Source organism: Prosopis cineraria, unplaced genomic scaffold, assembly GCF_029017545.1.
Source record: "Prosopis cineraria cultivar Desert tree isolate PC_DT_omini unplaced genomic scaffold, ASM2901754v1 PC7, whole genome shotgun sequence".
Taxonomy (NCBI): domain Eukaryota; kingdom Viridiplantae; phylum Streptophyta; class Magnoliopsida; order Fabales; family Fabaceae; genus Prosopis; species Prosopis cineraria.
Genome location: NW_026555338.1, coordinates 28,206,610 through 28,273,994, shown reverse-complemented (window position 1 = coordinate 28,273,994; position 67,385 = coordinate 28,206,610). Strand labels below are relative to the sequence as shown.

The 67,385-nt window shown below is 29.7% G+C and overlaps 5 protein-coding genes and 1 long non-coding RNA gene across 7 annotated transcripts; 5 read left to right on the top strand and 1 right to left on the bottom strand.

The window, feature by feature from the left end:
- Positions 1–13,218: 13,218 nt before the first annotated feature.
- On the bottom strand, positions 13,219–15,843 carry LOC129315293 (uncharacterized). The gene is made up of 3 exons (XR_008594441.1): positions 15,514–15,843; positions 13,599–13,703; positions 13,219–13,290 (listed from the first exon to the last, which is right to left on the bottom strand). It is a non-coding gene; the product is annotated as an uncharacterized LOC129315293 (long non-coding RNA).
- A 2,855-nt stretch (positions 15,844–18,698) lies between these two features.
- LOC129316166 (crossover junction endonuclease MUS81) lies at positions 18,699–26,471 on the top strand. Of its 2 annotated transcripts, none has more exons than XM_054960466.1 (15): positions 18,699–18,975; positions 19,407–19,495; positions 19,610–19,688; positions 19,901–19,987; positions 20,072–20,197; positions 20,431–20,656; positions 21,282–21,483; positions 21,567–21,679; positions 22,053–22,201; positions 22,452–22,509; positions 22,846–23,004; positions 23,552–23,631; positions 24,401–24,638; positions 25,351–25,437; positions 25,889–26,471. In XM_054960466.1, the coding sequence occupies exons 2-15, from the start codon at positions 19,435–19,437 to the stop codon at positions 25,991–25,993; spliced, it is 1,770 nt and encodes a 589-aa protein (XP_054816441.1). In that variant the 5' UTR covers positions 18,699–18,975; positions 19,407–19,434; the 3' UTR covers positions 25,994–26,471. The 2 variants fall into 2 exon arrangements, with proteins under 2 accessions (XP_054816441.1, XP_054816440.1); XM_054960465.1 differs by having other exon boundaries at positions 18,699–19,127.
- LOC129316167 (GRAS family protein TF80-like) lies at positions 25,914–34,628 on the top strand. Its single transcript, XM_054960468.1, has 3 exons — positions 25,914–26,049; positions 32,107–32,444; positions 33,109–34,628. Exons 2-3 carry the CDS (start codon positions 32,435–32,437, stop codon positions 34,437–34,439), a joined length of 1,341 nt encoding a protein of 446 aa, XP_054816443.1. The 5' UTR covers positions 25,914–26,049; positions 32,107–32,434; the 3' UTR covers positions 34,440–34,628.
- A 6,892-nt stretch (positions 34,629–41,520) lies between these two features.
- LOC129316689 (GRAS family protein TF80-like) lies at positions 41,521–44,529 on the top strand. Its single transcript, XM_054961087.1, has 2 exons — positions 41,521–41,554; positions 43,346–44,529. The coding sequence occupies exons 1-2, from the start codon at positions 41,521–41,523 to the stop codon at positions 44,527–44,529; spliced, it is 1,218 nt and encodes a 405-aa protein (XP_054817062.1).
- Positions 44,530–48,388: 3,859 nt separating this feature from the next.
- Positions 48,389–49,654, top strand: LOC129316687 (GRAS family protein TF80-like). The gene has a single exon (XM_054961086.1). It carries the CDS (start codon positions 48,389–48,391, stop codon positions 49,652–49,654), a length of 1,266 nt encoding a protein of 421 aa, XP_054817061.1.
- A 3,204-nt stretch (positions 49,655–52,858) lies between these two features.
- LOC129316686 (GRAS family protein TF80-like) lies at positions 52,859–55,840 on the top strand. Its single transcript, XM_054961085.1, has 3 exons — positions 52,859–53,972; positions 54,975–55,164; positions 55,687–55,840. The coding sequence occupies exons 1-3, from the start codon at positions 52,859–52,861 to the stop codon at positions 55,838–55,840; spliced, it is 1,458 nt and encodes a 485-aa protein (XP_054817060.1).
- The last annotated feature ends 11,545 nt before the right edge of the window (positions 55,841–67,385 follow it).

The window sequence follows — 67,385 nt, the reverse complement described above, 5'->3', positions numbered from 1 at the left end:
ACCAATCATTGTTATTTAAAAAAGCTAAATTTAATATACTAACATTTAAAAATATTTTATCAATATTTAAAAGTTTAATATAAAATTTTTTTATCATAAGACAAAGGGTGTTAAAGATAAATGATTAAAAATACATTTTATAAAATTAAAAAAAATTAAAAATATACTTTTTACTTTTTTTTGGGACAACGGTATACTTTTAACCTTAAATCTATAGTATGATTGTAAAAACATTGATTTATCATGAGCCCGTCGTACACATTTTACAATGCAGTCGTACGTGTTTCATAATGTTGTATGCGTCATTATCAAATTAACGTTTACACGACATTGATTTATCTTGAGCTCGTCGCACACAAATTAAAATGCACTCGTCTTTCATAATGTTTTATCAGTCATTGTCAAATTAAGGTTTTTTTTTTTATACCAACATTGTCAAATTAAGATTAACACGTTACACGTCAACATTTTTTTATTCAAATATATTGAAGATAACACACAATAAGGCAAAATAGAGCAATATATACAGTTGAAAATGTATTGAGCAAAATATAATATCATTATGGATAAATTAGACCACTGGTAAAAAAAACTTGTCTCTAGAAAATATGGACCAATTTTTTGAAAGTTTGGGTGTATGGCCAATTTATATTGATATATAAGGAATTTATTATTGATATATAAGGGGTTATCATTGAAAATTTAAAAATTTATAAGGATATATCATTGTACTCATTGACAAATATAATAAACTAAAAATAATATAAAATATAATAAATGTTAGGCTATTTGCTCAGTTTTGTCCTGTACCATGAGTTATATCTAAAAAAGCTTCTTTAATTATTTCATTCCAGTTTTACAAAAATTATAAATATTTTAAGTTTGTCTTCAAAAACTAAACTTCAATTCAATTTTTAACTTGGTTAAAAATTTTCGGTTAAATATTCTAAAACATATAATTTTATTAATCAATATTATGTTAAAAATTAAAATTTTATTAATTTACCCAAATAATTTAATTGATTACTTTCTCTGTCAAAGTTAAAGAATTTTAGCCGCTAATGTAAATAAATAACGTTATATAAACAGAAATTTAAAAATATATTACTGTCGATCTTTTTTTGGTAGTCCATGATATCTACAGAGTTGGTAGCCATGAGATTAATATCTCAAATAACCTGAACATTTAAGTCCCAAGTGATGTTTTTTCATATGTACCTTTAAGAATATTATTATGATATTTAGTATAAGGCAATCTTAACCAACTTCATGTTTATTAAGAAATAGTAATTATATCCTTAAAATTGCAAAAAAAAAATTGTAACTTTTTTCAATCTTATCTTTCTTTATAATTAATACACTAATAAAGCATCATCTAGAAATTTAAGTGATAATAAATAAATAAGGAATAAAATTGAAATTAAAATACATTAATTGCTCTAATTTTGCTTTACATTAAGGATAAAAAAAGTTTTCAAAGTTTGTCTTATATTAAGAACCAAGGAAGTATTAGCTAAAATTATTTCTTAGTAACCTAAATAGTTTTAAACAACAGTTATGTTAAAGACAACTATTTATGCCTAAAACATGTGATTTAACTATAAATTAATAGTTTCTAGCCAAAAAAAAAACTTTCAATTAATAGTTAGGTAACTGGAAATGAAATCTCAAAAAAAAAAAGAAAATTTTTATAATGTCATTTTTTTATTTCAGTTTATGGAGGTTTAATCTTAAAAAAATGTTTCTGTAATTAAGGTAAACTATAAAGAAAGTTGCTGTATTATTTCTCTAATGTATATTTTACAAAATAATAACCCATACAAGAAGTGAGAGTGAGAGTGAAAAAGTGATCGATCAAAGCAATAATCATGGATTATGAATGACAGGATCAATGACTAAAATTATAAATTGTTAATATTGTGTCCGGCCAGGTGTCTTCTTCATGCCATGTTTATTTTCAGTAGTCTCAGAATACTTGTAAGTTATAATTATGTTAAATTTAGTAATTATAAATAAAATACTTACAAGATCTGGTGGTAACGTATACATATCACAAAATCCACCTAATGATTTAAAATCTTGGAAATCGAAGGTGAAGTGAAAGGACTGATAATATTATTTTTCTCATCCACAGCACTAGAGACAAATTTGACTATATGCATTATATATAAAAATAAAAATAAAAAATATGGGGAAATCATATCAAACGATCTACAACCATAAATATTTTTATAAAGTACCATAAAATTCAAATTATGTTGAAGGACCAAAATATAACTTTTAGACCATTATACCCTTGTGAAGGAGATTTGGCTAATTAAATGACTACATTAAGTCTGTCTCCATATTTGTTTCTGTATTTCTTTTCACCCTTTTCAGACTTGGGATGCATTTTTTGGCATTTTTGAACAATGTTGATAGTGCTTATATAGAGTGGTCTTTAATTAGCAACTAAAGAGTTTCCTATTGAACTGAACACTCTCTTAATTTATTGTTCAAATTAATTAAAAATAAATTCACATACCTGATAATTAATATATGAGATGTAGGAACTTCAACTACTACCCATTTGTTGGTATAATTATCCAAGAAAACTAAGAGGTAGAGTGGAATAATGCGAAAGATTTGACGTGGCGTTTAATATTTTAAATTTATATTTAGGTGGTTGGTATCTTTAAAAATTAGAATTTTTTAAGGTCCACTCCACTAAAATTTATTCTCTCGTTTGCTCTAATTTTCCCTAAAAATAACTCATCAATATAAATAAAAATATTTTATAAAATAATCCTTTATTTTTTATTATTCACACGTATCCACTAATGGGAGACCAATTTTATTTGTATGAAATAATCCTTTAATAAATAGGTGAAGATCATTTATTAATTTTATTTCACAATTATTTAATTTACTTAATTTTTATTTATATTAGTAAAACAATCCATACAAGAAGAACCAAAAAAAAGTTGGTCCCATTAATAAATATTTGGCATATAATTTATAAGGTCATGGATTAAATTTCACTATTAATATGATCGAGGATTTTTTAGTATATAATTTGTAAGTATTTTATGGACACTATTTAAACCCGAAAACATGTGTCCTGGCTTGGCGTGTCTCAAGACTCAGCTTGTTTAAACTTTATCATATGTATCAATATATATATATATATATATAAAAGGAATCTATGGAAGAAGAGGAGGAGGAAGGAGACAAAGTAAACTGATCAAACATAAATGGGTTTTCAAATTAATTTCATAAAGCATATATCTGTGTGGTGTATTCCATAACACACACATATGATATTTTATATATATATATATATATTCATTCAAGATCTATCATTGCCAGGTTCAAAATCTTCACTTGGGTGGAGGCCCTGGGGGTACAGTGAAATCTGCAAAAACAATCCAAAATATGACAAATTAAAACTAATGTGTGTGTGTGTGTGTATAGAGAGAGAGAGAGAGGAGAGAGAGAGAGAGAGAGAGAGAGTTACGTCCACATTTGAAGCCAGGAGCAAGAGTTTGCCACAGTGATTAAAGCAGTGCAACACTTTCTGCCAATCAAGCATATCTTCTATGGTCTCGTTTGGTGGGAATACTGTTCATACATGATGCCACAACACCAACCAACATACACATCATATATTATATTTTAATGACAAGTCTTTTAAATTTTTTAATGTAATTAGACACAAAAAAAGGGATTTTTTTTTTCGTATGACTTTATATCCGATGCTATTAATTCATATTTGAGACTTAGCTAGCTGGATTCAAATGAAAACAGCTCTCTTAGCGTTAATTTGGATGGCCCAACAAAAAAAAAAGTGCTCCCAAATAATTTCATTTACAATGTAATCTTGAAAAGATTGTTCTTTTTGAGTAAGGGAAAAAATGGTTTGTTTGAAGAGAGTAAGGGAAAAGATGACAAATATATATATATAGGGCCTTGGTGCTATGCGAGATTCTTCTGATAAAAGTTTCTTATAAAATGGATATAAGAGAGAAAGACATTATAGTATTAATAATTACTCCCTCTGGTCTATTTTTTTTAAGAGCCAAGACCACGAAAACGACATATAGTATTAATTCCTATAAACCTAATCATATTTTACCACTATTAATCTAAACTAATAAAAAACTCTTATTGTGTATGATTATTATTACTGACGACGGCTTCACAAATATTTCAATAATGCTTTTAACATTTTATTTAATATAATAACTACATATATTAGACTCAAATTTAAGATTTTAAGATAAATTAAATCAATGTCCTCATTAGTTGAATCAAGCACCCCCCAGTGGAATCTCATATATACATTAGTCATATAATTAAAATTAGCGAACATGACAGTTAGGTCTATGACAAAATGATTGGAAAAAATAAATTAAAAATATCGATATACACAATTGTAAAATTAAGGAATATCGATTAAAATAAGTACTTATATATCAAATATAACTTTCAGTTATAACAGGAATTTCTATTTGAATTGATACTCACAACTTATTTTAAAAAAATTATTGGGACCTAACCTATTATTCTCCCCTTAAAAATTAGCTATATGTTTTTATTTGGTAAAAAATTATTGTAACATTTCTAAATCAATTACCTTTGATAAATACTAACCACTAATGTTCTTAAACAATTTACTACCACCGGACAAAGTTAATGAACTAAGTCTAAAATAATGTCCATTGGACATATATTCCCTCCATTTCTATATGTAAAGTATTTTCTATAAGTTTATTTAATTTTATCCTTAGATATAAAAAGTGTCATGATATTTTTAATAAGTATTTGCAAAATTTTTCCCCTATTATATCTATATATATATATGTATGTATGTATGTATGTATGTATGTATGTATGTTGTATGTTGTATGTATGGATATTTGACAGTTATAAAATAATCATCAAATATATATTATAATATTTACATTTAAATAACTGTCAAATATGTATGATCCTGATAAATAATGGATGCATATATGACCATTATATTTTGTGGCCAAAAAAGCCATTAAATATTACTCATTTTGTTGTAGTGTAAGCCTGTAAGGGAATGAAGGGAGTCTACATTATGTCTTTGTATAATTAAAAGTTTATTCTATTTTTAGATGAAATCGATGACTTAATTGCTACTCTTTAATTCCAGCGTGTAATGGTTAGATTTTATAATAGGAAAAGAGGGAGTACTTCTCTACTCCTATTTAATTATAAGAAACTTTTAACTTGTTTAACTAGAATTAAAAAAAATTTTAAAACTTATTAACCCTGTTAAAAAATTTATTAAGTTCTAAACTTTACCCTTATTAAATATAAATATTTAAATAACATATTTTCTCTTACTAATATTTAATGAAAGGTAAAATCAAACATTTGCAATTAAAATTTAATGATGTGATTTATAAATAGGACAAAAAAAAATCTATCTTCATTTGCCTTATTAATAGAATCAGAATGAGTGTTTTTTTTTTATAATTTTAAGGTTAATTATATCTAATATTTCTGAATAAACGCAAAGTTGGTTAATTAACTTTGCCTTACATTGAGAGAGAGAGAGAGAGAGAGAGAGAGAGAGAGAGAGAGAGAGCGAGAGAGAGAGAGAGAGAGAGAGAGAGAGAGAGAGTGCACTGAGGTGGCGCGAGTTTGGTGCAAACGCGGGTACATTGGCTTTCTTAATTTCATTGCAACATCGATCATTAGGGTCTTGCATTGGAGGATCTCCCTTGTGCATGAAAACCAGACACTCTATTTGCAGCCCTCGCAGATCTGTTTCACAATCATCACCTTCTGCCACACCAGCAATAATTATTCCTATCACTCCCACAACACATAACACGAACTCCACACGTTTCAACTTTTTCATTCTCACGTTTGATCCATCCATATTGAGGTCGATCTTCAACTTCCTGTTTGTAATAAGCTCTCTGAGTTGACATCTATATGTATATGGGGCTTAACTGCTTGTATTGATGGAGGAGGAAGGTGCGTGGGACCATGGTTCATGATGGTGATTTAATGTTATGAGATTTTGTTTATCTCTACAATAGTTAAGTTTTGGGATTGGGTTTTAATGGGATATGATGACATCCAAGTAGTTAATAAGAACATTTATGGATTTGGATTCTAATATATGTGCATTTAAACTAGATTTTGACCAATTCATCATTGTTCCCATGTATGTATGGCATGGGTTAGTTGGAGCATTAAATATATCTCGATATAGTCCTTTATTTTCAAATATAAATAAATTCTAATAAACCCATGCTCTCTTTGGACCAAAATATAAGGCATTGATAATTAATTCATGGTTCTCAAAAAGTATTTATTCAAGCCTTAATTTGTTAAAAAAAATTACATCTTTTTAATTTTACCTTTATTAAATACCTATCTAAGTACTTTGATAATGATAATTAAATTTTAATTAATTATTTTTTCAAAAAGCGTACTAAATTGAGTTGAGACAGTTGAAAAAAAATCATAAAATTTACTCAATGCTCCATATTTTGGACTAAGCAAGATTTTTAAAAGATGCCTTATATTATGGTCTAGAGATAGTATAGATTAAGAAAGTTAGTTCATCCTTAATTATAACTATATCTGAAATTCAAATTTGGATCAAAACTATTATTTACTTTTTTTCTCTAGTTTAGTGATACTATCTATTTATGAGGGATGATTTGAGAAAACACAATAAATGCTTCTTGAAATTTGTAGTTTTGCTATAAAAAATGAAGCATGTGACACAGTTTTCTTATAATTAAAAAAGAGGGGAGCACCGTATAAATGAAAAGGATAGAAATTAATATGGCAGTGGGGTTAGTTTTATTACCTCCTTAAATTAGAAGACACTTTTATATAAAATTATACATATTAGTAAAGCTCATTAAATATAATTTATAATTTTATTTTTTCAAAATAAAAATATAAAATTTTAAAAATATTCTTATTTAATACTCAATTTATGAAAGAATATTAAAAGAGATAATATAATAGGGAAAGTAATATTAAAAAATATCATTATTAAAACTTTATTTTTATCAAAATGTTTTATATTTTAGTTTACCGAATCTTTCTCAAAAGTGATTCATAATTTGGGATGGAGTGGTAATGAGGATAATGTTGGAAAATTGTCTTTTTCGGACAACATAATGCTTTAAATAGCCTTTAACTGATTTTTCTCTGTGTGAGCTATTTTTTTTTTTTTTGGTTGGACCAGAATGTGTGAGCTAGTTAAAAATGACTTCTATTTTAGGATTCGGTTGGATTATTTGGTTGATTAAAAATTAATAACAAAAAAAGAAAAAAGACATGGCCTAAAAACGAGCCATATATGATATATGTAAAATCATGGTAATGTCACAAATTAAAGCCACTCTCTTGAATTGGCTCTCTCTCAAAATTATCCCGAAAGTAAAATTAGATTTGTGCTTCATACGAGGCTAGCTACACACGAACTTAGCTACAATCTAAGATAGTATTATATGGCTTGAAAATGTATTAAATACTCCTAAATTTATAACTTCTAATTCAATAATACTATCTATTTTTCTTGAAATTGTATTAAATATCCTAAATGTATACGATGATTTAGATAAAAATTAAGGTTCTTTTTTTTTTTGACCAGCGATAAAGATTAAGGGTTCAGACACTCATAATTTAAAAGTTTAGTGAGGGATTTTGCCAACCATGCAAAAGCTGTGAAACCACCATAAATCTCTCTCTCTCTCTCTCTCTCTCTCATGAAATGAATCTTTATTAATAACCACCATGAATGGTGGCTAATACAAAACCACCACTGTATCTCTCGCTTTCACTTTGTTTCAAAGCCCGTCACTAAATTATAAATAAACACCTTTTTTCATACTAGCAATAAATTTTCAAAGGAGGATTTATAAATTATTACACCATTTTAGAGACTTAATTAATATTAACTTTTTATAGCATTACTTATGTATATATTTTTTTTTGTCATTTCCAATAAACTTTTGAGATTTTGTTTTGTTGCAAGTTTTAAATGAACTAACAGTTAAAATTACCTTTAAACAATAAGGTGTTCAGTGCATCATGTTTAAATGTTGAAGTGAAAAATTGCACATGTAAGTTTATAATACTAGATGCTCTTGAGCACATAATTGAATGACAAAAATGTCCTTTAAACCCAATAAATAATAAGCAAAACCATTAATGCAAAACTAGAATACTGAAACAATATAAAAACTGATAATTGTTCAATATATAAGATTATTTATAACATATATTTTTAATTCAGGTAATTGATGAAATAAATTTTCATGATGCAAGTATAAAAAAATAAAGGACGTGTTGTGTATATTGATACTTCTTCATTAGGTTCTGTCAACGGCAGAAAAAAAATCCCACGAGATAGTAAAAAAACTTGTGAAGTGAATTTTCAAGTTTGGACTGTGGAAAGTAATATACATGATGAAAGTATGAAGTGGTATATATATACATTATGGCTCAAAGGATGCTTATATGAATACTTGCAAATTGCTCATCAATAAAAATTTTCACATTCACAGTAAGATTTGAACCTTACATGAGCTTTTATCATTTGTAGGTTCAAATCCTTTCAATTACCGAACCAACATTTATTTGCTATTACCAATAATATTTTATATCCTGATGATTTGATATAAAAAGCGATAGAGGGACGTCAAAATTAAACAAAAAACTAATTGTAACTTACTGAACAAACAGAAATATATAGGTTTCAAATCAAAATGCAAAATAGCAAAAATTATTGCTGATGATTTATTCCATAAAGTTCACACACACACACACACACGTGTCATATTTGGGGGTGGTTTGATAATAAGAAGCTTCTTATTCCAGCATGAATATCCCTTAAAACACACACACACACACACACGCAAAAGATAATATTTTGCATCTTGGTCCCAAAATAGCCATCTTCCAAATCCTCACTTGGGTGGTGGCCCTGGTGGAACCGTGAAATCTGCAAAAAATTGAAAATATTAATAGTTAAGGGACCAAATGATGATTTAATTTGGTCAACGTGGGAGGGGGTTAGAAAAGTTTCTATTTCGATCTTTATAATGAAAAAAAAAATTATACCGAACGAAAGAATTAATTCTATTTTAATTTTTATACGTCAGCAAATATGAATTTTAATTAATGATGATAAGGGCCAAAATTGAAAAAAAGAAAGAGAGTTGAATAAATATGATTAATTGACTTACGTCCGCATTTGAAGCCAGGTTTAAGAGGTTTGCCACAAAACTTGAAGCAGTGCAACACTTTGTTCCAATCAAGCAGATCTTCTATGGTCGAGTTTGGTGGCACCTCTGTTCACAATTAATGCCCACAACATCCAAGTTATTACTTTTAAGTGTTAGGTTATCTAAATATAAAAGACTTAAGCCAATATAAAAAGTCTCATGTAAGATAAATTTGAGCTTATAAAACTAATATAAAATAAAGAAGAAATGTCAACCCATAAATTTGAACCTTAGGTTGAGTTAAGATGTGTTCTTCTGCTATGTATACTCTTGCCTTTTTATCTCGTTTCGGGCCTCTTCATTTCTAACATTAACTATTAACTGTGTGTTATATAATAATATATATATATATATATATATATAATATGCATGAATTCCCTGGAATTTTTTAATGAAAATAAACTTGCTTTCTATAAAGCAAGCACCTACTTAGGCTTTTTTTTCCCCTTAATTAATCTACGTAAGATATTATATGTAGGTTGAAATGTAAGAATAAAATCACTTTCATACAAACAAACGACAACAAAAAATCAGCACACATGTTTGTTATGGTTAAAAGCTTGAATAAGAAAAGACACTGGAACCATCTTCAAGAAACATGCCACCAAACGAATTAAACAGAAACAAAACTAAGAAAACAACACACACTATAGTTACTTATATTTTATTACTGTGTCCTGTTCTCTTATACTGCTCTCTCTTGCTCTATTTATAAGATTATACTTATTGGTCTTTAATATAAGACCCTTTTTGAAATTTAATGAAAACATTATATAGCCCATTTTAAAAAAAGTACCCCTGTCGTTTTTACTCTTAATTTTAATGTTCTTTCATTATATTCCCCTATCCTTAATAAACAAACTATCTATACCAATGAAACGATAAAATTTGGAAAGTGATAAAAAATTATGACATTAATTAATTTTAATAATATTTCCTAAAAAGGCTGAGGGAGTAAATCATTGAACTAGCATTTTGATTGATTCAATATAATATTTTATTCACAAGGACAGATCCAACGTAATAAATATGGAGAGCTTAATTTCAAATAAGATAAACCATAGGGGCCAAAATAAATTTTAATAAAAAAATTTCGAATTTTCACAGGGGTAAAAAATTATTTTGGGGGGTGGGGGGAGTACCCTCCATGCCAGTCCTGATTTGTTCATAACAGACTGTAATTGCACTGTGGTTTTAAACAATTAATCTTTGAACTATTATTTTAACCCAGTTTAATAATCAGTCTGATTTTCAATATTTTGATATAATATAATATAATACTTACCAATGCGTTGTGAGAGTCTGGAGCAAACGCAGGGTACATTGGCCTTCTTAATGACATTGCAACATCGATCATTAGGGTCCTGCAATGGAGGCACACCCTTGTGCATGTAAAACAGACACTCAATCTCTAACCCTCGAGATCTTGATCACAATTTGCACCTTCTGCTACATCATAACCTGCTATAATAATCATTCCTATCACCCACAACAACACACACACAGATTCCACCTTCAACTTCATCATCATCATTCTCATGTAATTTTGATCTTAAATCTCTCTCCGCGTTGATCTGTGGCATGGCCATGGGTGGCTGATGAATTTATATGCAGATGGTTCATTATGGTGGCTTTTATGTTATATCGATTCTGTGTATATCTGTGACATAAAGTTCTGCGATTTTGGTTTTAATGGAATACCTGGCAATAATTATGATGAGAAAAATTATGGATTTGAATCCTCTGAAGAGTTTTCGTTTTGGCCTTGATTTGATGAAGTTAAACAATTCCTAGAGTTGAGCTCCGATTTCTTGTATTCTATGTTGTTTAATTTTGGTTTTGTTCTATTTTTTATCTCCGAAACCTATTTTGTAAATTAATTTTAAAAAATTATTTTTCAAAACAAAATAAAATAAAAATTTAATTACTAGTTATTATGGATGATGACTTATAATAGTAGTTGATCGTAACAAAAATAATTTACAATATACAGTCAATGTAAGTGCTTAAAAAATTAAAAAAAATAAAAAAGCTCTTTTTTTGCCCTAACAAAAAATAAAAAGCTCTAACTTGTTTCCATTTTATTGTTTTTTTTTTACATGAGAAAAATTAAAAGCTCTAACTTGTTTCCATTTTATTGTTTTTTTTTTACATGAGAATCATTTTGCATTTATTAAATCCAAAATACTTATTACAATAATTTTATATTTTTTATTTTTAAAAATAGAAAAATATTTTCTTAAAGTAGAAATAAAACGGACCCCATATTTCCTAGTGATTTGTATTCGACTTTACTAACTTTAAACATATCCAGATTCAAAAAATTATTCTGTCTTTTTGGGATTGAATTTTTTGAGATCAAATTTTATTAAGTTCGTCTTTTTTTTAAGAAGAAATAGAAGATTTTATATTTTAATAAAAATAATAAAAAATTCATAAAAATAAAGATATAATTAGAACTTTAGAATTTTACTACCATATTTCTTATTTTCTTTCTGGAAAAGAAATTTTAAGTGGAAAGTTTTGTGTGTTTTAAGGACTTGCATGTGCATATTTAACTTTGTGATATTCTATTATGACAGATATATCAGATATTAAATTGAGTATCCTAGAGCCTGTAAAAAATAGTTCTGGGTAATGAATATAATATATATATAATTAAAATTCTCATAATAATTTTCTGATATTATTCATTTAATGTTATATTACTATATTACTATACATATAATCTCAATTTATTAATTTTCTTGATAGTTTCATGCATTCTTATTATTTTATATTACCGTTACATTTAAACCAGATTTTGTCAAGTGCATTGCAGGTTATAGATTAAAAATTAAAAACAAAAATATATCCTTATGGCCGATTAAAAAATTATTTCATTAAAAAACAAGACACCACCTACAGATCGATATTATTACGTTCACAAGCCTCTTATCTGAATTTGCTTTCTATGGAAATTTCCCAATAGTAAACTAAGTAGATTTTTGCAAGATATCATATTTAATATAGGCAACGTATCAATTTATAATTTAAATACACTAAAATATACTTTTAGTTCTCTAACTTTATATAAAGTTTCAATTTAATTCTTTAATTTTATAAAATATCTTTTTAATTCTTTAACTCTAACATTGTTACTTTTAAATTATTATTTTTGTGTCAGTCACTATTATTTTTTTAAAAATTTAATTTAATATGTCAATATTTAAAAATATTTTGTTAATATTTAAAAGTTCAATATAAAATTTTGTTGGAATAAAACTAACAGTATTAGGGTTGTAGGATTAAAAAATTAATTTATAAAATTAAGAGATTAAAATGAAACGTTATGTAAAGTTAAATGATTACATGTGTATTTTAGCCTTTGAAATAATTTTAATTGGAATGATTTTGAAATCAAATCTTAATTAACTCCTTGTGGAGAAAAACACACGAACAAGAACAATCTAATTACTGAGTTTTTCCCTGTGGGTTAATTACAGATAGAGAAAAACAAATGAAAAATTAATTGCTCTCATGTTGCATGTCTTTTTTTTTTATTCTTTTAACATATTAAAGACATGAAAGAGTATAATTGAAGTAAGGATATGTGATAATCAAACAAATATTATCATCGTTCAATCATTAACGAGTTGTTATCATTTATGGCAATATGATCAGAATTATTATGAATTACCCTATACTACTGAAATTAATTATAATCAAATCATGGTTAATCACCAATCCATTCTGTTAATGTCCTAGTAATATCAAAGATTTATCAACTAACTGAGCAACTTGCCTTCACATTACATCATACTAGAATGACAGAATTTTCAAATTTTTTCATGAAGTTTATATCCAATTTTATGATGGTCTAACCAACAAGCTGCTTTCTAGCATACAATCAATATCTATATATATATATATATAATTGCAACTATAAACATTAATTTGTTATGTCATCTCTTCCAAAATCATAGCCATCTTCCAAATCCTCACTTGTGTGGTGGTCTAGCTGGGGGGACGGTGAAATCTGAAAAACATAAAAAAATAAAATCCTTTCTAAATAAATATGAAATTAAAATTCATTATTTATATAGCATATAAATACATATTGAATATTATTTTAATTAAAATGTTCACATTCATATAGTAAACGGATATAACATTATTTTTTGACAAACCATTTAACTTTATTAATAACAAATGCTCAAAAAAAATTTTGTTAGTGAAAAGTTTTTATTTCTGGTGGAACATTTATATTTTGATTACAAGTTATAAAATAAAAAAAATTACTCTTATTAATTAAAAAAGTAAATAAAAAAAAACTAGAGGTCTTACGTCCACACTTGAAGCCAGGAGGTAAAGGTTTGCCGCAGAAGTTCAAACAGTGCAACACTTTCTGCCAGTCAAGCAAATCTTCAATGGTATATCCAGGTGGTATTACTGTTCATAATACCACAAAATCCAATCCAAATTAAATACATATTAATTTATTTTATGACACACACACACACAATATAAATGATGTATGGCAAATCATACAAGAGCTATGAACTATACAACTTTATCAATATCATCTTAGCTAGTTTCGGGGGGGGGGGGGAAGAAATATGAGTTCAACTTATTAGTCCAATTTTTCAAACAGGGAATGATGATGATAATTAAATCCTAAAAAACTAATTTAAAGAAAATTAGCTTTCAAAACATTCCGATGTACAAGATGAGTTGCAAATATTAAACAGCTGTATATATGAGAATAATTTAAGCTGTGAATGACTAAAAGTAATTAAGGATTTTTTATCCAAAAAAAAAGTAATGAAGGATTATTAAGTTCCATAAAAGGATTTGTAATTAAGACTTTTATATTAGTAATTTTATAAATATATATATATATATATATATTCTTTTTTGATACAAATATATATATATATCAAATATATAATAATGCACATAATCATTCACAAATTATTAAAAAAATTCAACTCATTTATTCTTCAAATTTCATATAATGCACAGAATCATTAAGTGTACGCACATGTATTCAAAGGGAAACAAATCAACTAGGAGCATATGTCATTTGTCAGTAAATTAAACAACGGAACGACACACAGACATATACATATTGTGTGTGTGTGTGTGTGTCATTATTCTGCATGTATATTGCTCAACAGAAAGATTAAATGTGTACTCATTAATTCATTTTGCAAACGATCGATACATATTATATATATATATATATATATAATTAATTAATTAATTAACAATGGGCGTCAACGTGGTTGCAACTTGCAAGGATATATATACAGCGACCTTAAATTTAGAGACGAGAGATAAAGTTTATGTGATTCTTAACATTATATCACATATATTCCCTAAAACGATGTAATGACAAAGCATCATTCCTCTCCAAATAGCCAAAATATTACTATCTTGATAATGACGTTTTTGTTTAATGACAATCAAACATTTTGCTGGTCATATTTTAATTTCATATTTACAATATTCATTGAAACATAAGCAGATTATAGTTTTGAAAGGACTAAAATAAGATATTCTTATTTTAAGGATCAAACTATATATATTAGTGTATTTAATAACTTTTACTGCCAATATATAATTCACAAAAAAATTAAACTCATTATCTAAAATGCACAATCTTACACTTCAGAAAATCCAAAATTGTTTGCTTTCTTGCTCATTCTAAAACAAATTTCAATATATAAAAATCACTACCATATATGTATACATATTATAGTCCTTCATCAATCCCAGTTTATAAAACAATTTTAGACAAAATTATGCATACCAATAAAGCTTAATAATTAAACTTTACAACCTTAATTTTTTTTTAAAATAAAATATAATTTTTCAAAAATATTCTTCATTTAATAACTTTAAGAGAGAGATTATAATAAGGAGGAAAAGAGTAATATTAGGAAGCATATACAATGAAATCTTATTTTTGTTAAATTGTTTATAGTCCAATCACTTCTAAAATTACTTTATAAACTGGGATGAAGTTGGGATAATATTTTACATAGATTGGAATGAGTTTTATAATATCACTTCCACAGAATCAAATAAACAACAAAGAAAGAAATAAATATCATGACATAAAAAACTGGCCGAGCAGTAGTTTTCTTTTTAGGTTAAAGAGCCAGAATACGAAAAGGAAACATCAACCATCTTCAAGAAACATGGCGCCAAACGAAAGAGAGAAAGAAAAGGAAAGAAATAAAACATGAAAACGTACTGATTTTCTGGGTGAGTTTGGTGCAGACGCATGGTATATTGGCCACCTGAATCGTCTTTGCAGCATCGATCATTAGGGTCCTGCAATGGAGGCACTCCCTTGTGCATGTAATACAGACACTCTATCTCTAACCCTATCAGATCAGATTGGCAATCTTCACCTTCTGCTACATCTCCTGCGATCACTGTGATGATCATTCCAAGAAAACACAACAAAACTTTCATGATGATTCTCATACTGTTTAATCTATCTTCAATCCTAAGATCTCTCCGTGTGATCTGTGTCGTGGATTGCTTAAGTGGGCGCTGATATGTATAAGCTAGCTAGTAGGGTTTTTGAATGTGGGTATCAATGGAGAAGGAAGAAGGAGGGCTTGAGTGGTTTTTGTGTGTATTTAAGTTTTGGAAGCTTTTTAATGGAATATGGACAGAACGAGGAAGATTGTTAAACGTGTTTCTTATCCTTTACGGCACGGTAATTGCTATACCGGAAGTTTGGATAAGAAAGAGAATTTATTGGACTTTGTTTTGCAAGTTTGGTTTTCATGAATACGTTCATATTAACTAATAATTATTCTAAATAATCAAGTTTTTAAAGTATTTTGTGTGTATTTAATATGATAAAATATATTAAAAGTGATTTGTAACTAGAAAAAAAGTGTGTTTATTATTTTATTTTCAATAAAACTTTAAATAAGTTGGGTTATAGGATTCACTAGAGCCCGATCATGTCTCCAGACTTAAAAAAAATGCTTATAAAGATACTTATAAATTACTTTATGAACAAAATTTTCACATCGATAGCGAGATTGGAACCTACCACCTTGTGAGTTATGAGTCAGATTCTTATCAATCAGACTAATCTTTGTTGAAAAATATGTGTTTAGTTGCGCGCACACATTCCCCTTGTCTTTATAGATAAAGTGTTTTTAAAAAACTTATTTTGTCTCTAAGTATAAAGTGTATCAATAATATTTTTGAATAATTAAGTAATTTTGCCCTTATCTTGAAAAATGAAGGAAATATTAATCATATGCTTTACCTATCATCATAATAATATTAATTGTGACATTAATAGCAGCAAAATTGAAAACTTATTGTGATTTTATATGATTTTAACTAAATAATAAATTTTTATTGATATGTAAAATTTAGTTAAAAATACCTTATATATTAGAATGTAAGAAGTATATATATTGTGTGAGTTTGATAAGAAATTCGTGTGGCTGGACTCTACTTAATTTGTTAATTTGAGGAGGGATATATGAATAGAGACAATAAATGCAGAATTGTTTTTATTTTCTGGCCGCCTATAGTATTAATTATGTCCACTACATAAATGCACGAATGAGGGGAAAATAATGTATGAAATGACTTGAAAATGTAAAAGAATTTAATGCAAAATAAGTTTGTCATCACTCACTCTAATCGTTCTTCTCGCACTCATTCCGTCCTAAATTATAAATATTTTAGATAAAATTTTACATATCAATAGACCTCATTAAATACACTTAACAACCTTATCTTTTCAAAATAATGATATAAACTTCTCAAAATATTCATCATTTAATATAATGAAAAGAGAAGTGATGAAATTAATTGCAGAGAGAGAAAGAGTAATGTTGGAATTAAAACATTTAATGAAACTTAATATACTCAAAGTGTTTTATATTTTGGAACAGAGAAACTCATTTAAAAGTGCTTTATAATTTGTGACAGAGTGAGTAAAAGATATTAGTAACTAATATAGTTCTATAAAAATATTAGTTGAAATCTAAATTTCTTAAAAAATTTACATATTTTTAATTATATCTTCATTAAATATTTTATATGAGTTTCTTGATAATGAAATTAAAATTAATTTTTTTCAAAAGAGTAATAAATGATTTAAGGGTATAATTATGAAAAATTATTCAATATTCCATATTTTAAAAAAGTAAGGTTTTTAAAATATGTCATAAATTGTGGTATGGAGGTGGGGGAGTACATACATTAGTTTTATTTATTCCTTTTAGATCATAATATAATATATTGATAATTAATTCATGGATGTAAAATAGTTAGTTGAAACTTTAATTTCTTTAAAAAAAAATTTGCACTTTTCTAATTACACCCTCATTAAATATCTTGTTAAGTTCCTTAACAATGACAATTGAAATTTCAATATCTCAATTTTTAAAAAGAGTACGTAATAAATAAAGTAGGGATATACACCTTCTATTTAAAAATGTAAGATATTTTTTGAAGGGTTAGATATTAAAAATACAATGCATTTTGTGTTTTAAAGTATAACTAATGTGCTTTTTTTAAAAGTATCCATAATAAATAAATTATTTTATATTTATTTTAAAGTGAAGTACTCTATTAAAAGGGATAAATATAAAAATATGGTGTTAGTTTGAAGACAATTAGCTATTTTATTGAAGGATAGATTCAGTTAAAAATACCTTATATTTTTTTAATGAAGGGAGTAATTATAAAAATAATTTTAAAAACTACTTAATACTCTATATTTTGAATTAAGTATGACTTTTAAAAAATACCCTATATTGTGATCCACATGGAATATAAGGCAGGAAGAGAATTTTTTTAATCCTATTTATATGCTCCTTTTGTATAATATTGTAAAACATGTTTAACTAATTTAAACTCCCTATAAGTTAATTGAAAATATTTAAAATTACACATTTTTTCATGTTCATCTTTATTTATTTTTAAAAATTCTAAAATAAAAAATACCTCATATTTTTCAAAATGATAGTAATTCAAATAAAGTGATTTATAATATTAAATGAGGGAGTATGTCATTAATTTTATATTACAAATTTTCTCTTTTAAATGTTGATGAGAGAAAATGTTAAAATTCCTTTTAAATGTTTATGAGAGAGAATGTTATTAATATATATGTATAATTTCTGATAAAAATAAAGTATATATATTTAATAAAAATAAAATTAAAAACATAATAAAATTTTTTGACAGAATTAATGAATTTTAAATTTATTTTTAATTTTTATAAAATATATTAAAAATAATTTATAAATAAAATTGTGAGAGTATGTCCCTTTGGAAGTGTCAATGAAATTTGGGCCAGGGCTTTTATCACTGTAAGCACCAATAGGCCCATGTTGAGAGGCCTTTTAACTCCGGCACACGCCGTCCATTACTGGATGGGGCAATGCGAAAGAAACAGACCGAGTTTGACTCAGCGAGTCTCCGGATCTCCAAGTCACGATTTCAAAAATCGCTTTCGCTTTCCTAGTCTTGAATTCAAACGACCCTGGCGCGCGATATGGTTGCTTCTGAAATCAGTTCGTGATGATCACTAGCGAAGTGGCAAAACCTTAAAATCCCCCACTAATCTGCCGCGCAAGATTCCAGTTTTAACTTGATTTCAACGGAAAGAACTTGTAGGCGCTAAATGGAGAAGGAGGCTCGGGTTCGGTGCTCGGAGAACGAAGAGGTTGCAGCTTACTTGTTCAGTAAATGGAAAGAATTAGCAGAGAAACCCAAAGGGATTTCAGAAAACATTGAAAAGACTCTGTCTAAAGCTTACTACAACCTTTGTAACTCAAAAACTCCCATTCAAACCATGAAGGACCTTTCTGAGGTCAAGTATGTGTGTTTTTAATCAGCATTTGTTTAAATTTTAATTGAGAGCAATCTAGATTTTAAAATTTCCTCCTTTTTTCCTTCAATGTTGCTAACGAGCGACATTCCTGGATTTTGAAAGCGGAAGCTTTACAGTAAAAATAGTTGTTGGGTCCTTGTATATTGGTCTGTTGAGATCTTTCTAATGGGTTGGCAAAGCAATGAGGATCAAGGGTCTTATATGTCAATGAAATTTGATTGTTTACTCTAACGCGATTTTTTTGTTTTGGAATTATAATGAAGGGGCGTGGGAAAATGGATTTTGAAGCTCATGCAGGGATTTTTTGGGACCGGTTCAGGAAATTCTGAAGCTGAAGACCAGACCAAAAAGGGTACGTCTGATGCTGTGTAATTTTTGTCTCTTTTGATTGGCCACATGTTATATGTCCATCAATCTATGTTTGTAAATCGTTGTGCTTCTACCTAATTCATCCTTTCATTTATAGGAAGGAAAAATAATGGAAGCAGGCGATATATGCCTCAAAAAAATTCTGTGGCATATGCATTATTGATAGCTCTTTACAGGTACAAGTGCATCTGCATATAACTGCATAGTTGTCCGTAAGTTATATTTGTTAGGCTTTATGAAGTATGGCATTTCATGTATAGAAGTCAAACCGTCCAGCGTTCATTTCCAGGTTTTATGTCTTGTCTGTTTTTTGCATTTCAGGTTAGGTTGCACAACTTATCATTCTAAATTTTCTTGGATTTCTGAATTGAGCATATATTCATTATAGGGGGACTTCAAATGGGAATGAGTTTATGGGTAAACAGGAACTTATTGATGCTGCTGAAGCTAGTGGGTTATCTCGAGCCCCAATTGTGTATGTTCATATACATCTATTTTTGTTTTGTTGGCTTGGATTTGAAAATCTACATTTCTGACCAAACTGATCCTCATTGTTCAGTCCAGAAAAAGGAAGAGGAAAGCCAGGACAGTTCGGAAGTTCTCCAAGGGATTGGTATAGTGGATGGAGCTGCATGAAGACACTGATCACTAAGAGCTTAGTTGTAAAATCCTGCCGTCCAGCAAAGTATGGTTTCCTTTGGGCATTTGTTCTTTCAAACTATGTACATTTTCATTAGCTTTGGGCATAAAATATCTCCTTAGGTTTTCTATATTTTTGTTTGTTAAATGTATTACTGAAGAGGATACTCTTTGCTGAGTTCTGTACTGCAAGTTCTTAAGTTGAAATACTTCATATTTGTATGATCCTCCCCCCCCAACCCCCCCGCACCCCCCGGGGGGGGGGTTGCTTCCTCTCAGGTACATGCTAACTGAAGAAGGTAAGGAAGCAGCACGTGAATGTCTCAGAAGATCTGGAATGGAAGATTCTCAAGAGAATTCAGTTACTATAGAATGTCTTTCTGATATGGATAAGCAGAACACTTCAGATATGGAACATAGTGATCATGGCCTGGATACTGAAGTGATATCACCGTTGACCCAACAAAAGAACCAAATGAATGTTCCTCTTGATTTCCTAGAGAGGGTATTTTATTCTTGCTATCGATTTTTCTTAACCCTTGATTAGTAGAAGTTTTATCTTTATTTTTACTTCTTTAATTTCGTTACATAATATGAACAGCATCTCTTCATCTTGGCCCCTTCCTTCTCTCCTGGCAAATGCTGTAATGTTTCTTTACACTGATTTAAATTGTATTTAGTGTAAAGTCATCTTTTGTTCTGTTGTATCATTTGATGCTGTGTCTCAAAATAATATAATCAGATATCATGGCAATAGCTGTTGTTATTACCTTTCTTTTCCAGAGTTTCGGAGAAGTTTTGTTGGTGTAAACCTTAGAAAGTGATATTTGTGTTTGACAGTAAATATGGCTTCATCTTCTATCAATACTACTTTTTTAGTTCATACATGGTTAAGTTGATTGACCTCTTTGCATTTCTATACCTAAACCTCTGGTAAAAGAGATAAGAGTACATTTTCATGGTTCTCCCTTGAGGCCCACTTACATGCCTTTATTCCAACAGCTAATCTGTGACTTTTGTGTGTCTGAGTATTAGTTAATGTTATTGATTTTCATGTCAATTTATTCCAACAGCTAATCTTTTTTGTTTAGTCTACTAATTTATATGCATCTACTGATCTCTTTTTGTAGTTTACACGCATGGGTTACTCCAAGGAACAAGTTGTTAGTGCTTTCACTGATGTTTCTAGAAGCCACGCAGATAAGGATGTTTCATCATTGTGGCCAGCTGTTTTATGTCAACTTAGAGAGGGGCAAGTCTATGGTTTACAGCCAGAATCTCAAACCATGGGAGATGATTTCCGCATGACAAGTTCTATTTCTGTATCAAGTGGTATCTCTTTCCCCCCTTTTCAGTCTGTTCATCAGTGAGATCAATAAACATTTTAGCTCAGTGAACCACTTTATAATGTCCAGGTTCAATAGATCTCACTGGAAATGAGAGCAGACCTGTCAGTGCATCTTGTGGGAATATGCCGAACTTTGGTTCTCCAGATACATCTTTTTCCTTGAGGGCTTGTTCATCATCTGTACGGTTTTATCTGTTTCATGAAATGGATCTAGTTCCTTTCTTATAAATATACAGTCGCAATCCTTAATTTGATGGAATTTTAGGGATCTAACAAGCAGTATTCTTTTTTAGTGTATTAGTTTGAAACTTCTTCAATGTTGCATTCATGTTTAAATTTCACTGGATAAATGTCTCCACATTTCAACATTGCATTGATTGCATTCACAATTATTATCAATAACTGCATTTTTGCTTTCAATTTTCTTGTCAATCTTGCAATGGTTTGCAAAACTTTAAGGACTTTTCGTATCAGTGTACATGTTTTTTCACTCGAAGTTTATAATTTTTGGAATTATTTTTGAAGTGGTTGCTTGCCCTTCTGAAAATCTTAGGATGATGCCATGCCAAAATCAATCAGTAAGGAGCCTAAATCAATGGTGAACAGTTTAAGTTTACCACCACTGAGCTTGGGGGAGAGATTTGAAGATGCATATGAAGTGATTTTAATACTGGATGATCGGGAGCAATTTGCCACTCAGGGGTTAGTAACGAGTTTTTAAATATACTATTTTCTTTGTTTCTGTCTAAGTTCAAATTATTTGAGGATAAGGTATGCATTTTCCTTTATTCTGTATTTTCCCTTTGGATGCTAGTATTACTGTTATGTGACTTTTTCCTTCTTTTAACCTTTATGATATTTACATGAAGTCATCTTTTAACTGTGCATGAATAATTTTCCTTGTCTAATGATCTAATGAATTTGATAAACTTTATTACTTCATTATTTTCAGATCACGATCCAGGAGAATTATTGACAATATTCGCAGTCAATTCAAAATCCAAATAGATGTGAGTTTTGATGATTCTGCTCTACGCAGGCAGTTCCCTTTGAATTTTTTATAAGAAGCACCACATGTACTATTTTATTCTTAGACCTATTAATTTTGCATTTTGGAAGCCTGATGTCGGCCAATAACTAGTAAAATGTATCTGAACTTCCCTTCTATCTAAATCCATACATTTGTTTGTGTTTTCTAAAGGAACTGTCAAATTTGAGCTTGTTAACAATATTGTAGAACGTATACCAGTTGATGTTAGTTTTACTTGGAAGGAACTCTTGTTAAAATATAGCATTTCTCTGTTCTGAATTTGGTAACAGTGGTTGCCTTATTGGTTTATCCCCAGGTTCGGAGATTGCCCGTTGGAGATGGAATTTGGATAGCTCATCATAAAACCCTTGACAGTGAATATGTGCTGGATTTTATTGTTGAGAGGAAGAACATTGATGATTTGCGTTCTTCAATCAGGGATAACCGCTATAAGGATCAAAAATTAAGACTTTTGGTACATTATCCTTCTTGGAGATCAGAACTGTTTTCTTTTTTTTTTTTTTATGAAAAATTGTTTGCACGTATGGAGGATAGATGTATATGTTATCTGGTTATAATGATGAAACTCAGCTTTATGTGAATTCAAATTAAGAGAAATTTGCTAGAGTACAGGTTTAAGCATATGAACTGGAAAGAAAATGATGGAAAACACAATAAGCTAGCAATTGGGAGGCCAATCTCTTCCATTCAAACAAAGTTTTTTATTGGTTGACCAGGCATGGGCTTGATATTGTTATTTTCTGTCTTGGAATCTTATTTCGATGTTTAGGCAATTTGTTTTTCCGACTTAAAAAGCCTAAATCCTAATAGGAGGAGGTGACTTCAATTTGCATGTTTATTGCTTGGTCATATCATATTATAACTAGCTGGATAGTAGTTACAGAATAGAAGGTTAACATGCAAATTATAATCCGTTAAGCTGCTCTATATCCTCATGATCATAATATAAGTTGTAAGCTTAGCATAACGATGTCTTACCCCTTTGAACTGCTTATTGAAAGAGGTGTGGACTGAAGAAGTTGATATATCTTGTGGAAGGTGACCCGAATTCCTCTGAAGCTGCTGAAAGCATAAAAACTGCGTATGCACCATTCCTCTATCTCTTCCCCCCCCCCCCTTGTTTTGAATTCTTAGTTGATTCATGTTGTGCAGTTCATATGTTGGGTTGAATCCATTTGATTATCAACATTAAACGTCAAAACTGCTTTTTTTTTTTTTTTTGAGTCCATTTGCAGTTCATTATTATTTTTAATTAAAACTGACCATATTTGTTAAAACTTCTTCTATGACAATCACAATGAATAAAACTGGTAGAAGAATTGTGCTGTGTTATGATTGAGTGGTGTTCATTCACTATTTGAAATTGTATAGCAGTTGCAATATGGTCTTAACAACTGTCATTATGGTTAATTCTTCATAATTGGCTATATCCTTAGGTAGGCATTTCTTGTAATTTTTTTATTGAAAACATTCAAGTAATTTCATCATTGGTAATGGGAAAAAATGGTTCTGGACATGATTTTGATTGGTGTGAGTGAAAAACAGTTTGTTATAGAAGTTTCTTTAAATTGAAACATGCTCAGTTATTTGGTAAAAGTACTTATGTTCAGTTGGAATATTGATTTAAATTCTTAATATCAACTTCAATATGTTCATTGAATCTAATTTGCATGAGGCTTTTGTATGTGCATGTAAGAATAATTTCAGCTGCTAATCTGGTTTAATAATGATTAATGTAGTGCATTTGTTGAGTTTTTATCGAATATATATTTACATGTTCCAATAAACTTTCTGCTCCACTGTCTACACAATATCCTTACGAAAAACTTTTTGGGTATCATTTTGTACAGCTGTTTTACAACAGAAATTTTGGAGGGTTTTGATGTGCAGAGAACAAGTGGTTTGGCTGATACACTAAAGAAGTATGGTTATCTTACCCAAGCAATTTCTCAATATTACAAGACAATGGTTCTGCACGACCATGTTAAGTGCTCTGGAACATGCCCTCCTTTTGATGAATTTATTAGAAGGTGCCAAGATCTTGACAAAATGACAGTCAGTGATGTATTTGCTGTCCAGCTTATGCAGGTATTCTCTTTTGCAAGATTAAGAGGGAATGGTGTTTCCTTGTGGTTTTTTGTTTAATTCAGCAGTGTTGACTATGAATATCCTTCTTTACAACACTTTTTACAGCTCCACTATGAATGATATAGCTTTCACCTCTTGTATCCAAATAATATTCAGAAACATTGGCCTCCTATCAGTTTTGGCTTTTGTTTACTCCTGGTTTCTTAATACACTAATATAGTTATTGGCAACAAACTGATAATATTAGATATATTATCCCAGCTCTACTGGCTGGTTGCCATTTGATATTTCTACCTTTATTTTATTTGCATGGTTTTGTCTTCTCAAAGTCTTTTGTATATAGAACTGCATTCCCTCGTAACTTGTGTTAGAGCCTTCACTTTCATTGTAAGCTTGAGTCACTGATTGTTGACATGGCATCATAGTCTCCATGACTAAATGGTTTATAGTTTGATGCACTGCATCCTATTCTTCATGATTCAATATAATTTCAGCACAAGCTAGGCGAATGTCTGCAGTTCATTCCAAAAGGTTTTTTTCTATGAGAAGGCACTCATTGGAGATTAAAATAGAACTACTTATTGACTTTGATTTAATAGTTTGAGCTATTGAGTTGAAATGGTTATTGACAAATTTAATGAATGAATATGGTACCAAACACACAACTTGTAGTTCAGTTTGATGGTGGTGATTTAGACTGCTGAAAATGCAGGTCCCTCAGGTTACAGAGGAGGTTGCCCTGGCTGTGCTCGATTTGTACCCCACGCTTCTCTCTCTTGCCAATGCCTACTCTCTTCTTGTGAGCCTATTCTTTCCTTTAAGCATCCAATATTTAAATCAGTTGGTTAATATGTTTGGAATAATATGCTTTCTGAGAACTTCATGATATTGAACTAGATTTGAGAGGCAACTTAAGCTGGTTGGTCCTACGTCAGTGCTAGGTGTTCTAACTAGCTATTTAGTCATTGTTATTTTGATGAAATTTTACGCAAGAACTAAGAAGCATGACATGATACCAACGCTACAACACCACAAAATATAGAGTTTCAATATAATTTCAAGTGCGGTGTTATGCTTCTTGTTAGTGTTTGACCATTATTGAATACGATATGATATGGTGTTGCAGTATCAGTGATTCCTAGCGCATTTTTTACACTTCAATTAATAAACCTTGGGATGCTTAGTCGTCAAAACTTAGCTGACTTGTTGCTTATCTCCAATTTTGACTCATTCTTGGTATCTTCTATTAGGATGGGGATGTTTGTGCACAAGAGGACATGCTAAGAAAACAGAGTGATAACATGATCAATGCAGTTGCCAGTAGGAACATTTTCCAGTTAGTTTGGGGTAGCTGACCGTTGCATATTCTACTCATGCAGTTCTGGTTTTGGGATGTTGAACCCATATAAAGGTAATTGCCAGCATTCTTTGTTGCCAAGAAGTAATCCGTATATTTTGTTAAGGAAATGTCCTGAATTTACTTTCATTTTGCTTATCGTTTGATCCGGCTCGCAAGGTTTAAGTGGGAGAATTTGATGACAATTGGTATCTGATTAACACATGCAGGCTAAAAATTTGGTCAAAGCTATTATGATCTGTACATAAGCTTTTGGAAAATGCTCTTTTGTTCTTTGTATATTGTACATTATTGAAGTATATTTATGTTTGTCGGCATAAAAAAGATCTAAACTATGATTCTTGTGATCTGCATTTGAGCTTAGAGGTGATGTTTGCTTGGCTCTTTCAGGAAATCTGTCCTTGAATATTTGTAAGGGAAATGTTAAAACTCCTTTCATTTTTTTTTTTGTGGTATAAAAAGGTTTTGATGAGTTGGATCCGGAGTCCACTAGTCAAAACATGTTTTTAAATTTAAAGAATACTTATAGAAATACTTGTATATAGCATTGTTTGCTAATATGGTCCTTACAGTGGTAATGAGATTTGATTTCATAACTTTTGGCTTATAGATCAAATCATTATCAGGTGGACTAACTTTGTTGGCAAAACTCTGTTCATTTTGAAGTGTTATAAAGCTGATTCTTAAGTAGATTCAATTTTTAAAAAAATATATGTAAATTGTAACTTGCCATCTAAATTCACGATACTATCTATATAAGTTGCTTGAAAAAAAAATTGGATTAGGAACACATACTATCATACATTGATGGGGGTGAAAGATCCCAAATACTATGGAAGAGGATTTGGAGTTTGATTGATTTCATCCCACCTTGGTATTTCCTTTTTCAACTTTGGATTTTAATATTTAAAGTTTTCTTCATAGTGAATTCTCTTCCTATAAACATGTCATTTTGTCCTTCATCAACGATATTATCAGGGAAGGATGATTCCTAAGTTTTAAAATATTGAATTTTATTATGTTCTCACAAAATTTTCTAAAAAATAAATTTAAAATATCGATTCAGATAATTATAAATTTAAGAGTTTTAGTTGTAGATAAAACATCTAAGATTCTAACTTGATTTTTAGTTTGTAACTAAGATTTTTGTTTGTAGCTTTGTAAATTAATATTTATAATTTATTTTCTTAAAAAAATTATTGAAAATGTAATTGTCATTAATTTAATTTTTTGAGCTTGTCTATCATTCTTATTGTGCTATGACATTTGTCTTAATTTGTTCTTATTTTTTGTCCCATCTAGAGCTAGTAATTCGAGCATGTTGGGCTTATTTAGGTTAAACTTAAAATGCTTGAATATATATAAAATCTCATTAGTTAAGCTTAGTCCTAACAATTTGAGTTATTTGAGTTGCCTTGAATGTTTAAATTGTTAAATATTATATTATTTTTTTGAGTTAATTTTAATTTTTATCTTAAATAATAAAAATTTCAAGCAGCATATCATTATAGCATATATCATTACAATGCACCTTTTTATCCTTATTAAAATGAGATCAAGTATTGAAAGATTAAAAATAAAAACATATGAAGTAATCTTTTTTATCTATTTTCCTTATATTTCAAAAATATTCAAAATAACGGTTATTAGAACATTAAAACTTTATATAAAAGTGTGAAATGTGCATATTGGGAATTTGGGAGAGGGTTTATGAGTATTATAAGTGAAGGTTGAAGTGAAAATTAATTTCATTATTATGAATTCTCAAATTTCTTTGGATTTAATTGAACAACTTGAATAAATCTGAAGTAAAACAAAATCTTCTAAATTTTTGAAGTTGATCTTAAGATTTTTTGGACTTATCCGGTCGAGCTTGATGCCAATTACTAGCTCTCGTCCCACCCCATGGGATTTGAATTTAGGAAAAGCAAATTTATTTATTAAGAATTAATCCTAGTCACCCATTTATAGCTTATAGGAATTAATGCAATAGGTATTTTTCATAAGTATCTATTCTTGAACTTTTAGTCATGAAATTTGTCATAATTATCAATTCAAGAACTTCGACTTAGAAAACTTCAATTCTTATAATTTATTAAGATAAAGTATTATAGATATTAAGTTGTTTTGAGTAAAAAAATGGAACTAATTTGTTTTGAGTTAATAATTACAGAAATGGAATTTTTTTGAGTCAAAGTTTAATAGTTAAATTAATAATTATAAAAAAGTTTAGGGATCACAAGTTATATTTTTTATAATATGACCAAAAAAATTAATAGAACGATTTTCTATATGAACTAAACCTAAATTAAAATGAACATTATACCAACTACACATATAAAATCAAATTAGTTTCATTCTTTGAAATTTTGACTTATTTTTACTTTTTAGGGTGTAACTTACCAAAACTTCGAATGCTCCAAAGTGTTAAATGTATAGGTTTGGCCAATTGAGAAGTAAAACATAGTAGGACATATTTAATTTATTTCATATTTGTCCAAAAACTTTAAATAGCACTATTTTTAGACCTGGACAATTGGACTGGTTGAATCATCGCTTGGAAAAGAAAATAGTTTAGTTCAATCATTTGGCTTATTCTGACGGTTGACATGAGTTGGCTTGCTTTGACTTGAATAGTTCTCGAAAATTCAAAATAAAAACCTAAGATCCAAAATGGTTGAATTGATTTGACTCCTTTTTAATATATATATATATATATATATTATTTTTTATTTAATTATTATGTTATCGGTGCCAATAGATTAAACCATGAGACCCATAATTTACTAACATTTTCAGTTCACTATTCAGTCTAGTTTTTAAAACATTCCTAAATAATAGGCTATTGGTTCTGTTTGGATAAGGAGAAAATCCAATAGAAAGTTACAAGTGATTTGTGAGGCAAGCAAATTCCATTTCTTTGCTTTGTTTGGACCGATCTCTAAGGCCATGAGAATAAGCTTCCTTTCAAAAGCAAAGACCACAGTTTTGGAAATATTCGTGTAGGCTTCGTTCAATGTTTTGTATTATTATCATTCATGTTTTTATAATTCTGAATTGTGATTGAATTGGATATTAAGTTTTAGGACCAAATGACAAAACATGAATCGACAACATTGAATTGTGTGTCTAGCAATACTAAATTAGTAATAATTTTCTGGAGCAAATGGCATTGGATCACGACGTTATGTTTTTAGTCTCATTCGTTACTCAGTGACGATTAACAACGTGGGATCATGTCCTATTTGGATAACATGTTTTCTCTTCATTTGATTCTCTCACCTTTTGGTTTTTCAGGGTTTCGTTGTTTGTTTTAATAAAAAATTCTCGTCATTGAGATCTCTGTGTGTGGCATCTTGGCATGGGGCACTTGTGAACTCACAAAAATGGTTAAGTTATTTAAATATAAGTAGGGTTGAGTTAATATAAGAAGTCTCATGTCAAACGAAGTTAAGTTTTTAATGACTAATATATAATAATAAGAAAAATTCATAAATTTGAGTTTTAAAATTTTGAGTTAAAATATAATATTTTTCTATAACTATTAGTGTCAGAGTCTAATTTCATTTGATACCTGAAAATCTATGTTGCACACATGTTTGAGTCTCAGAATAGAACTAGCCTTAGGGGGAGATTGTTAGGTTATATGAAAAGCTTATGGATTCACACTTGAAGAAAAAATTATTAGACTGTTATAAGTGTAGGTGAATTTAAATTAATATAAAAAATCTCATATCAAATAAAATTAAGTTTAATAATTAATATATAAAAAAATAACATATAAACTTAAATTTTAAAATTTTGAGTTAAGATGTGATACTCTTTTACTATTTTTTGCCCATTTCTACTCTCTTCTCATTTTTTGAGTATTCCATCCCCAGCAAAATGTTTATTGTTTTATGTTATTATTATTCTCTTTATTATAAAATCATTTTAGGGTATGTTTTGTTTGGGGGAGGAGAGGGATTTCACTCCCCTACCCTTGTTTGGTTTGTAAAAATAGAGGGGAGCTCCAAAATGGAGAGATGAGAAGGGGATAGGTATAATTTTATTGTATTGAGCTAATATACTCCTTATATAGTATGATAATCCAAAAATGCTCCTATCTCTTTGCTATCATGTGTCCCTCTGTTCAAACTATGTTTCTTCTCTTAACTTGCATTGTCATCTTTGTTTCCCTCTTATTTTATTTTTGCTATTCTTCTTCTTCTTTTTTTTTTTTATCATGTTTTGTTATTCTTTTATTTTATATTAATAAACTTACTGCTTGCTCGTATCTTTAGTTTATAAACTTTGAATAAATTATTATTAAATATATTATTGGCAATATATATATATATATATATGAACTGTCTTATAATTATATATTAAAAATATTCATAACTAGTTTTATTAGAAAAAAATAATTTTAATTATATAAGTGTAAAGTTGTCTATATATATTCATTTTCCCTCCCTTCCTGAACTAAATAAGGTATCATCCCTCTTTTCTATTAAAAAACCACTTACTACCTTTTCTTTCTTAAAATCTCTCTCATCCTCTCAAACCAAATGGACTTTATATCTTTTATTGACAGTACAGATGAATTAAATGAAAATATATGATTTTGATCAAAAAGAGAAAACGAGATGGAAATTAAACCTTCAAATTATATTTATGAGTCAAATCTGTGGCCCAAAAGGAAAATTACGAGTCAAATGGGATATTATCTTGATTCAAAATTGATGTAAGGTTCAAATTGAATTATAATCCCGGTCTAGCCCAATTTGACCCGCATTATTGCAGGGGCAGACTGAGCCAAAATGGCAACGGCTTGAGTCCTTTTTATTTTATTTATTTTCTTATTTTTTAAATTAATTTTTTATATTAACTATACTAGGTTTAATCAAACTTATTTGGACTGGACCAAATTTATTCGCCACACTAATTTAATTTTGACTTTCACAAAAATTTATTTGTCAAAAATCTATTTGCTAACACTTAATTTTTCAAAATTCATTTATGTTTAGATATGGCTTTTTGAAAAGCCAGTTTGGTAAAGTAAAATATGTTTGGATAATATGAGAATCAATTAAAATTAGCTCCAATCCATATTTCAAAAGTTAAAACTTACCCAAAATTGTGTTTGTGGAATAGACTTTTAGGTCAGTACAATAAATATCTAAATAACATTTGTGTTCAGATTGTGTGTCAAAAATGTTTTTCAAATGAAAATGATTGAAATCAAACACAGCCTTAAGGCAAACTTGGTCATCGCAATATTCACAAGTACTATGTGAGTGTCTTGTAGGATGATTGTAATTAAGCAGAATATTAATCGGTTCATAATTCAAAAATAGAGCCAAAAACAATGTTTGAAACTTCAAGTTCACGTGTAAGAATGACCATTTACGAACAACTACCTTTGTCTGTTTCCCCCTTTATTTGAGGACAAGTCTCCAAGTGCTGGCTTTTCTAATAAATTAAATTCTTGTCTTGGAGGCATTTCCTAGGACTTTTCCTTGCCTATCTTTATCAATATTTTCCACATAGCATTTCATTTTATAAGATGTTTTTAAGGTAAAATTATGAATACTAAGAATTAATTTAATACAATTTGGAATTTTATTTTTTTATAAATAAATGCAATTTTCTTAAAAATACCTTCATTTAATGAAACTATAAACCTACAATTATTAAAAACTTCATTAATGAAGAATAATTTTGAAATAATATTCATTAACAAATATTTCTTCGCTCCAAACATTTTATATGTTAAAATATCAAATCGCTCCAAAATAAGGTCTTATAAAATGGACAGTAGGCTAAAAATTATTTTTCAAAGGTAAACCTTTAAAAATATAATGCAGATTAAAAATAAATATATTTTAACTTAAACTTATAAATCAAATCCATATTTATTAATTTGTTCATTCATTTATTTATGATATATCTGTATACTATATTTGATCATAAAAAAATTTGACTCGAACTTGAGATTTAACGCTTAATCAGGATTATTTATTTTAGTTGTAAACCGAGATTACCAGAAAACTTTGTGAAGAGGAAACCTGGTGCGCAGATTGTTGTATTGCTGTTGTATTTGACTATGATTCCCATGTTGGCCAGCAGGAACCTACTTCTCTTGTCCACATACTGACAATTTTAGCAAGAGATGACTCTCCAGGAATTCCCATATTCCTCTCAGCTTCACAACCAAAAAGACAAGATCACAAAACTAGTGGTGACAAAATCAACCTTTATTTTGTCTTTATCTTCTTGAGCCTTCCTACACAAAGAAATAGCTTCAATGTTTTCATCGGACCCAGTCTTGTTCTATATAAACTCTCACCATAAGAACTGTAGAGCCTACTGAATTGGAAATATTTACTTCTAAGAAGCTTCAGAATCTCTGGTCTGGTTTCTCTCAGCTGGGAGGTTTCTGGGAAGAGCAACCTGTATGGAGTCTGGTAATATACTGTCACCACATGTTTTGTCTCTCTACTTCATGAAATCTGTTTATTCAGTTGTTTAAGATCCATAACACCATGGTTAATATAATCCCCTTTCATCCATGTGATTTCTTCACCATGGAGAATTTCATTTTGATTTTGATGTTTTAAGGATGACCCTAGTGATTTCTTCACAAAAATCTTCATATTCTTTTGGAAATGACAAGTATAATTCTGTTTCAGTTTTATTCTTTTTAGGGACATAGTAAACTGAAATTTTCATAGGAAAACGGAATCATGAATTTTTATGAAGTTATTTGAATTTAGTAGTTTGAGGGGCAAGTAGCTAGGCACTAATGACTTAAGGTTAAATGTAGGATCGAACTTATGACCTCCTGTTTAGAAAAGAGCTTATATGCCACTAGACTACAAGGTTATTGGCTAGTAGTTTAAAGTTTGAATAAAAAATAGTGGTAATAATATTATATGCAAGAACAGTTTAACTCACTTTTAATAGTAATATTCCAAATAGTAAAACAGGCCACTTTGGCCCAGCCCATTAAGCCCATGTAAAAAATTGGGCCAACCTGGCCCTCATGGGAAGTTAGTTGAAATTGGAAGTTCATTTCCCCTGTTATCTTTGGATTTCCTAACCTAACTCTTCTCTTCAATTCAAATACAGGCTCACCTTATCAGTGGCTGAGAGAGCTGAGATGGGACAATGGAGGCTTTAACCCAATCTCTGTGCTTCTTGATTGTGCAAAATGTGTTGCAACTGGAAGCATTAAGAATGCAGACATGGGTCTTGAGTTCATCTCCCACCTTGCCTCACCTGATGGCGATGCAGTTCAGAGAATGGTCACTTATTTTAGTGAAGCCCTTGCTTACAGAATCATCAAGAACCTTCCAGGTGTCTATAAAACCCTCCATTCCTCAAAACCCTCACCAACCTCAGAACAAGTCTTGGTCCAAAAATACTTCTTTGAGCTGTGTCCTTTCTTGAAACTAGCGTACTTGACCACAAACCAGGCCATTGTTGAAGCCATGGAAGGTGAAAAGCTTGTTCACATCATAGACCTTCATTCTTCTGAACCTGCACAGTGGGTTGACCTTCTGATGACTCTGAAAAAACGTCCAGGTGGCCCTCCTCACTTGAAGATCACAGGTATTCATGAGAAGAAAGAGGTTCTGGATCAAATGGGGTTTCATTTGACCACTGAAGCAGGAAAACTTGACTTCCCTTTACAGTTCAATCCAATTGTGAGCAAGATGGAAGATCTTAACCTTGAAAGCTTGCCTGTCAAGTCTGGAGAAGCACTTGCCATAAGTTCTGTGCTTCAGCTTCACACTCTTCTTGCAAGTGATGATGATGTAGCTGCCAGAAACTCACCAGCCACACCCATGAATCTGCAGAGAGCCGTTCATCATCATCATCATCAGCAGCAGAACCAAAGGACTTTTGCAGAATGGTTAGAGAAGGACATGATCAATGCTTATATCACAAGTCCAGACTCAGCACTGTCACCACTTTCTCTCAGTGCTTCTCCTAAAATGGGAATGTTTTTGAACTCCTTAAGGAAACTCCAACCCAAACTGATGGTGATCACTGAGCAAGAATCAAACCTTAATGGGTCTAACCTAATGGAGAGGATAGAGAAAGCACTGTACTTCTATAGTCCATTGTTTGATTGCTTGGACTCAACTGTTTCGAGGACTTCATTGGAGAGACAGAAACTTGAGAGTGAACTGCTTGGGGAACAGATCAAGAGGATCATAGCCTGTGAGGGTTTTGAGAGGAAGGAAAGGTACGAGAAGCTTGAGAAATGGATTCCAAGGCTGGAAATGATTGGTTTTAAGAGAGTTCCATTGAGCTACTATGGGATGTTGCAGGCAAAGAGATTGTTGCAGAGCTATGGATACAAGTACAAGATTAGAGAAGAGAATGATTGTTTGCTTCTGTGTTGGAGTGATAGGCCACTTTTTGCTGTATCAGCTTGGAGTTATAGAAGATGAATGTGTGATTTCATATGAATGTCCCTCTATTAATGTAGGGCCGTGGGTTATTTGGGAAATATATAGTTGAATAATCTTTATGATCCACTCATTGGTTTGGATTCTTTTTTCAGCCAAATTAATTGAGCTGCTAACAAAACTGAATCAATCAATTAAATTTTAGGGTGACATATGAAATGAACAAATAAAAGAAATTAAGGTCCCTGTTGGAACATGGGTTTTGAAGATACGCAGTTGAACAATCTTTTCCATTCAGTTTGCACGTTTTTCATGATGAAGATTCTTCCTAAATACTTAATTTATGTAAGAAAGAAAGGTAAGTGAGCAAATTTTCTTTTGAATTTTAGATCCAATAATATCACAGATTCTGAACTTGTTTATTGTGTAAATTGTTCCCTCAACTTTTAAAAATGACAATATAATCCCTATTGTTAATAAAAGTTAACTTTGATTGATAGTTGACTAAAAATGATATAAAAAAAAGGATCTAAAAAATTATAGAAAAGGACAAAAAATTACAATAAAATACCCAAAACTACAACCATAGAACAAAAAATTACAGCAAATAACAAAAAAAAAAAATACTTTTTGAGGTCCTTTTCTAGTTAGCTAATGGTTAAAATTAATTTTTGTTAATAGTAAGGGCTAGATGTGACACCCTAACCTTACTAACTAAAAACTTGATCAAATATCATAGTGATAAAAAGATTTAAATTAATAAAATCAATTATCATGGTATAAAAGATTAAAATCTAGTTCCTTAAACTTATTATTTTATTTAAATAACTATGATAAAAAAAGAATTAAATTTATTTTCAAGAGCTACTTTGGTTATAAGAGATTTAGTTAATAAGTATATTTAAAAAAACAATATTAATAAAAAAAGATTAAACTAGTTAAAAAGGCTACCAATATTATAAAAGTTTGACTTTACTATTTAAAACTACAAATAACACCCTATCATGGTAGAAAAAAAGGCTACTATGATAGGTAAAAAAGAACCTAAAAAAATATTTATTCATTTTCACAAAAGTCTAGCTTACTAAATCTCGCTAACATGCGAATCACATCCTGTTACAAATACTCAAACATTTATTTCAATAAAAGTCTTGACACTAAAATTCTATATTAAAACATTTACTTTGAATAAATCAATTATACAATTTCTATGGCTTTAGGCCTCAACTATTGGTGCTTAACAGTCATTAATAAATAATTTCAAAAATCCACCCAAATAACAAATGAGTCATATATTAACAAATAATTATTTTACAAACTGAAATGGGACTTAAAGCTTAGTCAAGTTAAGCCCCAGACTTCCAGACGTTACCCTCTACTCCACTAAACTCACCTAAAATGTTAAAGAAAATGTTAAAGACAGGGGTGAGCACTAACGTCTCAGTGACTCAGAATTTTACCATACATGTACACGCTAATGGCACACCATTAACTATAGGTATATATAAAATTTCATTACTATTAATTATGAACATACAAATTCATGGGGCATAACTGATAATAATTATACGCAACATATGATGATATGCAAGGTAGGTAACCTCCTTATTGCTCCGTCTAACCTTATATCACTGACTAGAACCATAGGCTTATTCATGGTCTAGCCCACACGTCGGACGAACCAAAGCATCTCTGGCACTTGAGATGCATTTAGCCAAAGGTACAAAATCTAAACTCAGACTATGGCTCCCCTTATTAAAAAATCCAATAAGAAAATGTCACTGTCCTATGTTTCTCCTTTACAAACCTGGCTGGGTAAGTATTAAGGAACAAGACCCTATATAAGATCAACTACCATGCGCAAAGTGGAGACAAATCATGTGGTCACAAATTATATATATATATATATATATACACATATCAACATCAACATCATCGTCATCATCATCATCTCCACAACCCATCACCAATGCGTGACATGCATATGCAACAATCATAATACATACAAACAAGCTTTAAAGGAAATATATTAACACATAATCATGGCAATAAATCACAAGCACGCTTGACAGGATTAAAGTAACTCATTAGATTCTAGTATTCCACAATCATGTCCTTTATTGTTTATCATGAAGTTTATATATCATATTCGATTAGACAAAATTATATTAGATCATACTTTTATAAATCATCATAACAAACACAATTGGCACACATATAGAAAAATCCCAAATTACCAGTTCTCCTTAAGCTTATAAGGAATTACATGGCAAGAATCCAAACTGTAAAAGAACTTAAAGGGAGTCTACATAAGTCACACATATATAAAAATATTAATACATAATTCAAAACTTTTAAAAGATTGCCTCTAAAGCTACTTTAAAATTACTTTAAGACTTGCAAGTTATCTTAGAAAATCCAAAATTCTCTTTTAAATCCATATTCTTTTTTATGAACTAATTTATCTATGTTTATAACTAACAAATTTTTCATAGTTTCAAAATATTAATTTAAAATCTCTATTCATCTCAATTTTATTCTTTGTCTCAAACCTTACTCTAGGAGTCCTCAGATCTAATAAAAATTTCATGTTTATAGATTAAATATTCTAAAATCTCATAATAAATTTATATATATTATTAGAGAAATTTTCTTTAAGGAAAGAGACCTAAAAAAAATCTAATAGATCACACTTTAGAGTTTTCACTTCCTAAAATCTAAAAACTAAATAAATAGATAGACAGAACATAATATTTAGAATAGTTACGTAGTTTTAAAAAGTCTAAAATCATCTTTGAAATATCTAATCACAAATCTAAATTCTAAAATCTCACTGACTCACGTTCTTATCCCTCTCTTACTCGCAAAGTTGCCGCTATAAAGAAATCAATAATGAACAGTGCGCTAGCCTTTGCTTTTTGACTACTTAGGTTTAGATTAAATGCGTGGGAGTGGGCATTAGGCTCACACTTAAACTTCATTATAAAAATTTACGGATTAAAATATACATTTCATTCTTTAATTTTATATAATATTTTATTTTTGTTTCTTAATTTTATAAAATATCTTTTTAATTATTTAACTCTAATACTATTAGTTTTATCTTAATAAATTTTTACATTAAACTTTTAAATATTGACAAAATATTCTCAAATGTTGATATATTAAGTTTAATTTTTTTCAAAATAACAATTATTGATGTAAAAAAATAATTATTTAAAATTAATAATATTAGGGTTAAAGGACTAATATAATACTTTACAACATTAAATGACCAAATAAAAACTTTGTAAAAAATTAGAGGATTAAAAATATATTTTAACCAAAATTTATGTATATATCTTTATTAATTTTTTTTTACTTGTGTGTGTGTGTGTTATAACATACATTTTATTTTGCATCCTCCATAATATTATCATTTTGCTAGAAATTAAATCCTCATGATTTATCCTATTTTAGGTAAACTCTCTCTCTCTCTCTCTCTATATATATATATATATATATTATTTTTCTAATTTTATATATTTCTAATCCTCAATATATAATCGGAAAATCTTTGTATATCTTGAAATTCCCTTCCCATGCCTCACAATTATCTATAATTATTTTATTACTAAGAGATTAAAATTTAATATGTTTTATCAAATTGCATCATTTTTAAAAGTTAAGGAAATAATTTACATAATAAACTGATTTATGTTCTATGATGCTACTAAATGTAAAGTTCAAGGTGTAATTTGTTTATTTACCTATAAAGAAAGATAAATAAAGCTTGCTTGAAATCATGCTTGACATTACATATAAACTTTATGTTATAAATTATGATTTTGGATTTATAATTAATTTTGACTTGTCTGGAGGTGTTAGGATATTTTTAAGAAAAATATAATTTTAAATTTATAAATAATTTTGACATATATAATATATGTTTGGATATTTTTAAGAAAACTGTAATTTTAAATTCATAATTAATTTTGGCATGTACTAGAGGTATTTGGATATATCTTAAAAAATTATGGTTTTCATCTAAAATTGATTATCAATGATTTCCAACCATGCACAATTATATGCAAAATCAATCATATAAATCAATTTTATCTCATCTTAATCCAAACACACAAAAAAACTAAATTTTTGAAATTTACAAAGATTCCACAGTCAACATATGATTTGCATTTAATCTTACGATTTACACAACTGAACTTGGAATTTAGAATTAAATTAATTATGTGCTGACCTGATAACATAAGGTATCTTCACTTATTTGTTTTTGTAACCTTGGTCTTTATTTATAGTTCTATAAATTATTGATCCGTCATCATTTTTCTTTAGGCCCATAGGTCAGGGGGAAGAATGAAAACTCAGCCAAAACTCGTATACTATATATATGTATATAAAAAAATTAAGTGAGATTTGAACACACGATTTGTGGATTTTAACTCAATGTTTTCGGTTTAACAACAGAAGTTTCTATTTGATTCGTTCATTCTTGACCAAACAAATATTAATTTTCGAGCTTAGGTTTTGCCTGATTTTACAGTTTTCTTCGTCGATAATTTAATGCTTGTGTTTTAACTCTTTCTAACAACCTTATGTATTATAGTTATAGTCTCGTAGATATAATCGACAGAATTAATTAATTAATTAATTATTATAGTTTTCCTCGCAGCTAAGGATATGTTCTATGAAATTTTCCGTTGCTAGGATCCACTCTTGAAGATAACGACAACGAGTCTCTCTTTTATTTACAACTAAACAAGGATTGACAGATTAATTAGATTGAATATTCCGTCCCACAAGATGGTTCTTGTTGTTTTTAGTTTTTTATATATAATTAATATAAAATCTATCATCTCTGTAAATCGTTATTCGTTATTAAACAAGCTATAATTTTGAATAGGGTTCCCACTTCCCAGAGTTAATTATTGAAGATTTAAAAATATAGCATATATCAACTTAAATATAATCTAATTAATCCATCAACCTTACTTCCACAATATTGGTGAACTAGAGAGTGCTTATTAGTATAACATATATAATGGTACGTATCTTGTGATAATTAATTCATACAACCAACTTCATTTAGTTCGATTATACAACTTGTTTATTATTATTGTGCCTGTCAATGGTTGTTTGGTTATCATTCATACAAGTATCATGTTTTTATGTAAGTTTTAACTTTCTGGGCCTGTTTTGATGTATTTATGTCAATAAACTAATAATTATGGTGTTTCTCATTAATTACGTATTAGGGTTCTTTGAATATTATAAAGAAAGACGTAATAAAAAGGTGCATGGGACATTTTCTGCTAATGTGAGTCAACACCTTGGTCATTATCCCAACATGATTGTTTAAATCCTGAAAGATGAATTTAATTAATGATTGTTAATTAAAAAAAGTAGATATAAAAATATTTATTTAGACAACTATAAGTATAAGAATATTAATTATAGCATCACTTGAAGTAAGAGTATATGATGTCTCGAGAGTGATTTGCAAATTGCAACAAATTAAAAATATGGGCAAACTTATCATGTTTTAGATTATTTTGATATTTTAACTGTCATTAAATCAGGGAGCTTACTATATGATATTATTTCCCTTATAATATACGCGCGCGCGAACACGCATATATATTTTCTTTCTTACTGACCTGGTTCATATGGACACGAAGACAGTTTTAGGAGATTCAAGATTAATTATTGGCGGTCTGCCTGAAGCCCTACATTTTGACTAATCTTTTTTAATTTTATTTATAAGTCATTTTTAATATATTTATTAAAATTAAAAAATATAAATTTCATTAACTTTATTTAAAAATTCAATAAGTTTTCAACTTTATCCTATTAAACATGTATCTTTTAAATATATGTATTTTAAAATCATAATTTTTTTAGTATTTAATAGGGATAAAATCATAAAGATATATATATATATATATATTAAATATTTAAAAAAATTTTATAAATAAAATTAAAATAAATACACTTTCCTCTGCCTTATAAATAGCACGATAGAGGAGTAACAACAAGAAGAACAAAGGAGAAATATTTGTCTTCGTTGTCCTATACAAGAAAAGATCCTTGTCATTCTCATTTTTCTTTTGGTTGAAGGTATGAAAACCTTATAGATTAATTGAAATAATTAAATAATGACGAAAACAAGGTGTTTAATTTTTAGATATAAATATCCGATATCAATCAGCAATTTCTACTCTCTGAGTTCTCATACATCAAACCCTTCACACCAACCTTTTCTTTTCTTTTGACAAACATAATATATCCTTAGCTTGTCTATCACCTAATCCCGACTAGAGGTGAGTCGGGACTTAGGTTTCTCAATTATAAGAAAGCTCTCCCAAGTCCCTACATAGTTTTTTTCATTGACAAGGCTCAAATTCAACGTCTTGCTCTGTGTGTGTGTAGACGGGCCTCTTCTCTTTCTCTCTCTGAAGATCCAACAATTTCAATCCCTGTTGGTTTATTAATCTTCATAATGGATACTGGTATGCACTCTCAGATTGATCTTCCTTTGAAGTTTTAGAATGAAATGGGTTTTGAAGATGAAGAAGAAGCAAATATAATCCTCTAGTCTTGTTTATAAAGTTAAAAAAGAAGATTAATTTTGATTCTATTTATATAGCACTTCATTATTTTCTATGTGTTCATCTTTATCTTTCTATGTTTTATTAAATGCTAAGAAACATTATTAACAATAATTCTTTTTGTCCTTGTTAGAGATAAAAGTAAAAACTTATTAAATTTTAAGATATAATTGATGAGATTTAAGATTTTTCTTAATTTAAACAAAAAATGCTAAAAATAACTTATAAATAAAGTCAAAAGAAGTGTATGTTTTTTTATAAAAAAATTAATCCTTAATGAATTAGCACATAGATTATTACACATACACACACATGTACACATATAACATGTTTGTTGTGAATAGGCATGTACAGTTAGTTTTTAAATAAGCTATTGACTCATTGTTGGCCAACAGGAGTGTGAACACTGTGTTACTTTCTTAATTAATCCTTAATTTGTATTTTTTATTGGGTTATTCCTAAGAGAAGGCAACCACTAATTATCTTCTCTTTTTGAAATTCGAGGACTGAAACCGTTAATGGTAAGTCCTCAATTTGTTTGTGAGAGAATAGGTGAGTGATATCTTAGAAGAAAACAGGGACCAACCATGCATCTCCTTTAATTTATCCATAATTAAAATTCTGTTTTTTTAAGGATAAATTTGTTCATTGGTAAAAAAAAATTCTTGTGCCAAAAAAATATAAACTAAATTTTTAAAAATTTGAGAACGTGACTGGTTTACATTAATATACAAGAGATATATTATTGACGTATAATACTTCCTTCGTCTCAAATTATAGGGTACTTTTGAAAGAGTTTCTTCATCTCAAAATATAAGACACTTTAAGTAGATTAAGATTTTATTAAATGCACCAATTTTAATTTTACCTTTTCTCTCTCTATAATTAATTTTCATCACTTCTCTTTTTAATATATTAAATGATGGGTATTTTTGAAAGTTTATATTTTTATTTTGAAAAAATAAGGTTGTTAAGTATATTTAATGAGACTTATTAGTATGCGAGATTTTATCTAAAAATGTCTTATAATTTGGGAGGAAGGGAGTAGTATATTATTAACAAATATAATAAATTGATTATAATACAAAATATAATAAATATTGAATTATTTATTTAATTTAGTCATATAATATGAGCTATATCTAAAAAAGCTGTCTCTTTGTTTTTTTAACGTAATTATGGATCATCATTAAAGCAATTGAGTCAAGTAGAAACAAATACAATCATGCATAACACAATTTCGTATCCACCATCTTGTTGCAGGCGGGTGGTGAATGAGAAAAGGAGTCTTAGTACTTTATTATCTCTGTTTTTGATATATAAAATATTTTTTAAAAATTTATTTTATCTCTAAATATAAGAGATGCTATAGTATTTTTGAGTAACTTGACAAATTTGTCCTTGTCTTGAAAAAGAGAAGAGAAACTAATAATTGTGTACTTTACCTATCCTACCATGATATTAATTGACAATATTAGGAGCAAAATTTAAAAATCATTTGTAATTTAATGAGATTTCAACTAAATAATAAATTTTATTGATTTGATTAAAAATACATTATATATAGGACAGAAGGAATATGATTGTATTTGTTTCCTTGCTCTCTATTGCTTTAATGGCCTCCTCGTTTTGGAGTTTCTAATATAAAAAAGTCTAGCACTCCTTATAATAATACTCTAACTTGTTGGCTATTTCTTTTTTCTTTCTTTCTTTTGATTGTTAACATCAGGATAAGATGAAAAATATTTTGATATCTTATAGATAGGGTCAAGAAACAAGCAGGTCTAGCCATTACAAACTTGGACCCAAAAGTCTTTTTTAGCCAAAAATTGATTATTTCTTTAATGCCTCGTTTTATTTTTTAAAATATTTTTAAATTAAGTTTGTCGTTATAATATTACACATTTATATTTCAAAGTACGAATTAAAATATTCTAAACTTCAAAATAAGTAATATAAATACTAATTTGAAAATACAAACACGTTTTAAAGTTTAAATTTTATGCAAGAACATAAAATACCACAATTTTTTTGGAATTAATACAAATATATGCTTAAACAAGTAGCTCGAGTATGTTTTTTCAAGGATTAAAAAAATGGCAAGACTCATAAGCACTTCTATATTAGAATATCCTAATTTTCAAAATCCAAGCCCCACAAATAGACTTAAATGGACTGTAGCTCGATGAGCAGGACTTTTATTCCTGACTCCACTTACGATCATAAAACAGTGCAGTCCCCCCCCCCCCCCATATTTTTCAAAGAAAAATAACTCACATTCTATTCTTCCGATCTGCTAGTGCTTCTTAGTTCCTAATTCATCTCTTTCTGTCTCTCTCAAAGGCTTGGAAGGTGAGGAAAGGGGAATATTTCTCATTCGTCGCCTGGCGACCTGTGCTAGGCTTATTGAAAATGGTGAGTTGAAGGATGCAGGCTTTGGACTCAAGGACATGGCCGGTTTTGTTTCTGCTGATGGAGATCCAATGCAGAGGCTGGCTACCTACTTCAAAATGGCTCTTAGTTACAGGTTGATAAAAAGTATTCGCCATGTTCCTCAAGTCCTATGTTTCACTAATCCCTGGTCAACCTTAGAACAACAACATGCCAGGAAGTTGTTCTTTGAATATCTCCCATTCTTGAAGTTTGCTTATTTGATCACCAATCAGGCGATTGTTGAAGCCATGCAAAGAGAATCAAAGTTCCATATCATCGTTCTCAATGCATGGAATGCTGCTCAATGGAGCAATCTTCTTCATACTTTGAAAGAACAACGAAAAGGAACAAATACACTACAGCTTCTCAAGATCACTGGGATTCATGAGAATAAAGAGGTTTTGCAAGAAATGGAATCTCAGTTGATCCAAGAAGCTAAGAATCTGAACATCCCCTTCGAATTCTATTCTATTGCAAGACAATTGGAGGAACTTAGCATCGAAGATTTTCCAGTACACCCAGAAGAGCCCATTGCTATAAGTTCTGTTCTTCATCTTCATTCTCTTCTAGCAGTTGATAATGATCATCATCAAGTCAGTCCTAATGATTCAGACTTGCCGCTTAAACTGAGGAGGTTTTTAAGCGTCCTTTGGAAACTCCACCCCAGGTTGATGATCATCACAGAACAAGAATCAGATAACAATGGGTCTTCTTTAACAGACAGGCTTGACGAGGCACTGAACTTCTATGCTGCGTTATTTGATGGCTTGGAAGCCAATAATGTTCTAAAAGAAAGAGCTATGAAGAGAATTATGCTAGAGAGGATGCTTCTAGGGGAAGAGATAAAGAACATTATTGCATGTGATGGAGCTGATAGAAAAGAGAGGCATGGTAAGTTCTTGAAGACATGGCGTCCATCACTTGAATTAGCTGAATTCATCAGGGTGCCTATAGATTATGAGAAAATGTTGGAGGTAACAAAGCCATTAGTTCAGAGCTATGGACCCGCATACAAGTTACTAGAGAACAATCAATGTCTGTTTACATGCTGGAAAAATCGTCCACTCTATTCCATATCAGCATGGAGGTTCTGAGGGAAAATTTCAAGGAAGCTAGCTGGACTTGATATCAATAACTAAACTACACTTTACGAACCCAATTACACAACCAAGCTGGCAATGATAATCAAGGTAGACCTGATGATCAATATTGAAAATAATATGGGTTGGTGAAGTGTGGTTCAGTTCATTGATCGACCAAGTCTAGCTTGAATGATATGAACATGGCTTTGGTTGTGTAATTATTGGGTTCGTAAAGTGTGATTTAATGGCATTATTGATGACGATGATCCTTATGGGGTTGCTCTTAGGGATGTGGTAATGAATGGTTTAAATAATGAGTTGAGATCTGATTATTGACTGATTCTGCGGACGGGTGGGTTTGATCGCTTCAGTTCAAAAGAGTTTATTGCATATGATAAGCCTCTCATCAGAAATCTGTTCTTTAACGTAATTATGAATTTCTGATTCTGTTGGATGGGCTCCCTTCACTTCAAAATTAGTAGTAATGATTTATCTTTTGGTTGTATAATGCTTACGTTGATTTCTTACTTTTCATTTCAGTGTGTGTATCAGCTTTTTTTGGTTTAATAAAATATGCTTTCGTTTTAGCCAATAATAGTATAAAGTAAACAAATATGCAAGTTGCTAGTGCATAGGAAGCTCAGCTTTATATGCTGGGCATGCAATGGAATCGAGTTTGTTAATATTTGTTAACTATTGATTCGTGTAAAATAATGAGTATGACAAGGAAATATAAGCTATTATAATATCCTCAAAGCAATAATAAAATTGATCCTCTGGCAAAAAAAAAAAATTGATCCAATTAATAAGGATAAAACTTTTATTTCATTTAGGTGTAGAATTCCTTTTTAATGTGAGGTTCTTGTAAATAAGTAACTTGTAAGTATTTTTTTTAAGTTATAAAGCGTAACCTAGTCCCAAGAACCCGACTCTATATTTTTTTTAAGGGAAAAAACAAATGCATCATATTTTTAATAATGTGATAATTAATCTTATTAATAGGTAATTAATCTTTTTTGGGGAAAAACCAAGGGATCATAAATCCCACGTGTCATGAACATGCCTAGACTGAGCGATGCCATGTGTGTAGTTTTTACATCATAAATTGGAACGAAGCATAAGGATATAAAGTTAAAGAAAAAAAAAATTACAAGGGACCAGCTAGAGAAATTAATTAAAGGATTAATTTTTACTAAGTTTTAAATAATATAGTTAATCAATCAAGTAATAATAGGCACTTATTAAGTCCTCTAATTTTATAAAAATCATGAACACTAAGAATTTCTTAAAAAAATGCTCAAATTGTACTATATGGATTATAAATTATATTAATAATATATTTGAAACTTTTTCCGTTGTGATTAAATATGAATATAAAATTTAATTGATCGAGCTCCAAGATGAAAAGCCTATTTATCGTAGAATTCTTCTTATTATATCTAAAGATTCAATAGAGATAAAGAATTACTTTTCCTTCATCCCAAAAAACAAAATAAGAATTGCTTTAATTTCCTAGATTTTATCAAAATCATCTTTTGTGGTTCATCGACATAAATATTTTAAAAATTTGAATTTGGATTTGGTAATGGTATGTCTTAATTATAGTCATTAATATTTATCAAGATACATTTTTCTTAAAATAAATAAAACAATTATATATTATGATTAGAACATTTTTCATCCCTTCCAAAAATTTAAAATTTGATACTTTATAAATATTATAAAATATAAAATCTTTTACAACTGCTCAATAAAATTGAATGATTGTTGTCGTGTTATATGTGACACTCATAGAGTATATAAACTTAGACTACTCATCAAATCTAAATCCTTGAAGATATAATGTGAAAAGGAAGACTCCTTCCAATAATTATGTTTACCTCATACATGAGAGTTGGAAATAGAATAAATTAATCTATTGATTACTCATATTTAAAAGGAACAACAAAGTTATTAGCATCAATCTTGCCATATCATATGGCCAGCTGGAGTAGAAAAACTTGTTTAAAAGCTTCTATATATATATATATCATCCAGAACGTTAGGATTAATAATTACCTGTATTGGCTTCTGGATATAGTTCTTCAGTATCTACGCTCACAAATAACTATGTCCTTGTTTCCTGCTCCATATCTGTCTTCTTCACAAGGCATCACATAGGTTTCTCAAAATCACAACTCCAAAAGCATCCTAAGATATTTGTCTTTGAGTTATAATTAATATTTGATTACTTCGTCTCTTTCTTCATTCACATAGATTAATTAGTCAAGGTGAAATGAGAGGATAACAATCAAGACATATTTTTTGTGTCTTATTCTCTTAAAATCTCAAAAGGGATCGGAATATAATTTTTTTTTTCTAATCTCCAATTCTTTTTAATCCCCACAGTTTAAAACAATGTATGTTTTAGTCTCTGAAAAAGCGCAGATGCATGGTGCACTTGTCCGGGAAAAAAAAAAAAAATAGTGCAACTATCATTCGTCGTCAATGAATAATGGACTGACACTAACTATCAGAAATTCCCGGGACTAATTCACCAATATTCAAATTATTTTAGGTATGAAAGTAAAAATAAAAATAAATTATGAGGGCCTATTTAAAACATAAAAAATTATAGGAAGATTAATTTTTCCAACTAAAGAAATATATGTTTGTGGTATATTCTCCTTTTTGTCGGTTATACGAAAAAAAAGACATAAGAATTCAATAAATCCAAATAATTTGAAGAAAACTTAGTGCCCTTCAACGCTTGAAAAACGTATCAGCCACAAAAGCTCCATATATAAAGACCAGCTTTTGCTCTGTGTTTGAAGTCCCTGCTCTCTGAACTCTGAAGCCTACAGCGTCATCGTCATAGAAAATGGATCCTGGTATGTCCGAGCCCACGTTTGTATTTGAATGAGACACTAGTACAATTATATTCCTACTTTGTATATATTTGAGGTTGGATGTATATACATATATATATATATATGCCTTTAATTTGTATTATTATTAAATCTACACGAATATTTTTTGTTAATTTTTATTTTCTTTCTGTCCTTTTCTGTTCTCCTATATTCTATATAACACCAATAATACGGGTATATGTATTAGATACGGATATAATACTCAATTTTAAAATTTTAGCCGCATCCAGTAAATGGGAATCTAAATGTATGTCTGGTGCAATAGGCATGACCAACTTTTTTGATAATTGGACCCATTTAGTTGTTGAGAAGAAAGGAAACATAATAGAATGAGTTAATTGTGAAATAATATTATACTCGTTTAAAAATATAAGATATTTTTAACTAAATCTCATCCCCTCAATAAATTAATTATTTATTTTCAAGCTAACCCTTTGAAACAGTTAAAAAATTACATTTTTTAACATTAAATTTCTTAAAAAAAATGTACATTTTTTTATTGGAGGAAGTATTACATAATGAATTGTATAAGTTAATACTATAGTATGCTTCGTGACAAATGATATGATATCATGTAGTTTAAAAGTTATCTTCAATTGAGCTTGGTAATGCTCCAATCTGACATAAATAGTCAAAATAGGTTGTTTGGTATAATGGATTTTACTTCTTTAGAGAATCTTATTCCATCAAAATTAGTGAAACTCATATCTAGGGAATCCACTTCTTCCATCACTTCCTTCATTTAATTAAAAAAAAAAAAAAATCCAGCTCCGTGTGCAAAATGAACATGTTTTGAAACCCCATTTCAACCTTCATTTCATCTTCTTCCACTTCCAATTTTATAAAATTTCAAAATTTTAAAGTCTTTAATTATAATAAATGTTTTTAAAAGGTCCTTAAATGTCATTTTCCAATTACTCATTAATACTTCAAAATTTATCACGTTACTTCGGATCTTAGTTATGTCTTGGTGCTTCCTATTCCCTAATTCATTTCTCTCTGTCTCTCCTTCTATAGATTCGCCAAGGCAGGACCTCAAAGACATGAACGTGGAAGAAAGGGCCTTATACCTAGTTCATCTTTTGAAGACTTGTGCTAGGCATACAGAAGATGGTCAGTTCAAGAAGGCAAGCGCTGGACTTGAGTGCATTGCTAGTGTTGCTGCTCCTGATGGCGATCCAATGCAGAGGCTAGCTACTTACTTTCTTGATGGGCTTGCTTACAGGTTGGTCAAGAATATTCGTGGTGTGCCTGAAGCTCTAAATCTGTCAAATCCCTTGTCCACCTTAGCACAACAATATGCCAGAAAGTTGTTCTTTGAGTTTTGTCCATTCTTGAAGTTTTCTTATCTGATCTCCAATCAGACCATTGTAGAAGCCATGGAAGGAGAACAAGTGATTCATATTATTGATCTCAATGCCTGTGATGCTGGTCAATGGATATCCCTTCTTCATAGTTTGAAAGAACAACGACAAGGAAGTCCACTACCTTATGTGAAGATCACAGGGATTCATGAGAATAAAGGGGTTTTGGAACAAATGCGGATTCAGTTGATTGAAGAATCTGAGAAAATGAGCATCCCCTTAGATTTCTATCCCATTGAGAGCCAGTTAGAAAAACTTTGCTTTGACAAGTTGCCTGTGAAGCCAGGAGAGCTCCTTGCTGTAAGTTCTGTTCTTCAGCTACATTCTCTTCTGGCGGTTGAAGATCAGATCAGTCCTGATTCAGTCTTGCCACCTAATCCTTCGCAATTCGACTCACCTAAGATGAGGTGGTTTCTAAGTAGCCTTTGGAAACTCAAACCCAGATTGATGGTCATTACAGAACAAGAATCAGATAACAATGGGCCTTCTGTTACAGACAGGCTTGACAAGGCACTGAACTTCTATGCTGCACTGTTCCATTGCTTGGAAGGTAATGTTCCCAAAGCAAGAGCAATAGAGAGAATCATGATGGAGAGGATGCTTCTTGGGGAGGAGATAAAGAACATTATTACTTGTGATGGAGTTGACAGAAAAGAGAGGCATGGCAAGTTTTCAAATACATGGCATCCATGGCTGAAATTGGCTGGATTCAAGCGAGTGCCACTTCACTATGAAAGAATGTTGCAGGTAACAAGGCCATTGCAGAGCTATGGGCGTGGATACAAGTTACTAGAGAACAATCAATGTCTGCTCACATGCTGGAATGATCTTCCACTCTATTCTATATCAGCCTGGAGGTTCTAAGGGAAAATTCCAAGAGGCTTGATCAATAAGAACTTGTAAGAGCATTATAGGAATTAAGCTTATATATACGTTAAGCATGATTAAGCATCAATGGAATTATCTAGTTTGAGCTTAACTATATGCACGTGTAAGTTACTCTAAGTCTCAATACAGAGTGGGTTGTGATCACAGCCTCAAGGCACTATATGTTTGCATGCACGTGCTTTTGTATTAAAGAACATATAGTCAAAGGTATTTTCAAAACATAATTGTGACTCTTTTTTTGGCTCAGTTTTGTTAAGCCTTGAATTATATGGTATTAGAGTTGTGATTCGTATCTTCCATTGAGAATTCAATGCAATAAAGTGAAGAAACAAAGGAAAGTAGCTCAGAGTTTACTCTTTTGACCTTCTCAATACTACCATAGAGGCAACAACTTGTAGATATAAGAGCTGACTCTCTTAAGGTATTATAGACTTTTGTGTTTGAAGAGTGAATGTAGAATACCCTTTATCAGAATCACAATAAATTTGTTGCCGTCTTCAACTCTATCTATCTTGTTTACATCTCTAAATTACCACAGTACTTCACTGAAATTCATCATATTGTTTTGGAAAAAATAGTCATTTTAGTCTTGTAGTTATAATTCAGTTGTAACTTAATCCCTAAATTTTAATTCGTTATAACTTAATCTCTAAAGTTTTGACTTGATTGTAATTTAATTCCTAAACTTAAACTTTTGCAATCCAATCCTTATATTTTTAATTATTTAAATATTAGTTCTTATATTTTAAAAAATAAAAATGTAAAGAGTAAAATTATGTTAAAATTTATTATCAATATTTTAAATTACTAAACCCTTTTAATATTTATAAATATTATAAATATTTAAATTTTAAAATATTTTTAATCTTTATAATTTTTTTTTTCAAAATATAAAGACCAATATTTAAATGGTTGAAACTATAGGAACTGAATTGCAAAAGGTAAAATTTAAAGATTAAGTTACAATTGAGTTAAAACTATAAGGATTGATTTACAATAAGTTAAAGTTCAGGAACTAAATTATAATTGGGTTAAAATTATAGAGACCAAATGTTAATTTTTTCCTTTTGTTTTACATAATATGATATTTTCACTTATCAAATTACCTTTTGGGCATTATATATCTAGATATACTAAATAAGCTAGTCTTTTGGGTTAAATTTTTTCTTTAAATTTATGTTCATAAATTGATACTTTCTTTGAGAGGTTAGCCTCAAAAAGATTAGCCACACATGGTTTTGATCAATAGGAGGCTAAGTAAAATATCATGAGTCTTTTAGAGATCTCATCTCTCAAAGTCATTGTTATGGTTTTAAGGAAAGTCTTACCTAACATGCTAGTTATTTTACACACTTTGTAATGGAACTTATAAAATTAGTGATTTACATATATTAATTATGCGTTCAAAAGAGAATGATGTAAAACAAATGTGTGACTATATATTTCACATGTACACTTGACATTTTCTCTGTTTTTTAATGCATTCATATAATTAGAGATTTTCACTATATATAGTAGATATCTAGATAGAGAATTGATTGGTAAAAGGGTTTGTACACCAAGACAACTTTATTCATAGTCATATATAATACATTATCATAAATGGTAATCAGAAGTTAAAGGAGATGTGTGGTGAATAAATATATGACATAGATTTCTTAACTTAATCCCAAAGGAATCATGAGATTTTTGTCCACATTTAGTTTTGAAAGATTTATTTTGTTTCTTTCTTTCTCCGTATGGACTCACAATGTCAAATATGAGATTTTGTCTACATCCATTTCATTTCTCGTGGGTGACGTAAAATAGCTTAGTGACATTGTCCTTTGTTTGGTTTTTAAGGAAAACGGCAAGAGATTCATCACTAGAAATACAGATCAATTTACAATTTTTACTCCCTCGCCTTCTCATTGAACCCAAAAGTCCCTTACTCCAGCTTTTTTGCTCTCTTTGGAGAATCAATAATTTGAATCTCTGGTGTATTGATCTTCATAATGGATGCAGGTATGCACTCTCGGATTTGAGCTTCCTTTCAAGTTTTAGAATAAAATGAGTTTGAAGATGGGGAGACAAGAAAAAAAGAAAGCAAGTATGCATTTTTCTTACTTAATGTATCAATTTTTCCCACGACAATTGTTGATATTGTAACTGTTTTCTGAATACTAATTTCCATGAACAGGACCTATTTGTGAAAATATCAATTTGAACACATACAATTAGGAGTGTCAATAAGGGACATTTATATTTTTTTTTTTTTTGAAGTTTTAACTCGTTCACGCATCATACTTCTTTGATCTAGAAAATGTAAGGGTGATCCACTTGAGAGTTTGTGAATACTTTAAAGTGTGCAGGTGTGACCTTGTCTATGAACTTATCCGATAACATTCCTACTTATGGTAGAAACGGGGCAACTTCCACTCATTCACATGTGCATCTATTTCTTTCTTTCTTTTTTTTTTTTAAATTAAAAAGGTAGGCATTAACAGCCTGAAAGTACAAGTAGGATTAAACCTGTGACTTTTCACTTATAAGAGAACATGCATGCCAATTACAAGGCCATTAGCACATGGATCATCTATCTCGATTAGCATCTGTCTCTCTCTACACACACAAATATCTATATATCATGTATGATATAATACGCACCAGATAACCTTTATTTTAATTTTTTTTATTTGCCCCATTTAAACTTTTGAAGTGTCGATCACATGCTCCAATCTATTCTTCGAAATTTCTCCTCCCCCGTACCGTGTTTTCTGGTTCCTTACCCGAATGATTCTATTAAGAAGATGCTTGGTATACTATAGCTCATGCATATTTTGAACGCATGAAGGCTCTGCTTACCAAAAATGAATAAACGAAATTCTTCTTTTTAGACAGCAATCACTTATAGACTCTTGCAATCCCTACCTCTTTCGGCCAAATTCTAACCTCCTGGTCATCAAACCTAACTTAGCCCTTGTCCTGCAATCTTGGATGACAAGAGGCAGATTGACTAATAACAAATAGACTTGTTGAATACAAATATAACAAATGATATCCAGGTTAAGATGTTGGTAAACGAAACACCTCCCAAATTATTGAGTAATACTTCAAGGTTCTTTCATGTTTGTCTGTATATTATATCTGTGTCAGTGCTTCTATATTCATGTATCTGACTCTTCATGAATAGATTCACCAATGCAGTACCTTAGAGACATCAAACTGGAACGCAGGGGCCGGTACCTACCTCGTGTCCAAGCAACCTTTGCTAGGTTTACTGAAATCCGTGACTTTAACAATGCAAGTGCAGCACTTGAGAACACTGTTAGTGTTGCATCCCCTGATGGGGATCCGATGCAAATGGTGGTAACGTACTCAAATAAAGGGCTTGCTTACAGGTTGGTCAAGAATCCCTTGCCGACATTAGAACAACAGTATGACAGAAAGTTGTTCATTGACTTCTGCCCATTCTTGAAGTTTTCTTATCTGATCACCAATCAGGCTATTGTTGAAGCCATGAAAAGAGAACAAGTGTTTCATATTATAGATCTCAATGCATGTGATGCTACTCAATGGATATATCTTCTTCATACTTTAAAGGAACAACGCCAAGGAGACCAACTACTTATTATAAAGATAACTGGGATTCATAAGAATAAAGATGTTTTGGAACAAATAGAGTTTCAATTGATTCAAGAAGCTCAAAAAATGAACATCCCCTTACACTTCTCACCCATTGTAAGCCAATTGGAGAAACTTTGCTTTGAGAAATTGCCTCTGAAACCAGGGGAGCCCCTTGCTATAAGTTCTATTCTTCATCTTCATTCTCTTCTTGCAGTTGATGATCAAATCAGTCCTGATTCAGTCCTACCACCAAATTCTTTGCATTGTGTTTCACCTAAGATGAGGTGGTTTCTAAGTAGCCTTTGGAAACTCCAACCGAAGTTAATGGTCATTACAGAAAAAGAATCAGATAACAATGGGCATTCTTTGACAGACAGGCTTGATAAGGCACTGAACTTCTATACTCCACTGTTTGATTGCTTGGAAGCTAGTGTTCCAAAAGAAAAAGCAGAGGAGAGAATCATACTGGAGAGGATGCTTCTCGGAGAGGAGATAATAATAAAGAACATTATTATTGGTGATGGATTTGACAGAAAAGAGAGGCATGGTAAGTTTCTGAAGACATGGCACCCATTGCTTGATTTGGCCGGGTTTAGGAGGGTTCCTATTGACTATGAGACAATGTTGCAAGTAACAAGGCCATTGCAGAGTTATGGGAGTGGATACAAGTTGCTAGACTTCAATCAATGTCTGATTACATGCTGGAACGATCTCCCGCTCTTTTCTGTATCAGCCTGGAGGTTCTAAGGGAAAATTTCAAGGTGGACTTACAAGAGCATTATAGGAAGATCAGCTTTATGTTAAGCGTGATGAAGTATCAATGGCATTGTTTGATTTGAGTTTGTTAATAATATACAAATGCAGGTGTTTTCATGTCTTTTTGTCCTAATGCATGTCCACTTGTAAGTTCACTCGAGTCTGATAGTGAAGAATGAACTGTAATAATAAATAGTACACTCAAAGCACCATGGGTGTGTGAGCTTGTCCAAGAGAATAGAAAAGTCAGAAGTTCTTCGACTACATTATTGCAACTCATCTATTTCTTTTAGTTCTTCTAAGCTTTGTGCTATGGTGTAGGAGCTGTGATTTTTATCATCAATTGAGAATTCAGTGTAGCTAATAAGTGAAGAACCATGAAGAAGCAGTCCAAAGTTTCCTGTCTTAACCTTCTCAAATCCAAATTTGGATCATACTCGAGAGAAAATCTTACCCTCCCTTGTATTGTAATTTCATTATATAAAAGTTCCCTTACTTTGTGCGCGCAAATTGCTCGAATCTAATATAATTAGATACTCAAAATAGATTGTTTGGTATAATGGATCTCATTTCTTAAAAGAATCCAGTTCCATCAATTGGTGAAACTCTTTTACACTTCATATCTATGGAATCCACTTCTTCCATCACTTCTTTCATTAAAAAATAAATAAATAAATACCCCAGTTTCATGTGCAAAACGAACATGTTTTAAAACCATTTTCAGTTCAATTCCTCTTCTTCCAATTCCACTCTAATAAAGATTCAAAATTTTAAGGTTTTTAATTATAATTTATATTCTTAAAATGCCTTTGAATGTCACTTTTTTCAATTACTCATTAATACTTCAAAATTTGTCATCTTAGTTTGGATCTTAGTTATGTCTTGGTACTTCCTATTCCCTAATTCATTCCTCTTTGTCTCTCTCCTTGCATAGATTCACCAAGGCAGGAGGACCTCAGAGACATGAACGTGAAAGAAAGGGCCTTATACCTAGTTCATCTTTTGAAGACTTGTGCTAGGTATACAGACGATGATGAGTTCAAGAAGGCAACCGCTGGACTTGAGCTAGTAATTCAGGCCAAGCCTGACAGGCCAACCCAGATAAACTTGAGTGCATTGCTAATGTTGATGCTCTTGATAAACTTAAACTATTTGGTTTTATTTTTAAGTTGAGTAGAAATTTTATATTCATTTCTTATATTTAGATTATTATATGAATATATAATTTTTTAATTTAATTGTTACATTACTGATTTGACCATTAGTCCAACCCAATTAAACCATGTGAATTGTGAACCACTGACCTTTCCAATTCAATATCCAGTCTAATTCTGAAAACTTTGATTTATAAGAATTAAGTTCATTTACATGTTAAGCATGATCAAGTATCAATGGAATTATTTGGTCTGAGCTTAACTATATGCACTTGTAAGTTACTCTAAGTCTCAATGAATAATGGACTGTTATCACAAACTAGGAGAAGACCAAGGCCTAACAGCTTGCACCAACTAGGAAGGGACCGCTGACGTCAACTAGGACTAGAGTATAGGCGACGATCATGGCTGAATGACCAACTTCTAACGAGACCAAATCACAAGCACCGATAGAGGCTAGATGGTCGACTTCCACTGAGACTGAACCTCCAGCACCAATTGGACAAGACGACTAACTTCCATCAAGACTGAAACATCAGTGCTGTCCGAGACTGAAGTGAAGGTGACGGCTGGGACTAGACAACCAACTTCCACTGAGAGTAGACCATCAACTCCGACCAAGACTACAATGCAAGCGATCGTCTAATCCCAGTTGGCAGCTGCAACCTAGTCTTGGTCTTCGTTGGCAATCTGGTCCTATTTAGTGCTACCGATGGGCTAGTTAAATTACAAAGAGATTGATGTAAGATTTGAAATAATAGAGTTTAGAAAGGATTTTAAATTACAAAAAGATTGATGTTGAATTTGGATTTAGGTCAAATCTAAATCCATACTTTTTTAATTATCCAAATAATAAATTTGGCTCAAATCTAAATCTCTTTGCATCCAAATATAGCATAAGATTACTTGGTTAAAACAAACAGGAATAATCCACAAAGTTCCGGATGAAGTCATTTTCCCTAAAACTAATCCATAATGAATAACTAGAAACACAACAAAAACTCAACAAAGCTGAAAAAATTAACAACTATTACAATAAAGAAAATGATTAAATACAAAAAACTAACACTTAATGATGATCCAAAATCGAACCTAAAAGAGGCAGATAACTCCCTAAATCAACTACAAAATAGCCCTCAACCCACAAAAGTAAAAAGAGTTATTAGATTATCCAGCCGAAAAAAATAGTTCAAGTTTTTTTTTACCAGTAAAAAAAAAACAGTTCAAGTTTAAAATATAAAAACCAATACAATAAATAAAATATTAAAAGCCAGACTAGTCAAAGTACTAATTCAGGGGTTAATAATTAAAATCATGATTAAATCGATCATAAACAAAACTTTTTATTAAACTAATCAAGATATTGGTTTAAGGATTTGCTAGTTCAACTAGGTAAGTTGCCCGGATTTTTATACTATGCAAATAAATCTCTCTAACTCACATGAGAATTTTATTTTAAACCATAAAAAATAAGCCAAAATTCAACCACTAATAACCTAAATTAAGGTTTATTTAACACAAGTCATATATGGATCCCAATTTGGTTCTTCGCATGGAGGCAAAGCAAAAGGTTTTTTAATCAAATGAAAAAAAGAAGGTTTTTTTTTTTTTAACTTCTTACTTTCTCTGTAATTAACTCTTGCATTATAAGTTTTGACTTATATTTGAATTTAAAATTCTTTTCCCTATTCTAAATTTAAAATTCATTTATATTGATTTGATTGAAAATATACGAGTACACTAAGTAAATGCAAGTTTTATCATAAGAAGTTTCAATATGATCAGTCATTCATTCTAGACCAAACAAATGCTATAATCATCAAGGTCAGGCTTTTACCTGATTTTAAAATTCTTCATCAATATATTCACATCTTTCACTCTTGCTTCATTTATATATATCCATACATGTTTTTATGCTTTGTTTTAACTCTTTCCAATAATTGTATATAAGCACTATAATATACATCTCCAACATAATTAATTAATACGAAACTGAAGATATATTCCATGAAAATTTGAGTGTCTGAATACAAAGCTACAAAACGCATGCCCTTGTAAAATCCCACATAGTCTTGTTAATTTAGGATCCAATATCTTGAAGTAGTTAATAACAAGGAATCTCTTATTCAATTGTATATACAACTTAATTATGAACATAGAAGATGCTGGCAAGCTGGAAGCAATATAATTGTGGAATTAATTCCTTTCTTTCTGAGTTTGATTTGTACTTACTTGGTTTTGGTTTAAGTAGAGACATTGTAAGTTGTATCTAGTTTCTCTTAATCAATTATCTTGTGGAATGACCTTTTATATATTTTAAAAAAAGTTTGCATAATTGGTATTACATTATCAGAGTTGATATATGCATGATTTCATTCAATTTAAAAATATTTTAGATAGTATTTGAATTGATGAATTTAGATTTAAATTCAAAGATAATAATAAAGGGAGGTATAAGAAATGAAAATGTAAAGAGACAAGAGGGTTAACTATGATAGCTATCATTTTAAATAACTATGATATCAGACTCATTTAAAATTATAAAGTAATTATAATAAATGTAGATTTAAATTCATAATTTTATGAATTCAAATAGTAAATATGACTCAAATTCAAATCAAAATGACTATCCATCCAAACACAACAGGTTTGTCCAGTTCACAATTTTTAATACATACGCTTGTTGTGTATAGGAACGACGCTCTAGATATGAGAAGGCAAATCATGACACTTTCTCAACTTAAATACTCTCGCTCTTAAAACATATAATAAAGGAAAAATTGCATTGAAATCCCACATAAATAAATTAATTATCATAAGGTCTATTAACAATTAAAGTAATTAAGGCCACTGACAATACCTTGTGTAAGACCCATATGTAATTTTTTCTATGATAAATTAGTTGACTATTTTTCAGCTAACACCCAACTTTATATATTTATTTTTATTTAATAAGGTGTTTTACTTAAAAATAAGTATAAAATGATTTATTTATCACAAGTATTGTTGGAAATCATGCATTTATTACATATTAAAATACTAAAATTAATTTATATTTTTGAATATCCAATGCCTAAAAAATTTCTTCTGTTTTTTAATGGATGAAGTAATTTTTAAATTAAAATGACACAAAATTGATTGGACCAAGATTCATAAAGATGTCCTTGGTTTGTCCAATTCACCATTCATAATGACGCTCGTGATATGTGAATATAAGGCAAACAACCACGCTTTAGAACCTTGTTAAATTCTTAAAATGACACAAAAATGATTGAACCAAAATAAACCCTCTTTATTTGGTATTCCCTCCAATTTTATTTATAAAACAAAAAGAAATAATTTTTTATCCTATTCATAAAACATGTCATTCATTTTTTATTATAATTTTTTTACCCTACATTAAATGCTGATAAAAGAAAGTATATTATTAAAGAATGTATATTTAATGAGAGTAAAGTTAAAAATTTATTAAATTTTTAGATAAAATTCATGAGTTATAATGGTTTCCCTAATTTTCACAATATGTTGGAAGCAAATATAACGCACACAATGGCAACTTTAAAAAAACCAAAAGCTAACAAGAAAATACCTAAGGGTCAATTATATATATATAAGGCATCAGTAACATCCAAACTTATTACATTTATGTTTGAATGCATAAGAAATAAAATCAAATTATCACTTATCTTTTGCTTGAGTTTTGAGAGTGCGAACCATACTTAAGAGTAGTTTTCATTGTATTTTGAAGGAAACTCATCATCAATTTAATTTGAATATGAGAATTGGAATAGATGGGGGGTGAATGAATTAAAAAAAAGTATTAATCCGTTTTCAAATATAAAAAACACTACCTCAAGTTTCTTAATTTTTTATTATAAGCAAAATACAAATTTCAAGAAATATTAATTACATTTTTCTAAACCATTCCTCAGAAAATTGATAGCATCATTAAATTAGAGGAAAAAAGTAAGAATAATAAAACTTTTAGTTCATTAAGTTTGTCCCAATTATCAATTTAGTTTCTTAAGTTAATTTTTATTGATTTATTCGCTTAAGTTTACCTCAGTTGTCAATTTGATCTTTATTATTTAAAGAGAGTATAACATTATTAAAATCTATTGACAAAGAGTAACCTTCATGTAGATTAATGAAAGGAAATATAATTATTTATGTAAGAATAAAACAAACTCTAAAATTTTAAAAAATAAAACAACAAAATGCAACATAAGGGATTATATGGATTAAAATTAAAGTGACGTGACAGTTAATTTGTGTTTTAAAACTTAAATAATAATATGATAATTTAAAAAAATGTAAGGTACTAAATTGATAAAAAAAATAATCTTGAGCAATTAAATTGATAATTAAGCCAAACATGAAGAACTGAAATTAAAGTTCCATTATCTCAAAAAAGTAAATATTAATTACAAGTGCATTTTAATTAAAATATAGTTTAATTTCAAACATAATTATATGATTGATTAATTTTTTAAATGAGTTGGTTGAAATTTTCCTATATTAAAAAATGGTAGCAGTATTGTGTGCATGTTGAAGATATCATACACAACTTTTTTCTTATTTTCTATTCTTCTGCTCTTTAGACCAGGAAGAGACGGTTAGCTAGTACTTTAGAAGTTAGTGTATTTCCCAGTTCCGACCCAGTCAGAGTATTTAAGTTTGCCCTTCGTGATTAGAATTAACGTTAATTGAATCACCAAAGATTTCTGCAACCTTGAGGGAGGGAATCAAAGATATATTGAAATCTACGTCAATATATATCATGTGCATGGTAAGGCTAGTAATGAGACAATCATTAACTTTTAACCCAAGAAACTCATTGATATTTGTAACAATATCTAATCTCATAACACTACGAAATCTTAATGGTCAAATCATTTTCCAAGCAAATAGCTTTTTTTATATTACCTTAATCCCAAATTATAAAAGACTGTTAAAAAATATTTAATATTCTAAAATATAAGACATTTTAAAAATATTAAGATAATTTGATTAAATATAAAATACTTTAAGAAAGATTTGATATCGTAAAATATAATGCACTTTAAGATAATTTCGTTAACTATAAGATACTTTTAAGAGAAATTTTTTATTTTAAAATATAAGACATTTTGAAAAATTAAAGTAATTTTATTAAATAGTTTCATTATAATATTAGAATTTCTCTCTCTATTTAATTTTTGACTCTCTCTCTTTTTAATATATTAAATATAAGATATTTCTAAAATTTTATATATTTATTTTAAAAAAATAAAATTATTAAATATACTTAATAAAATTTATTAATATATGAAATTTTATTTAAAAGTATATTATAATTACGAACGAAAAGAGTATTATTTTCAGGATTTAAAATCTTAAATGTCATTTTCATATTTTATATATATATATATATATATATATTCATCTGCCAAGAACCTCGGTCATCGCATGCGTAAATGCCTGGGAATTAATGTCCTTTATAATTCCCGATTCGTCCATGTCTTGGTCAACTATTGTAGAATTCTCCTTGAGGTGGACATTGCACATTGCTTTTGTCTTATTTTACCCTTATGGTTCCACCACTCCATCTCTTCATACATTGGAACCAAACAACCAAACTTATTAAATTAGTGATTTGTTAATGTTAGGCTTGAAAAAATCAAGCTAAGCTTGGTAGGATTAAATCTTGACCTAAATACCTGAATAAAAAATATTATATTTTAAAAAATATATTAAATATTAATTAATTTTTGAGCTAATGAATATTCAAGATTTTAAATTATTGCGGAAATAGCATCTTCGACTTTAAATCTTGAAATATATAAAAACTCTTTTTAACTCCTGAAACCCTGCGATTAAATTAAAAAAAAATAACTATTATTTTTGTAGTTGTAAGGCTGAGTCACACTTTAATGTAGTACTCAACTTAATCTTTAAAATTTTTTTTTTTTGACAATATTTCTCAAGGTTAACATAACAAGAAATCGTTCTTTTTCCCTATTCTCTTTTGCAAGAGAGAAAATCCAAGTTATATTTCGAAAACTTTCAGGGCATAAATTGGGTTTTGAATTCAAAAGCAAACAAAATTGTAAGTAGCTAGCTGTTTCATCAATAATGATGGGATCGAGGAAAATTGGCCAAAAAGAAAAAGAGATTGGATCAAGAAAAAGTCTGTATATCTCAAGCAGGATCAAGAATTTAAGCCAATAATATCAAAGATCAAATAATTGTATTAAAAATATGAAATATTTCAGTCACACATTTGGTGATTATACACCAAGACAGCTTTGTTATTAATTAATCACGGTATACTATAATAACTGTCCACCAAGATTTCAGGACATGTCTTTGATAAACAAAACTTTTTTAAAATAGAGTCCAAGTGAGCTGGATTTGTAGTTATCAACGCCTATATATATCTCTAAATTCAAATAACACTTACAAAATAGTTTAATTTATAGATTGCCACCAACAAGATCGTTATATTAGTAGCAAAATTTGAATATATAACCTTGTAAATTATGAACCAACATTTATTAGCATTTGATAAATAAAACTTTTATGTGAAATATGATAACTTAAACATGAGATCTTGAGTTCGTGCATGTGTGAATGTGAAAAATGCCTTTGAGAGAGTTACCTTCAATTGAATTTAACAATACTCGAATATGACTTAGTTCGATATTTATGTATATATATAATTTATGCGAACAAAGCAAGGAATGCCTCATCAATCACCATAAAACAAAACTACAAGAGTGTCTCATTTTCTACGAAAAGTTTAGGCAAATTCAAGGTGTTTTGGTAGAAAGAGCTCAAGAATTTAATAAATACCACATTAAATTACAATTTTGCTGCTCCTCCAATTCACATCAAACTCAAAAAGCCCTTTACACCAGCTTTTGCTCCCTGCCTGATCTGATCCCTCTCTCTATGCAATGATATTAATTTGAATTCTCTAGGCTTTTCCTACTAGTGTAACGATTTTTTTTTTTTTTGGGCCTCTCTGATATTAATTGTATCTGTCTTATGAAGATTTCCATGAACAAGAATTGTTTGAGAAATTTTCATTTGAGCACATACAATCAATTTATAATTTTGTTTCCCTCACTAGCTTCTCTAAGTCTCATCAAAACCAGCCCTTGCTTCCTCTTTTGACACCCAGCAATTTGAAAGCCTCTGGTGTATTATATTATGCTGATAATCATACAATGGAAGCAGGTATGTACACTCAGATTTGAGCTTCCTTCTTCAGTTTTAGAATGAACTGTATTTTGAAGATGTCGAAATAGGGTAAAAAGTTCTATTCAATAGAAGAAAACCACACACACCCCCCCCCTACACCTTTTTATTCCTATCCATTCAGCATTATAATTTGATATATATATATTGGATCTTCTTTCGGAATACTTATTTCCATGAACAGTAACCGTTTGTGAAAATGTCAATTTGAGCACCTACGATCAATAGTCTCTTAAATACTTCATGCATGCATCTTGCGTATTTGATTCTGGGAAACAGTAGTTTAATTTGAGAAAATTAAACCTGCTAGGAGTAGAGTCAGTTCAAAAAAACATGTCCATCTATCATTTTCTTTAGGGACATCTTTGTCTTGATATTATAAAAAGCATGAATACTTATTCCGTCCTTGTCTATGAACTTATCCAAGAACAGACCTACTTATGGAAAGGAAATAGGATCAACTAACAACCGCACTTGGAGATCAATTTAATCCTTCTAGTGTGTGTGTGTGTGTGTGTGTGTAAAATTATATAATATTTTCAGCGATCTTGAATGATAAGAGCCAGATTATTGAATAACAGTGCCCATTTCTCTCAGCAATTTTCAATGACACTCAAGAGACACGTTGAATACTAGAATACCAAATATAAGTAGAAAACGAGGTTAAGATTACGGTCAACCAAACACCACCTCAATTATTGAACAATAATTCAAGCTTTTGTCCGCTAAACCCCTCTTAATTTGTCTCCATCTTCTCGAATAGATTCATCAAGGCAATACCTCAGAGGCCTGGAAGGGGAGGATAGGGGCTTATTTCTAGCTCGTCAGGTTAAAAATTGTGCTAAGTTTATTCAATATGGTGAGTTCAAGAATGCTGGTGTTGGACTCAGAGACATTGCCTGTGTTGCTTCACCTGATGGAGATACAATGCAGAGACTAGCCACTTACTTCAAAATGGCACTTAATTACAGGATGATCAAGAATATCCGCCATGTGACTGGAGTCCTATGTTTGACAAATCCCTGGTCAACCTTGGAAAAACAATATGCCAGAAGCTTGTTCTTTGAATTTCTCCCATTCTTGAAGTTCGCTTTTCTGATCACCAATCAGGCTATTGTTCAGGAAATGGAAGGAGAATCGAGGTTTCATATTATAGTCCTCAATGCATGGAATGCTGCTCAATGGATAAATCTTCTTTATACTTTGAAAGAACAACGGCAAGGAAACTCACTACCTTGTCTGAAGATCACTGGGATTCATGAGAATAGAGAGGTTTTGGAACAAATGAGGTCTCAATTGATTCAAGAAGCAGGGAAATTGAACATCCCCTTCCAATTTTATTCCGTTGTGAGCCAGTTGGAGAACCTTTGCTTTGAGGATTTAACTTTGCATCCAGGAGAGCCAATTGCTATAAGCTCTGTGCTTCATCTTCATTCTCTTCTTGCAATTGATGATCAAATCAGTCCTGATCATTCTGATCACTTGCCACATAAAATGAGGAGGTTTCTAAACAGCCTTTGGAAACTCCACCCCAGGTTGATGGTGATAATGGAACAAGAATCAGACAACAATTGGTCTGCTTTGACAGACAGGCTTGATAAGGCAATGAACTTCTATGGTGCACTATTTGATTGCTTGGAGGCTACTGTTCCGAAAACAAGAGCAGTGGAAAGAATAATGCTTGAGAGAATGATTCTGGGAGAGGAAATAATGAACATTATTGCATGTGATGGAATTGATAGAAAAGAGAGGCATGGGAAGTTTTCAAAGACATGGGGTCCATCACTTCAACTGGCAGGGTTCTTGAGAGTGCCTATCAGCTATGAGAAAATGTTGCAGGTAACAGGACCGTTAATGCAGAGCTATGGACGTGGATACAAGTTACTAGAAAACAACCAATGTCTGTTTACATGCTGGAATGATCTTCCACTCTATTCCATATCAGCCTGGAAGTTCTGAGGGAAAATTTCAAGGTAGACTTTATCAATAAACTAAACCACACTTCACGAACCCAATCACAGAACCAAAACTGGCAATGATCAAGATAATAACAGACTTGGTCAATATTGGGATTGCCCTTTTGTTGAGTGACTGGGTTTGTAAAGTTTGGTATAGTTTATTGACCGAGTCTAGCTACCTTGAAGAATGAACATTGCCTTGGTACTTTGGGCTGTGTGATTTGGGTTTGTAAAGTGCAGTTTAATACTATTGATCCTTATGGGGTTGCTCTTAGAGGCGTGAATGCTTTAAATAATTTGATGCGATTATTGACTGATTCTGTGGACGGCTGAGCTGGCTTTAGTTCAAAAGAGTTGGCGTATATATGCCCCTGAAAGTCTGTTCTCTATAACTGCAATTCTGAAGTTCTGATTCTGTTGGACGGCTCCCTTCACTTCAAAAACTAATGCTTTATCTTTAGATTGTAATAAGTAATTAGCTTTCTTTTCTCATGTTGTATGTTGTTGCCGACCTCACCTGATGATAAGGCTTATTGTCATTGTTGTTGTTATCAAGTTGTACGTCTTGATTGTTCTTGCTTCGTCTATTTTGGATATTGGTTGTGCGTGTATCAGCTTTTTATTTTTCAATAAAATGTACTTTCAATTTAGCCAATAATTATATAAGTAGGAAAAGATAACGGTTAGTTCCTACAATTTTAGTGTAGTTTGATATTAGTCCTTTTTTTTTTTCCTTTGCCCCAAGTCCTTTAAAAAAACAATTCAAACCTCATCTATGTATTGTTTTGAATCTCACTACTAGTATGAGAATCTTTTTGCTAAATAATAATAACAATATGATAATCTTATTAGTTGATTATTTGTAAGCATGTTTTAAATTATAAGGCATACCTTAGCTCTCTCAAAACCCAATTCTTGTAATCATTTTTTGAAGAAAAATAAACAAGACATTATAAATTTAAATCTCCCTCGTCATGTATGCATAGCCAGCATTTCATCGGCCACACGTAGACTACTAGACAGAGAGATATCGTATGTAGTTATGGACTAACATTTTAACCACAAATTGGAACAAAGCGTAAGGATGGAGTTAAATCTTATTTAAAAAAAAAAAAAGAGGGCCAATTTAAAAGTTGAAACAAAAAAGAGAAATTAAATCCTATTTTATTAAAAGATGATTTTTCCCTATTTTATTATTTTTCATGGTTTGGCGGTAGGCTTACGTGATATACATTTTTTCCTAAATTTTAAGTAATAATGAGACACTTATTAAGTCCTTTCATGAAAATCACGAACATTAATATTTTTTTTAAATCCCAAATTATAGATCATATGGATTACAAATTATATTAATATATTATATATTTGCTGCTTTTTTTCAAGATTAAATAATGAATAGATATTAATTGAGTTCCAAAAGTTGCAAGAAAAGCTATTTCATCATGGAATTTTTCTCATGATCTAAATAATTCAACAGAGAAAGAGAATTATTTTCTTAGATTTGTTGTGAAATCGGAAGCATCCTTTGTTGACAATAGAAACTAATCTCTTTCAAAATATGATTAGAGAAAAACAAACTGCTCTTTCTAATTATGTTCGCTTCTTCATATTCAAGAATTAGAATTAGAATATAGGAAAAACATATATGTTAGTTTTTATACTTTGCTCGTATTTTGCTATAGGTTGTTATATTTTTTTTTAGTGTTATAGGTTCTTACACTTTTATTTTTTAGTATTTTAGGTCCTTAAATGAATAAAATGTAGGAATCTTGAATGAATATAAAACATCAAAAAATAAAAGTATAGGAACCCAAAACATAAAAAAAAAAAGTCCATGAACCTATAACAAAATACAAGTAAAGTGTAAGGACCAAAAGTATGTTTTCCCTAAAATATATTGATACATTGATTGATTACACTTATTTAAAGGCAACAACAAAGTTAATTAGCATAATCCGCTATCATTTGGATTAATAATAATGACCTATATAATGGCCAAAAAGAAGTATGATTAAGGATAAATGAAAAAATTATCTCTAAACTTTAAGTCTAGTAGCACCACAGATCCTGAATTCTTTAATTGTATAAAATTATTTTATCAATTTTTAAAAACAGTACAATCTGGTTCAAGTTATTAACAAAAGTTAATTTTGACTATTGTTTGACTAGAAATGACAGACAAAGATCTAAAAAATTACAGAATTTTTTTAATCCTTTTTTGTAATTTTTTGAATTCTTTATTAAAATTTTTGGTTATTTTTTTATAATTTTTGAGATCCTTTTCCATTATTTTCTCATTAATTAACGACTAAAATTAACTATTATTAATAGCAAGGACTAGATTATATTATTTTTAAAAGTTAAAAAAATAATTTATTTAATAAACAAGTTTATGTTCCATGCTACTAAACATAAAATTAAAGGGATAATTTGTTCAAATATTGTATGATTAATATAATAATGTTCCTTTCCTTGGCCCTAGCCCCAAGTGAATGTTTTCTAGGATGGGCTCAGTTTTGGTGCATTGTGCTTATCACTTGATGAACATTTAAATAGTCCAAATTTCATTAAATTTATTTTTTATTTTTATTTTATATTGATTATAAAAAATTATAAATTTTAATAAATTTAATTTATCATCAATATGAACCAATTTAACATTAATTTTTTAAAATTTTTTAAAATTTTATATTAATTTTTTAAATAATTTTTTAGAAAATAATATTAAATTAGATAATCTAGGTTAAATTTACATTATTAAGATTGATAATAAAATAGATTTATGAAATTTTTATATTTTAATAAATATATAATAAATATAAAATAAAATTGATAAATTTAGACCTTTCAAATCTGGACGGTCGAGGCACAACGATGAGCAACGAAACTGAACACTTTTTAGGACAGTTCATCAATATCTACGCTCGTTTAGAGCCATGTCCTTGTTTCCTGCTTCATCAATGTCTTTTTCTTGATGTAGTCAAGGACACG

What these genes read in the sequence shown, in the direction of transcription:
- LOC129316166 (XM_054960465.1), top strand. Translation starts at nt 18,934, where the DNA reads ATGGAGAAGGAGGCTCGGGTTCGGTGCTCGGAGAACGAAGAGGTTGCA. An exon ending in TTCTATTTCTGTATCAAGTG is followed by an intron (nt 21,484 to 21,566) that starts GTATCTCTTTCC and finishes TATAATGTCCAG; the next exon opens with GTTCAATAGATCTCACTGGA. An exon ending in CCAATGCCTACTCTCTTCTT is followed by an intron (nt 25,438 to 25,888) that starts GTGAGCCTATTC and finishes ATCTTCTATTAG; the next exon opens with GATGGGGATGTTTGTGCACA.
- LOC129316689 (XM_054961087.1), top strand. Translation starts at nt 41,521, where the DNA reads ATGGTAAGTCCTCAATTTGTTTGTGAGAGAATAG. An exon ending in ATTTGTTTGTGAGAGAATAG is followed by an intron (nt 41,555 to 43,345) that starts GTGAGTGATATC and finishes TCTCTCTCAAAG; the next exon opens with GCTTGGAAGGTGAGGAAAGG.
- LOC129316687 (XM_054961086.1), top strand. Translation starts at nt 48,389, where the DNA reads ATGTCTTGGTGCTTCCTATTCCCTAATTCATTTCTCTCTGTCTCTCCT.
- LOC129316686 (XM_054961085.1), top strand. Translation starts at nt 52,859, where the DNA reads ATGCAGTACCTTAGAGACATCAAACTGGAACGCAGGGGCCGGTACCTA. An exon ending in GTTGCTAGACTTCAATCAAT is followed by an intron (nt 53,973 to 54,974) that starts GTCTGATTACAT and finishes CTCCTTGCATAG; the next exon opens with ATTCACCAAGGCAGGAGGAC. An exon ending in AACTTGAGTGCATTGCTAAT is followed by an intron (nt 55,165 to 55,686) that starts GTTGATGCTCTT and finishes CTGAACCTCCAG; the next exon opens with CACCAATTGGACAAGACGAC.